A 65,983-nucleotide genomic window follows, 5' to 3' on the forward strand; every position below is an offset into this window, starting at 1 on the left:
CCTTCCGTCCCCCACAGCCCTGCAGTATTTGGAGAACCTGATTGAACACAGCACTTCTCATTTTGGCAAGACTAACATGCAGCTATGGTCTCATCATTGTTCTAGAACTTTCTCTCAAAAAGAGCTGCTCCTGGCTGGCTCAGTCAGAAGGGCATGCGACTCTTGATCTTGGGGTTGTGAGTTTGAGCCCCACGTTGGGTGTAGAGATTCCTTAAGTAAATAAGTAAAAATAAACTTAAAAAACAAAAAAGAGCCACTGTTGCTTACACAGAGCTCTCAACATATAACTGATTTCTGAGCTGAGCGTTTTACTGATGACAGGGTCCTGTTTATACACGGCTCCATCCTCCAGCGACTGACCTGGGCCATAGGCCCGTGTGCGCTCTCCCAGGGGCAGAGACCGCATGGGCCTCACACTTTCCTGGCACCTGCCCTACGGGCCGGAATCCTGGGACGTCGGACACGACTCATGACAGCAGTCAGACCCACTGACACACTTACCCAGTCCTGTGTGCCAGGCACACTCCACTCGGTTTATTCTCCAATGACCTACTCTGCTCTAGGCGCCATTCCCGTCCCCACTGTGTGGAGGAAAACACTGGCGTGTGGAGGCCGAGTGGGGGCCAACTTGGACCCTGCTCCTTGCCGGGCAGGCCAAGCTCGGAGCCACCTCACGGTGCCACCACGAAGCCTCTGTGTGTCCCCCTGGCCCGTGTAAAATGCTTTGCAAGCAGACTGGTGCGGGGACCCCAGGAAGCTCCTTGGGGCTTGGCCCTCATCTGGCCGTGTTGCCATCAGGGGAAGCTCTCAAAAAGTCGGCCTGGCACTGCCCTAAGAGGGGGCGCCAGCCCCAGGCCTGATGCTTCAGAGGCCCGCCTTTGACCTCTGCCGGGAATATCCCCTTCCCATAGAGCAGGGAGGTCTCAGGTCCGGAGAGAGGTGTCTGCCCAAGCCCCTGGTCCCCCTTCTGGATCCTGCTGCCAGTGGGTGCACCCCGAGACCCAGGCGGCCAAGGGGGCTGTGTGGGCCAGGCGCGGGCACGTGGCATGCAGGCCGCTCTGGGGGCAGGAAGAGGCTGCCCTCCCCGTGCCTCGCGCCCATCTGCAAGGAGCCCAGCAATTCTTTTTTTTTTTTTAATTTTTATTGTTATGTTAATCACCGTACATTACATCATTAGTTTTTGATGTAGTGTTCCATGATTCATTGTTTGTGCATAACACCCAGTGCTCCATGCAGAGCGTGCCCTCTTTAATACCCATCACCAGGCTAACCCCTCCCCTCTAGAACCCTCAGTTTGTTTTTCAGAGTCCATCGTCTCTCATGGTTCGTCTCCCCCTCCGATTTCCCCCCTTCATTCTTCCTCTCCTGCTATCTTCTTTTTTTTTTAAACATATAATGTATTATTTGTTTCAGAGGTACAGATCTGTGATTCAACAGTCTTGCACAATTCACAGCGCTCACCATAGCACATACCCTCCCTGATGTCCGTCACCCAGCCACCCCATCCCTCCCACCCCCACCACTCCAGCAACCCTCAGTTTGTTTCCTGAGATTTAAGAATTCCTCATATCAGTGAGGTCATATGATACATGTCTTTCTCTGACTTATTTCGCTCAGCATTAACACCCTCCAGTTCTATCCACGTCATTGCAAATGGCAAGATCTCATTCCTTTTGATGGGAGCCCAGCAGTTCTGAATTAGAACCCGGCCTCTGAGGGGCTGGGGGGTGCGTCGGACCAGGCAGGAGGCGGGGACATCCCTGTGCTCTGCGACATTAGGGTGGGCCTGGCAGGGCAGGGGCAGAGCGGGGCCGGGTGGGGGGAGTTGAGCACTCCTGCCCCGCTTTGTGCGGGGCTGATGTGTGGTCCAGGGTTCGGCAGCACTGTTCTGTCCGCCGAGCGTCCCTGGCTTTGCCCCTTCTCGCTTCGCTGGGAGCAGGGCCTGACCTTGGCTGCCTCGTTTGCCCGTTGTTCCTCAGCTGGGGGGTCCCGCTGGCCATCACGGTGGCAGCTGTCGCCCTGAAGAAGATCGGCTATGATGCCTCGGACGTGTCAGTCGGCTGGTGCTGGATCGACCTGCAGGCGGAGGACCGCGTCCTGTGGATGCTGCTGACCGGGAAGCTCTGGGAGATGCTGGCCTACGTCACGCTGCCCGTGCTCTACTGCCTTATCAGGAAGCACATAAACAGGGCGGTAGGTACCTGCGGCCGCCCCCTCCCCAGGCCCCCCGACCACAGCTCTGTGTGGCCACTGCGCCCTGGCAGCCTGGGCCTCCGGGTTTGCTAATTATGCGGCCCTGGACGGAGTGGGTCCCGTCAGTCCTCCATTGTGGACAAGGAAATAGAAGCTGGCAGAGGCTAAGGGGCTCCCCGGACTCGCCCAGCCCCTGAGGCCCAAGCCACGGCGTGTGCAGTCCAGGAGGCGAGCACCCAGCCTGGGCTCTGGGCACAGGCCTCTACTGCCCCCTCCTGGCAGGCCTCCAGGGTTGCTCCACGTCGCGGGGAATGCAGGCGCCGGGAAGCCGGATCCGGGTAATGGAACTGCGAGGCCCCTGGGAGACGCGTGGGCTTTCGTCCTCGGTGACACGGATGCCTCACCGCGTTACCGGTGGTCGTTGAGAGTGTGTCACACAGGGAGACTCTTCAGGGTCTCGGGAGCCCAGAGAGCGAGAGCTGGGCTGGCTGGAGAGTCCAGGCAAGAAGGGTTTTCCTCTGACGACATCCTTCCTTGTCCTGCACTGCGGGCTCCGCGGGCCGAGGCGCCGCGCTGCTGGGGGGCCGCGGTGGGGGGCTGCGGGGGCGTCCGAGCCCACGCCCAGGGGCGCTGCGGCTGTGCTCTTCGGGGCTTTCTCTCTGCCCCATTTCTCAGGGGCTGAAACTGCAGGGGCGTGTGTCCCTTGTCTTTGGTCTTTGGGGACGTACGGTGACATGGCAGCCGTTTCCGAGTTTGTAGGGTGCTCCCCGCAGCTGTGGGTGCTCCCCGCTGTGGCTTGTGAGTCTAGACTTCGGGTTCGCTTTTCGCTCAGAAACTCCACTGCCTCCCCATCTGCCTGCCACCCTCTTCTGATCCCGTGGGGTTTACTGACTGGCCTGAAATCCCATCTTCTTGCTGGTCTCCTGTCTGGGCCGGGGGCACCCCTTCTTGGCTCCTTTTTTTCCCTGGGAAGTTTCTGGACTCTTTGACGAAGCCCCCCAGGCAGCCCCTCTGTGTGCCTCTCTTCTTCCTTGCCCTTCGCGGGGAACCTGGGGCCGTGCCTGGGAGGCCAACCCCCATGGGAGAACTGGTCCTCTCTAACGACTCTGCTAGTCTTTTCCAGAAAACAGGAAGAATAGTGGGCAGGGATGTATAGGGGTTGTTGCCTGCCTCTAGCTAGAAAGGAGAGCTAAAATTAAGTCAGCCGGGGGGCGCCTGGGAGGCTCAGTTGGTTAAGTGTTGGACTCTTGGTTTTGGCTCAGGTCATGATCTCCGGGGGGAAAAGGGGGGATTGTGGGACCAAGCCCCTAGTCAGGCTCAGTGCTGAGCACAGAGTCTACTTCAGCTTCTCTCTCCCTTCCCCTCTGCTCCTCCCTCCCACCCCTGCTCATGCACTCTCTCTAAAATAAATAAAAATAAAATATTTTTTTAAAGATTTTATTTATTTATTTTGACAGAGAGAGACACAGCGAGAGAGAGAACACAAGCAGGGGGAGTGGGAGAGGGAGAAGCAGGCTTCCCGCCGAGCAGGGAGCCCAATGCAGGGCTCGATCTCGGGACCCTGGGACCGTGACCTGAGCCGAAGGCAGATGCTTAGCTGACTGAAGCACCCAGGTGCCCCAAAAATAAAATCTTAAAAAAAGAAAAATAAGTGAACTGGAGCGAACTTTGCAAAGAAGACAGCTGCCCTGCTCCTCCCCTGCCCCCACCCCACCCCTGCCAGGCTGCTCTAGGCCCCAGGGGAGGAAGGGAGGAAGCAGGTGCTCTGAGCAGGTGAGCTACAGCAGCCTGGGTGCTCAGAGATGCCAGGGTGTGTGCTTTTCCTCTCACCTGGGCTTTCAGTGTCCCGGACACAGGACCACGCTCAGAAATACATATTTGTTATGAGTAGTTACATCTGTTTTTTAAGATTTTATTTATTTGAGAGAGACAGAGATAGCAAGAGCGGGGAGGAGAAAGAGAAGCAGCCTCCCCAGTGAGCAGGGAGCACGATGCAGGGCTCGATCCCAGGACCCCGGGATCATGACCTGAGCCGAAGGCAGGCGCCTAACCAACTGAGCCACCCAGGCGCCCCTGCATCTATTTTTACCAGTTCAGTTGTGATCTGGAAATGGAGCTACCCCCTTCCTCTTACTGAAGGGTGTTCCCAGGAGTAGGGAAGCCCAAAGCCTGTGCCTGCTCATCTTTTCTTTCTGCCCCAGCTTTGGATGGAGCCCCTCCTTCATAGGTCTTTGCCCTGGGGGAGCTTGCATTCTGGAGGGGGAGAGCAGGATGATAATAAGTAACAGGCCTGATAAATAAGGATGAATGACATCTAGGAAGGAGGAAGGTAAGAGCTACAAAAAACCAGGCAAAAATAAAGAGCTGAATCTGGGAACAGGACTACCTGGGAAATGCCTATGCACTGGAAAAGGGGTTGTCAGGATAGGCCTCCTCCAGGGGGCGACATTGAGCAAAGGTGTGAAGAGGGTGAGGGAGTGAGCCTCTGGGCAGATGGGAAACAACACTCCAGAGGGAACGGCTTGTGCAAAGGCCCTGTGGTAGGGCGTGCTTGGGGAATATGTTTGGGCACTTACGGAGGCCTGTGTGGCTGGAGTAAATCAGGCGAAAGCAGTAAGCATGAGGTCAGAGCTAGACTGGAATCCGAGACCTTCAAGTAGAACTGAATCTGACAGGTTTTCAAGGAACCGTGCTGCTTCTGGGCCAAGAATAGAACTGCAGTTGGGAGGAGTTTGGATGGTGAGGGTGCCGGAGGGAGATGGGTGAGAGAGAGTTGCAGCTGCCCAGAGGAGCGGTGCTGGCGCTTGGACTGGGCTGGTGGCCGTGGCAGTGGGCGGAGCATCCAGATTTCTGGATCTCTTTTGAAGGGGGACCCCGCAGGACTTGCTCACGGAGGGGACATGGGCAGCAGCAACAGGAGAGGGTTTCTGGCCCGGGCACCTGGTAGGATGCCGGCACGTTAGCCGAGGTGGGGACATGCGCGCGCTAGGCTCGGGGGTCGGGATGCGGCGCGGTGCTCCTGACACGAGAGCGGTCAGCCGTGTCTTAGACCCCCGCGGGGAGATGCGCGGCACACAGCGGGCTGAGGGTGGCACGGCAGCCCGCCTCGCTCACACCTGTTCCCCGTGCCCTGCACAGCGCGAGGCCCTGTCGGAGTACCGGCCCATCCTCTCCGAGGCTCACCGGCCACAGCACCATGCCTCCGTGGCCGACAAGAAGCTGATCCTCATCCCGCTCATCTTCATCTGCCTCCGGGTCTGGAGCACCGTGCGATTCGTCCTGACCCTCTGTGGCTCCCCGGCCGTGCAGTCGCCAGTGCTGGTCGTTCTGCACGTATGTGGGCCTGCCCTCCCCGGCCCTTGCCGCTCTGGCGCAGGGTCAGATGCCCTCCCCCGCCCCCCCGGAAGAGTGGCTGCAGCCCAGGGACATTAGGGGACTCTCCAGTGGCCTTGGGAGTGATCCTGTCCTTCCCAATCCAGAAGGCCTCCACATGGGGGGGTTGCAGACCAGCCTCAGCGGGGGGAGGACAGGGTTCTGGGGTCCGCAGCGCTTCCCAGTCTCCGTGTGTGTGTGTGTGTGTGTGTGTGTGTGTGTGTGTGTGTGAGAGAGAGAGAGAGAGAGAGAGAGAGAGCCTGACCCCCTCCAGCCCTGGCACTCATGCCTCTCCTTTTCTCCCGGACAGGGTATTGGGAACACGTTTCAGGGCGGTGCCAATTGCATCATGTTCGTCCTCTGCACCCAGGCCGTCCGAACTCGGCTCTTCTCTGTCTGCTGCCCTTCCCAGCCTTGTGCTGAGAGCCCGGCTGGCCCTCCCAAGGCTGCTGCTGCACTGTCCCAAGATGGGAGAACCGCAGGGGTCCAGACGCACCCCAGATGAACTTCCAAGCGCCTGAGCTTTTCCCTTCCTAGTTCTGTGCACAGGTGCTGCCCACCTGGGGACAGGTGCTTCTGGGAGTCCCCGCTGCAGGAAGTGGGGGTGGGCGTCTGCTGGTACTTGAGGCCTTCTGCTTTTGAAGCTCTTGACCCCCCTGTGGGGGAGCCACCACAAACCCAGCTGCTTCTACCTCCTAGACCCTCAGGTGGCACATCCCCCTCCCACCCGTGTCCTGCTGCACGCGGGGGCACTTGCCTGCGTGGGGTCGGCAGGGAGATGGGTACGTGATTGCTGTCAGGTTGCCCTGTGGTCCGCTGCTCGTGGGCCTTGTGACCACACAGCACTGTTTACAGTTCAAGGGACCCACACCTGGGGGAAAAGCACAAAGAGGTATATATATATACCAAGCACCTGTCCTAAATAAAATGCCAGGGGTTACCAGGGATGCGTCCCCCGCTTAGATATCATAAAGCCGATTTTTGGTTTGTCAGGGCATTGAGATTTCCGGGAGAACCCAGCTTTTCTTGGATAGCTTTGCTGGTCAGCAAAAGAGCCGGTTCCCTTTAACCAGCTGGAAGGTTCCCGTGAGGTTTCTGGGCAGCTGGTCTCCTCGGGACCTCCCAGATTCTCCCTATGGGTTGCCAACCCTCGATGCAGATTGTGCTTGAATTTCAAGCCCAGGCCAGAACCCAGACTCCTGCCTGCCTCCACCAGTCACTTTAAAATACAGGTTCCCTCTTCCCGTGCGAGAGCTGGAACAGGGACAAGAGGCATTGCAGGGGATCCCAGCGGATGTCCGCTGCCTCTCGGGTCTGTTCTCTGGAAGACTGGACTGGGGAGAGCTGGTAGGGATCCGGCTGAATCACCTCCCGGCTTAGTTTTTTATAGAAAAGGTGACCAGAGAGTTGGTGAATGATCCAAATAACAGATTCCTCCCTGAAGGTGAAGCTTTGGGAAGTTGGTTCGGGGAAGTGACTCATGCATCATGGGGTGATTATTGACATTTAAAAGAAAAGGATCGAAATTGAGCATCTGTATCTTCTATAGCCGTGGCTCTTCCACCAACATTTTTCTGTTATTTCAGAAAACCGTTTCTCTGTTAAGTCACAGAAGCCACTGGCTAAGGTGGCAAGTGTCAGCGTCACCGCAGGAGGCTTGGGGAGGAAGAGTTCAACTTCAGCCTATCAGCGTCCCTCCCCTGGGTTCGGTCAGAACGCTGCAAAACCGAAATGATCCTCTGAACCTGTCAGATGGTTCTGGATTAAAACCAAAGCCATGTCCCATTTTATTCGCAAAAGCAGAATCTGTCACAGGAAGAGAATCTGAAAGAAAGAGCCATTGACAGAACTAGATCCAAAATGCTCATTTTCAGTTTCCTTTTTTTTTTTTAAGTTTTCTTTATGAAAATCAGCAAGAGGCGATCATCCCCTAAGGACTCACCGTAAACCCTGGGCTGCCGCTACAGAAAGCTACTTGTCAGTAGGGCAATCTCCTTACAGAAATGGCCAATATAAGGGGCATCCAGGGATCCCCTGGAGACAGTACGGCAGATGATGGGCACGTAGCTGGTAAAGACCCTCACCTTAGCTTCTAGAATGGAGCAGACATTCAGGAAGTTGCTTGCTGCAAGAAAGAAAATGGCTCAGAGCTGAGTTAGCCTGTGGGCCACAGAGGATGAGGTGAGAATAAAGCCTGCTCGGAAGGGGGCCCCAGAGTCCTTGGCTTAGACCACAGTGCTGGCTGCCTGCCCGGGGTGGCTCCTGCAGGACTGGCCAGACCTGGGCGTCCCCCAGCAGGCCGCGGTCAGGAAGGGCCGGCAGAGGGAGTAGGGGCTCAGGACAGGTGTGACTCAGCTCAGGACAGGTGTACAGCCTCATCCGGGTGTCCTCAGCCCAGAGCCCTCTCTTCTCAGGCACTTTCTGAACCTTGGTCTTTGAGTCAGGCTTACCAGGTGCTTTCTGCCTCTCTGTGCTTCTGAGTTCTTTATGTTTGTTTGTTTTGTCTTTTAATAAAGAGTATTATTTGGCCCGGGGTTAAGGGTGCACACAGAGCTGCTCTTACGTACACGACAAGAAGAAACATCGTACAAGAAACGTTTTTACAAACTTCGTGCTGTGGCATAGTAACAGCGTGAGGTCTTTTTGGCGCGTGCAAAACTGTATCGAAACCCTGACCATCTTGGGTCGAAGCCAAAGTCTTGCTATTTTAAATTAAATAAAATAATTATTTTTCTTTTGCGTGTTCGATAAACTGATTGCTCATGACGGGGTGGGGGGTGGGGGTGGGCACAGACTGGCCTGTGCTGTGGGGCGACTCCAGAGCCTTCTACACGGTTGGGACCTGGAAATGACATCTGGGCCCTTCTCTGTGGGCAAATACAGTCAAGGAGGGGGCACCCTGTTGACAGCCAGCTTCTCCTGAGTTCACCTGATAGGGTCTCAGGTGTATGAGGGGCGGTGGAATGGGGACTTGAGAATGCAGATTCCTGGGGCCTGTCCCATAGGAAGATCATCAGGTCCAGGATCCAAGGACCCACAGCTTGGAGCTAAACTCCCATTAGCCAGAAACTCCAGCACCGAGTCCCTGACCCTGTCCCCTTTCCTGCACCATTTCATCAGGCCACGCCGTGACCCACAGCAACAGCTGGTACAGACTGCCCTGTGGCTGGGACTGCTGGGACACTGGGGCTCTTCTCTGAAAGGAGCAACCATCCAAAAAGGGCCACTGAAGCTGGCTGCCCCACACAGCCCAGGTGGCCCCCCATTCGGGGACTTGAGCTTTCTTTAACTGCTGCACCTTCGGGAACTTTCCGCCCCAAAGCGCCGCTTGTTTCTTTGTTCTCCTTTCTGGGTTGTGTGAAGTTAAAGATACATTAACTATGAAGAGAGTGAGAAGACAAGCCACAGTCTGGCAGAAAATATTTGCAAAAGACATGGCGGGGTATCTACATGAGATGACGGGTGTTCACTACACCTGTTGTGATCATTTCATGGTGCAGTAAACCAAACCAGCATACTGTGCACCTTCAACATACCAGGATATATTTACTTCTCAATAAAACTGGAAAAAGAAGACACATCTGATAAAAGAACCGTTATCCAAAATATGCAAGGAACTCTTGACACTCAACAATAAGCAAACAAGAAATGGGCCAAAGACTTTGACAGACACCTCACCAAAGGAGATGGACACGTGGCAGATGCACATGTGAAAAGACCCTCCGCGCCACGTATCATCAGGGTGATAGAAGTTAAAACAGGGAGATACCACCGCACACCTACCCAAATCCTGACAACACAAGATGTCGGGAGGATGTGTAGCTGCAGGAACTCTCACTTGTTGCTGGTGGAATGCATCGTGGTAAGGCCGGTTTGGAAGACAGTTGGGCAGTGTCTTACAAAACTGAACACACTCCTGCCATACGATATTTACCTAAAGCTGAACACACGTCCTCACAAAAACCTTCCCATGGATATTGATAGCGGCTTTATTCATAATTGCCAGAACTTGGAAGCGACCAAAATATCCTTCAGTAGGTGAACTGATAAAGTGTGGTCCATCCAGACAATGGAATATTATTCAGAACTAGAAATGAGCTGTCAAGCCATGAAGACATGGATGATACGCATTTCAGTGAAAAGCCAATCTGAAAAGGCTCTATATACTGTATGATTCCGACTATTGGACATTCTGGAAAAGGCAAAACCATGGAGACAGTAAAAAGATCAGGGGCTAGGGGAGAGGGAGGGATGAATAGGCAGAACACAGGAGATTTTTAGGGCGGTGAAACGACTCCGTGTGATACTATAATGATGGATACTTGTTAATACACTTTTGTCCAGGGGCACCTGGGTGGCTCAGTTGGTTAAGCATCTGCCTTGGGCTCAGGTCATGATCCCAGGGTCCTGGGGTTGAGCCCCACATCGGGCTCCCTGCTCAACGAGGAGCCTGCTTCTCCCTCTCCCTCTGCCCCTCCCCTGCCCCACTTGTGCTCTCTCTCTCTCTCGCTCTCCCTAAAATAAACAAAATCTTTATTTTAAAAATACACATTTGTCCAAACTCACACAATGTCCAACACCAAGAAGGGACCCTAATGTGCTCCTACAGAGTCTTGGTGATGATGTGCCAAAGTAGGTTCATCCAAGGTCACAAACAGAGCACTCTGGTGGGGAGTGTTGGTAACGGGGAAGGCCATGTGTGTGGAAGTCGGGGTATACGGGAGACCTCGGTACTTTCTCCTCACTTGTGCTGTGAACCTAAATCGTTCTAAAAATCAGTCCTCATAAAATTAACTAATGGAAAATACATTGACTGGGCCCTAGAAATGGCTTGCATCTTTTTTATATTAATTCTGCTATTAAGATGCAACACGCATACACTTAAATAGTCCTGAAAGAGCAGTGCCTTGTCCTGCCTCTTTGAGGTGATGACTGTGATGGGGTGCTTTTGTTTTTTTGTTTGTTTGTTTGTTTTTTAGCTACTCTCTCCTTTGCATTTGCCTCCAAGTCTCTAAACTAGGTGCTCCATGCTTATCTGTGATAGAATGGAAGAAGCCTCTCTCTTGCCCACACTGAGGAACCTTCCCAAGACCCTACACTCCTCATGAGGTGCCATGAGGCACCTGTCCATCCTGTCTCCCCTCGGTCATCCCTCATCACCTCTTCCCTGACCTTCCCGCCCGCCCCCTCGTCCTGCTCAGGGAGGTCCTGCACACCCCCCAAAGCACAGTCTAGCCAGGAGACTCCAGACTGAACCGCAGGGGCTGCAGGGAACAGGCCAAACCTCCAGCATGTCTCCGTCTCCCACCCCCCTCCTCACCCAGCAAACAGCTGGTCCATGATTGCGATGTGCGTGTGTCTTCTCAACGCCAACAAGCAAGTCTCTGACGCCAGCTGGGAGTCTGACAATTCAATTCAATGTTGACACTATCTCCCTGGAGACAGTATCGGGTCCCACCGGTGAAGGGCTCCGTCCCACAAGACTGCCCCCCCCATCCCTCTCAGATCTCAAGTCACCTGTGCTTCTGACCAACCGGCCATGATCAGAGGTTCCAAAGACCCCATCCTTGGGTTTGATGAATTTGCTAGAGTGGTTCACAGAGCTCAGAGAAACATTTTATTTCCTTGATTACTGGTTGAGATAAAAGGCTATATATAACTCAGGAACAGCCAGATGGAAGAGATGCATGGGGCAAGGTGTGGGGGAAGGGTACCACTCTCCCCAAACCTCTGCGGGGTCACCAACTCAGAAGCCCTTCAGACCCCGTCCTCTGGGTTTTTATGGAGACTTCATTACAGGCACATGACTGCCCATCTCTAGGTTACCTAGGGGCTTTTCCAAAAGTCACCACATGGACACAAGAATGCCTTTACCACTCTCAACACTTAGGAAATTCCAAGGACTTTAGGATCTTTATGCCGGGACTCGAACTAAGACCAGATATATATTCCTTATTAAACCACAATATCACAGTGCTGTCCCATGCTGTTGGCTCTCTCTGGAAAGCCCTTTTCTTTCCCTTCTTGCCTAGCCTTTCACTTCTGCCCTTAACCAGCTGACACCCCGAAGGGCACCTCCCTCTGCTCCACGGCCTTCTAAGCAGACCCTTGGGATGCCACAGTGTCTGCAGAGACGACACTTCCAGCATGTTCCCCCAGAGCCTGCCTGGTTCCTGGCACAGAGCGGGCCTCTATCCGGGCCAGCCCAGCACACACCTGGCAGGTGAGAAACTTCAGGGAAGAGGTGAACTGCTTTCTGAATGAAGCATGTGGGTCCAAACAAACAAACAAAAAACCTTCCGAATCACTTATTGAAGCAGAGTCCAGAACCCAGGCTCCATGAAGTAAGAGTGCCTACCGTGAGGAGGTCAGGACATTCTTAGTAGCTACAGCTAGAGTCTCCTGAGGTCTTACTGATCTGGTTTCAAGTGCGGTCTGTGACTCAATGGCCAAGAAAGAATTCTTGAGATGTTTTTGGTGCAAAAAGGTGGGTTTTTAGTTTAGTTTTTTTTTTTTTTTAAGATTTTATTTATTTATTTGACAGAGAGAGAGACAGCGAGAGCAGGAACACAAGCAGGGGGAGTGGGGAGAGGGAGAAGCAGGCTTCCCGCCGAACAGGGAGCCCGATGTGGGACTCGATCCCAGGACCCTGGGATCATGACCTGAGCCGAAGGCAGACGCTTAACGACTGAGCCACCCAGGCGCCCTAGTTTTGTTTTTTTTTTAATTTATTTGACAGAGAGAGACGGCGAGAGAGGGAACACAAGCAGGGGGAGTGGGAGAGGGAGAAACAGGCTTCCTGCTGAGCAGGGAGCCCGATGCGGGGCTCGATGCGGGGCTCGATCCCAGGACCCTGGGATCATGACCTGAGCCGAAGGCAGATGCTTAACGACTGAGCCACCTAGGGCGCCCCAGAAAGGGTGGTTTTATTAAAGCACAAGAACAGGACCCCGGGGGTGCAGAAAGAGTTGCCCCGGAGTTGTGAGGCGTGGCTGATTATAGACTTTGGAGGGGGGTGGGTAGTAAAGACAAAGGAAGTTTCCAAAAGGATTTTCATATGTGAAAGGAGCCTTATAGGATCCTGGAGGTCGGGTTAATATTAAGACCCTAAAAAAGGTTGCCTTTTGCCCGTAGCAAAGTATTACCATCGACTTGGCCGAGCTCCTTCAGGAAGGTCACTGCCTGTCCCACGTGCTTGTCAGTGGGCTGTAAGTCTTAAGGAGATTTAATTTGATCTACATTTCTTTTACCTTTGTTCTCCACATCCTGAATAATTTTGACACTTAAGTCTTTAAGGTTGCTGAGGGAGGAAGGTCTTATCTTCTGTAACTTCTTCCTGCTGAATAGGGGCATAGAGACGTCCCTACCTATGGGTCAACATTGGTCAGTTGGGGGCTGATATACATAGGAGTTAAAATAGGCAGAGGCAGCTGAATCCAAGGGAGACCGCATGTATGGCTCTTCCCCAGTGGAAAGGATCATCTGTCAGCTTGAAATTATGGCAGTGAAGGAGTCTGGGTACCAGGTGGAGAGAGACCTGGCAGAAAACAGCAAAACCTGATTAGAATAACAAAAAGAAAAAGGAGCCCAAGTAAGAGTCCTTTGATAGTTGACAAAAATCCTCTTCCAGCCCAGTAGTTTAACCAACCATTAAAGGAAAGAGAGGGATCATTTAAAGCACCAATGTGAGCATTCATGTCAGTTAGAAGCCCAGAAAAATGTCTGTGGTAATCTGGAACATATACACAGCATGTTGTTTTTATGATAGGACATGTTCCACCTTGTGCAGCAGTGAAAACATTTAATGCCATTCTAGTTTGTAAAACTGCTTTACACATTGGTGTTATTTCAGTATTTAATAGGGAAATGCTATTTTAAGTGTCATTTAGGGCTTTGACTGTGTACTTATTAAGAGTTTCCATGTGCCAAACGACATCCTCCAGTCTTAAAGAGGGAATAAATATGGATGCTGGGTGGTCATACCAGTGAAACACAGAAGGTGTCCACCATTGTTTTAAATTTGGAAAGTTGGGGGCCCCTGGGTGGCTCAGTCGGTTAAGCGTCTGCCTTTGGCTCAGCTCATGATCCCAAGGTTCTGGGATCGAGCCCCACATTGGGCTCCTAGCTCAGCAGGAAGCCTGCTTCTCCCCTGCCTGCCACTTCCCCTACTTGTGCTTGCTCTCTCCCTCTCTCTCTCTCTGTGTCAAATAAATAAAATCTTAAATTAAATAAATAAATAAATAAATAAGTAAATAAATTTGGAAGGTTGGCTGGATTGGTAATGGGTTTAATTATGCATCCATGCATCCAGGCAAAACCAGAGTACAGTGGCCTATCCAGGATGGGGGAAGCCATGGCCACAAGTTAGAGGTGGGTCTGGTTAAAGGTCGCTATTGGATGCATGGCTAAAGTCTCTATTTGTAATTTTACATCAATAGAGGTGGCTCCTAGGACAAATATGGCTAAGGGATAAAACCATCGAGAAGCCCTCTTTGTTTGAGGTCTAGCCTTGACAATATCCTAATTACAAGGAATCAACAGGCAAGTGGGAGATTTGTCTGGGAATATGGGCATCCCCGAGGGCATCATCCAATCCATCATTAGGAAAGTGGGGCTACCCTTTATATCCACAAGTCCATAGTTAATCTCATGGAGTGGGGTATGCTCCAGGTTTTATTTTCTTTTAAGATTTATTTATTTATTTATTTATTTATTTATTTATTTGAGAGAGAGAGCGAGAGAGAGCGAGTGAGCATGAGAGAGCGCGAGGGGTGGGGGTGGGGGCAGAGGGAGAGGGAGAGAGATTCTCTCGGGGCTCCATCCCAGAACTCTGAGATCATGACCTGAGCCAAAATCAAGAGTTCGCCGCCTAACCGATTGAGCCACTCTGCTGCATATGCTCTCTGGCTTTTAAAGAACGATTTTTGTCCTCCCAGCCACACAGAATTGGTCAGGGTGATAGTTGAGTTATACAATTGTTGGGGAATTCATCCCATTTTCCAGCTGTTCAAATAATGACACGCCCATAGCGGTCCTGTTATTTTGCCCACAGAATAGCAAGCAGAAGATTATCTGTTATTATTTCTCTGAAGTTCACCTCAAGTTGTCTAGCTTCGGCAAACAAACATTCCAAAGACAATCAGGGCTAGAATTTAACATCCGCAAAGATGTGTTATTGCAACATAACTTTTTTCTCTCTAAAATCACCCTTGTTTCTAGAGATAGCCAAATCCAGACTCATTTGTTTGTAAAGCAAGTCCAGTTTTAAGAAACTTGGCCCAATTGTTTACATAAGCTCAGCAGGAATAGTGATTGATCACATAGATCTTTCCAAATCTGCTTTGCTGGAACTTTTCATAAGGAATCTCAATTGACTTTCAGTAGCGTCTCTAAGCCAGAAACCAAGCCAACACTTGCCATCAGACATGCCTGCAGTAGCTGTAGATTTGGACGCATTCCTCTTCTTGAGGTCCCCAAATATCCTGAGGCTCCTGCACCTGCCAGGAGGTGACATCCTTTACTCACCTGGTAAGGCTGCTGGGACCTCTGTAAGCAAGCTATCAGGCCAGCATTTCCAAGGGGCTCTATTGACTTCAGGTTTCATAAAGTCAAACTTAATTCCTTAAAGCTGTTTGGTCATATCCGAGTCTATGCATGTCCCTCAAATATGACATTCCAGTCAAAGCCTTGGTAAAATAACCAATGTTTCTAATGGTGTCCTGTTACAAGGAGAACAGATTCTTACTGAACTTATGCCAATGATTATAACTGCTGTGGAAGAAAGAATACTTACTGAGACCTTTTTTTTTTTTTAAGATTTTATTTATTTGAGAGAGAGAGAACAAAGGGAGAGTGAGGAGAAGCAGACTCCCCGCTGAGCAGGGAGCCCAATGTGGGACTCGACCCAAAGACCCTGAGATCATGACCTGAGCCGAAGGCAGATGCTTAACCAACTGAGCCACCAGGCACCCTACTGAGACCTTCTGAATTTTAGAGGGTTCAGGTAGAGAGAAATGCTACAATGTGTTCACAAATTAATACTTTATCACATTTCCATAAATCACGGATATCTTAAGAGAAAGTTTCCTTAATCTGGAAGAGCAAACATTAGAGAACCAGCAATGTTTCAAACAAGAGTCACAGAACTATACTCATCTTCTTCGGTTTTTAGCCCCACGTTACTAATTCTTGTTCAGTTTGAAGGCAGCTTTTTAGTTAGTTCTGGAAATTCTTACCCATTTCAGTTTTATGATCTTAAAGATATCAAATACCTGTATTTGTCAAAAGCCCTTTCTATGAATCTCCTTAAAGACAAAACTCATTTTACAAGGGCATCAGAACAATAACTATAAATGACAAAGAACTCTGAAATGGACACATTTCTTTTGCCTTTGTTCTCCACATCATAACCATGTTCAGGGCTAAATGAGGTAGCGCTTCTCAGTGCGGGGGAGGGGGGATGACTATGTTGCAGAATTTCTTTTCCTCAGGTGTCCGTGGTTCTTTATCACGCCGCTTCGAAGAATGAAGAGGTAGACCAGATGAAGGGCGGTGGGCAGCAAAACAAAGTTTATTGAGTGATAGTACAAAGCTCCCAAAGAGGGAAGGACCGAGAGGATTGCCAATTTGGTGTTTAAATCTAGGGTTTGTTATGGGCTCTTTGGTGTGGGCTGTTTTAATCTGATTAACCCTCCCTGCACCTGTCATCCAATCAGGTTTTTGTCCTCGTGCTCATCTACCTATCACGTGGTATTTCACACTTGGGAAAGGGTGTCAGACTCCCTCCGGGGTGGTTTTGTAGCCTCAGGGATCAAGAGGGTGGCCTAAGGCATGTGGCTGGCCACCAGATCAAGCTCGGTTTAGATATCCCACTGGCTGTTGAGCTGGCCCCTGGGCCTGGGTTAGGACGCCTGAGGCCATTCCCTTTCTTTCCCTCACGTACAAGTTATAAGTCCTCCCAGGAGGAAGACTGAAAGCTGGGGCACCGAGTAAAGCCTAGAATAACAGGATAGGGTCTTTTTCCTTTTAAGGGTAGTTTCCTCTTAGGACCAGGGGTGGTAGGGGGGTGGGGGTGGGGCCCTCGTCCCTACCTGCTTTTCTTCCTACTATCGTCTATTAACTACACAGCCTGGGTAAGGAAGAATATTCCTGGGACAGGGCCTTACTGCATCTCAGAGCGGAGCAGGCCACGCGGTATATTAGGTGATGGTGCTGAAGTGTATTTTAGGGGGGTCTTTAATGCACTTCGATTGGGCCAGGATCAAGCTATCACACACAAGCACACACACACCCCAATACACACACTCTATTTATCTATCTATGATGAGGGAGCAGAAGGCTGGCTGAAGACGAAGCTGACACCCCGCAACCTGCCCCCCCCCCACTCCTGGGTGGGACCTGTGTGACATTCCTCTGGGAATCTCCCAACGATCTTAATGTTAATACCTTGCTAGAGGGGCAAACAACCTAAACTTGACAATGGCAAGGCCTTGGGCATCTTGTAGGTCGGTCCTCTTTAGCATATGAATGTTCTTTTTGAAACCTCCCTTTTCCTTACTTCCCCCAACTCCCTAGTGTGTGTGTGTGTTTTTTATATATATATATTTATATAATTTATTTTTTTTTTTTTTTTAAAGTAATCTGTGTGCCCACAGTGGGGCTTGAACTCACAACCCTGAGATCAGGAGTCACATGCTCTACCCCCTGAGCCAGCCAGGCACCAGGATCACGGTATCACAATTTCGGATTAGTGGGCACCTGAGGTAAAAATTCAGAAGTGGAGTTTATAGAGTTTGGGGTGTAAATGTTGCTTGAGGCTTCCTATTACAGAGCTGATGAGTGTTTCTGGGAAGTTCTTACAGGGGACCATAAAGTTATTTGCAGCTTCTCTTTCTGGGCCAGAGTCTGGCGGGAAGAGGTGAGTGATGTTGATGCACGTGGCTGCGTGAGGGCAGACAGGCCTCGGGCCGCTGAAAGGGACCGGGAGAAACAGGTGAGCCCAACAACCGGGCTTGTGGATGATGAGGCTCTGGAAGGCAAGAGACTGGGTCAACCACGCTGCTGCTATTTATAGTTGCTTCACTCTGGGCCAATAACGGTGACCTCCCTCGGCCTCGGTTTCATCTAACCTGGGATTAGTGGCACCAACAGGGGACCCGATGCTCAGTATTCACTGTTAGCCCTTGTTGTATTCTCTAAGCGACACCGAAGATTCTCCTCCTGGCCCCACCCGACATTTTTTCAAGGCCCTGGGGCCCATAGTCCCGGTAGCCCTGAGAGGCTAGCCTCTTGGGCAGCCCCAATTTATCAAGCATTTGAGGAATTCCTCCGGACTATTTCGCCAGAGGTGGGAGGAGACCCTCCCTTCGGCTAATCCCTTCTGCAGCTTTTCTTCTTCCTGGCAGAACGCAGATTCCTGGGTTTGCCTGGGCCCAAGGCACTGGAGAGAAAAAGCAGAAGTCTGCTCTGGTGGGGCACAGATCCGGAAAGCCTCGGGGCTGGGTGTCCACACAGCAGGGCTTCTCGGATGTTCCCGAGAGCTGGAACCACCTGGCGTCCTGGTTCAAATGCAGGTTCTGAGCAGGTCTGGGGTGGAGCCTGAGAGTCTGCATTTCTGGCAAGCTCCCAGGCGCCGCGGCTATTGCCTGCCCATAAACCATCGAGGCCTGGAGGAACTGTGCTTCCGGGGTGGGGGCTTCGGGAGTGTGGGCTGGTGCTTGCATGATTTAACTTTGAGGGGAATTGGAGTGGCCGGGGAGGCCCTGTAGGGCTGCCGGCTTCCATAACCTGTTCCTCAATATCCCAGGTTGGAGATGTAAGATGCGTTATCTGGCCCTGGGGTGTCATATGTACTAATCCCATGGGGGTGCCGTAAGTGTTCAACAAAGGAGTGGACTGGACTGAGGGTGTGTGTTGATTTATAGCCTTTGCTGATAAGGGTGATGCTCCCACCAAGGCCAGTTGCAAACGGTGTAGGGGGAATGGGCCTCGGTGGGAAAACCACGCATTACCCCAACATACTTCCTGATTCCACAGGACTCGGCCTTATACTGCCTTGGAGTTTACAATTCTGCAAGTTGTAGATAACGATGCTAGCACAAAATAATTGTCTTTCGACACTAAACAAATGCTATCATCAGGGGAGCTTCCCTGACTGCCCTCCCTCCCTCCCTAGAAGCCACTTTAGATCCATTTGCAAATTCCTTTCAACATTCCTGATCTATAAATGTGTCTGCTCTTTGGATTCTCTTTCGAACCAGTTATAACAGCTGCCTGGGTCCCTGGATAATGAGTTAAAATCTTTAACACGTGCTTTTTTTTTTTTTGTACAAGAGTCATAATTTTTAACTTTTGGGGGGAAAGTATGCTTTAACATTATTAACATGTCAGTAGACACAGAAAGATGCGCAGTAGCTGTAGATTACATTAGAGACTGTTTCAGTATTCCCTTTTATTAAGGTGAAATTCACAGAACATAAAATTAACCTTTGCAAAATGTACAACTCAGGGGCATTTAGTACATTCACAGTGTTGTATAACCGTAACTCTTATCTAGTTCTAAAACATTTCCACCCCCCTCCCAAAGGAACTCTGACACCCATTAAGCAGTCCCTCCCCATTTCCCTCTCCCCCGGGCCCCGGGCAACCACCAATCTGCTTTCTGTCTCTATGGATTTACCTATTCGGGATTTCTCGTATAAATGGAATTATGCAATATGCACCTTTTTGTGCCTGGCTTCTTTCACTTAGCATGATGTCTTGGAGGCTCACGTACCATGTAGTAGTACTTCATTCCTTTTTACAGCTGCATAATTCATTGTGTGTATATGTCACTATTTGCTTATCCATTCATCCATTGATGGACATTTGGGCTGATTCCACCTTCTGGCTATGGTGAATAGTGTTGCTATGAACATGTGTATACATACATTATCTTGAGTACCTGCTTTTAATTCTTTGGGGTATATATCTAGGAGTCGAATTGCTGAGTCATAAAGTAATCCTGTGTTTAACTTTTTTTCTGTTTTTGTACCATTTTGCATTCCCACCAGCAATGTTCCAAGCCTTCCAGTTTCTCCACAGCCTGGCCTACAACACGAATGAAACTTGAGGACGCTATGCTGAGTGCAATAAGCCAGTCACAAAAAGACAGATGCTATATAATTCCACTTATATGAGGTAACTAAAGTAGGCAGGTTCATCGAAACAAAAAGGCGAGAGCTGGGCGGAGGGAGAAACGGGGAGTTGCCCTACAGCAGACATGAGCCTTAGTCTTACAAAGTGTGAAAGTCCAGATCATTTGCACAACAGCGTGGATGTCCTGAACACTAATGAACTGAATACTAAAAATAGGAAGCTTTGTTGTGTTTTTTATGACAGTTCAAAACAAAGAGCTGTCTACCTAAGGTAACGTGTAACCGACAGAGGGCACTTGGCTCCCCGAGGAGCCTCGTGACCCCCTGGCTTTCACACTTTCTGTCCATGGTTCTTGGGGGACACACCTGTTTGTGCATGTGCACCCTGATAAGCAAGGTCAAATTCCGTTCTTGGTAAGAACAGGGGAACCTTGTAAAGTCTCTGAAGTTGACTCACCAGGCGTGTCAGAGCGTGATGGGCAGCCTCCCTGCCTTGAGGATGCCTGACAGCATCTTGAGCCGGATTCAATGTCAGAACTCCTAGTTGGCCTAAGGAGCAAGAACGTTAACTCGGATCAGGTATGTTTTCTCTGCTGAGTTGAGTTCCGATGGCCAGATGGCAGGCCTAGATGGCGTGTGGTTGGCCCCACTGAGCACGAGGCTTTGAAAAGTCTTATGTCAACAGACCGGACCCCCTCCATCTCCCCTCACTGCACCAGGAGCACGGCCTCTGCAAAGCCACTGTGCAAGGCACACCTAGATAGCTGGATGCATGCTAGGACCTGTTCATTACTCCTTCTTTACCTAAGCCTGGAATGCAGATGGCCCATCCCCTTCCTGCCCCTCCGTCTAATCCAGCAATCCCGCGTGCACACGACACCTGGGTAGGCGGCCTCAGTCTGTGCCCCCTGAGGCACATGCAGACATTTCTGCTATGGCACCATTCACGTGTTCCTAGGGAACCCCATGTTCTACTGTGTGGCACACAAAAATAACAGGGCTTCCGGGGGGAAAAAGGGTTAGGGCAGCCCCACTCAAATCCCATGCAATTTTTTAAGCTGAACACAAAACCAAATCCAATCCTCATGAAAACAGCAGCCTGGGCGCGTGGGTGGCTCAGTTGGTTACGCGTCTGCCTTCAGGCTCAGGTCGTGATCTCAGGATCCCGGGATCAGAGTCCCTCATCGGGCTCCTTGCTCAGCGGGGAGATTGCTTCTCCCTCTGCCTGCCGCTCCCCCTGCTTGTGCTCTCTCTGTCTCTGTCAAATAAATAAAATATTAAAACAACAACAACAAAAACACAGCAGCCTGGGTAAATCTCCACCGACGTTTGAGCCCAGCCTTACAGGGGTTCAGTTTCTCCCTTACGACGAAGGTCCTGAGGCCGCTCACTTCCAGGAGAGAGCTGTTTCATCAATTTAAAATCTGATTTTGGCTGTTGTCAATTAAAACAAATATATATGAATGAAAATGTCTTCACAGCTTCTAAATGGGTTAGAGTCCCTCCCTGTTTTCTTGCATGTATTTTTCTTACATGTGAAGGCCAGGTGGGCGGTCCAGGGCTGGGATAGCACCCCACAGGGTAAGGAACCCAAGCTCCTACCAGCTGGTGCCTTTGTCCTTTGTGGCCTCAATCCTGGGGTCCAAGCGGGTGGCATCTGCATTCCAGGCAGCAGGAGAGAGAAAGGGACAGAGAAGAGAGCAAGGTTCCCGGGAGCCACCACGTCGTGACACCTATGCGTTACACAGAGCTTTGTCGTCTGTCCACTCCAACTGCAAGGGCCATAAGGAAACACAGTCTTTATTTGGGGCAGCCAGAGGTCCTTCCCCAAATTCTATTACTGTTGAAGAGGGACTGAGCTAATTGATTTGGGGATGGGTTGAGAGAGCTATAGCAGCAGTCTGTTCAAAAGAGGCCCATGGCAAAACTTTAAGATTCCAGAACATTCCTAGTAGAGGTGAGACCAGCAAGTGACCCAAAGTCCCGATATCTTTGTCTGGTCTCAAAACAGCCCAGGGATTTGCCAGCCTGCCTTCTGGTGCTAATTCAACATTTTACATTTTTGTTGAATTTTCCTATATAAACTTGTAATTCTGAAAAGCTTCATTTTCGGAAAGATCATTTTGATTCTTTATTACAACCATAATACAGAAGTCCTCTTATTTCCCCTCCCCTCGTCCTGTCAGTCACCAAGTTTTGTCAGTTTTACAGCCTAAATTATTTCTAGGATGAATTGACTAATCTCTTCCACCGCCCTCCACCAGGCCACCACCACCCTCCATGGGTCGTACAGCAAAGGAACTGCTCCTTCTCCTCTTCCCCAAATACATGGATCTCTTGTTCCCTCCACAGTTCTCCTCAAGGTAGCCACCGTGAACTTGGAAAAACACAAATCTGATCACTCTCAAAACTCTTAATGCCTTCTCTCTGCTCCTAGGACAAAAATCGAGCTTCTTCACGGGCATGGTCTACAAGTACTAAATCTAGCCTGGCCCTGCCTACCCCACCAGCTTCCTCCCTCCGCTCGTCCTCTCTGCTGTGTGCTCCTCAGACACACTGACCTTGCAATTTCTTGATGGCATCACGCTCCGACCACAGGCCTTGGCACATACCGTTCCTGTCTGGAAGCTCTCTCCACCACCCCCTCCCCACTCGCCCCCTTTGCCTGGGTAAGCTCTTTTCCTCCTTCCTTCCTGTCTCGGCTCAAGCTCATGTTTTTAGGATCGCTTTCCCTGACTAGCCTTCCACCCTCATCTTTAGAGCTCTTTTATAGTTACAAATTCATCAAAGCATTTATTTGACTAAACTTGTGTCCCCAGCTAGAGTCTAAGGCAGAAGGCAGTTTAATCTTTGAACCCTGTCGCATTCCGCCTCTTGCACAGCAGTAAGCTCAGTAAAGACAGATGTGGGGGCGCCTGGGGGGCTCAGTTGGTTAAGCATCTGCCTCTTGATTTCGGCTCAGGTCATGATCTCAGGCTCTTGAGATCGAGCCCCGCATCAGGCTCTGTACTCAGTGCGGAGTCTGCTTGAGATTCTCTCTCCCTCGGCCCCCCCTCCCACTTGCACTCTCTCTCTCTAAAATAAATCTTTTTATAAAAATTAAATAAATAAAATGTAAATATAAAATATATGCTAGGGTTGGGCGTCTGAGTGGCTCAGTCGTTAAGCATCTGCCTTCGGCTCAGGTCATGATCCCAGAGTCCTGGGATCGAGTCCCGCGTTGGGCCCCCTGCTCAGCGGGAAGCCCGCTTCTCTCTCTCCCACTCCCCCTGCTTGTGTTCCCTCTCTCGCTGTCTCTGTCTCTGTCAAATAAATAAATAAAATCTTTAAAAATAAATAAATAAAAAAAATAAAATATATGCTAAGGTCAAAATCACCTGTGATCTCACATCCCAGAATAATCACTGTTGTCAGATTCTGATAAGTCTTCTAAAATTGTGTACTAACATATTTATATTTTATGTTAGTAATAACACTTTGGCTGTTGAGATCTGGGACACAAATCCTCATGCCAGGGTCCCTGGCCAGCACTTCCTGCATGGTGAGAGGTTACAGAGGACCTAATATATGGTCCTCCTTGGGTCCTTCTCTCCCTCAATGATAAAATCCTAATAAAATTTCCCTGTGATGACCCAAACTGTATGGAAGGTGGGAAGAGCGTCACGAGTGCCCTGTCAGGACCAAGTATGGCTCTGTAACTGTCCATTTTTCCTTTAAAAGGGATTCCTTGGCTCTCGGTAGAGGTAGTTTCGAAACACACGCAGTTTCTTGGAAATACTTGTACGTGATCCTGGGACACACTTCAGCCTGTCCTTGGGTCGATCAGTGCCGTTCATTAGTGTCATTTTAAACTGCAAGGCGAAAATAGGCTTCAGATGGCAGGTTCTTCTCCTAGTCCAGACTGGGGCTGGGCAGGGAGGGCAAGGCCCAGAGGCCGGAGTCTGAGACCCCCACCCCACTCAGAGACCACTTACAGGGGTGGGGTGCAGGCCACACACCCCAAATCAGCCTGCCAGGGTGTGCCTCCAACCGGCGGGCCGTTCCCCCATCTGAACGCCCAGATCCCCTGAGCCCAACGGCCCCTCCATGGGCCCAATGGCCACCGGAGACCCCAGGCTGCTGGGCCGGGTCCCCAGGCTGGGAGGGACCGAGCAGGGACACACAGCACAGGCAGGGGGTGCAGCCCCGAGCCCTTGGGCCCGTTCCTGGGTGCTCCCAGGGGCAGGCGCCCAGCCGAGGGACTGGAGCCACTGGGCCCGCGGTGGGTCTGCACCCCCTTGGCTGGCCATGCTGGGGCACTGATGACACATGGCCGTGCCCGCAAAGCCTGGGTGCCACAGGAGGCAGGTAGGGCCTCGCTCGGGCTGGGGAGGTCAGACGCTGGGCAGGGAGTCCCCCTGCCCACCCCCCAACACCTCCCCAAGCACACAGGAGGCCAGGGGTGGGGGGGCCTGGGCATGACTCAGGACTGCCAGCTGAGGCCGGTTCTTTTTGTTTGCACAATATGTGTCCTGCCCTTTACCCCCTACCCCCCACCCCAACTAAAGTACATTTTCTTTGGAGAATTCTTCACAACTCTTTGAAATAATCGGGAACCTCTGGTCTTGCCAAACCTTCATTGGGCATCATGCTGTGACACAGAAGGAAAGGACAGGGAACGAGCCGGTGGGGAAAAATGGCCAATCCTCCCTTGTGAGGGGGGCATGGGGGCCCCCAACACACACACACAGAGGCTCTTTGTTACCCTCCTCACAGTCTCCTGGTCACAATTCCCAAGCTTGCTACTATTATAGGAACGGCGCCCAGCACATGGTGGGCTCCCAGTTAACTGTTTATTTGGAAAGGGGGGTGGGGCACCTGGGTGGTTCAGCGGGTTAAGCGTCTACCTTCGGCTCAGGTGATGATCCCAGAGTCCTGGGATCGAGCCCCGCATCGGGTTCCCTGTTCGGCAGAGAGCCTGCTTCTCCCTCTGCTGCTCCCCTTGCTTGTGCTCTCTCTCTGACACATAAATACAATCTTAAAAAAAAATATTTGGGAAGGAGGGAGAGGAATGGCTGAATTAATTGGATTTGTGCCGCAGCAAGTAAAACAGGAAATATATCCTATAAAGAGGAAAGCCTGTGGGCCTTGTGGGACTCCGCTCTGGATTTTGGCCCCTTGACCTGATGTGCCCCGCGGCGGCTGGACGCGTGCTGAGCGCAGGAGGCGGGCTGTGGCCTGTTCACGCACGGCGGACCCAGGCCAGCAGCAGCCGTGACTCACTTTCCCTGCCCTGTAGATAAAGGCACCTGAACTATTTATTGCCTTTGCAGTAGTGGTGGTTACACATAAAGTCGCATCTTTAGGCCCCTCAGTTCCTCACAAAGGAAAAAAAAAGCCAAACCTCTCCGAGCAAGTGTGACATGGTTATTTGAGGAAAAGCTGACTCTCCGAGAGATTGGCTGCAGGCTTCCTGGCAGGGACCATTTCTTCTTCTTCTTTTTTTTTTTTTTTTAAGATTTTATTTATTTGCGAGAGAGAGAATGAGAGACAGAGAGCATGAGAGGGAGGAGGGTCAGAGGGAGAAGCAGGCTCCCTGGGACTCGATCCCGGGACTCCAGGATCATGACCTGAGCCGAAGGCAGTCGCGTAACCGACTGAGCCACCCAGGCGCCCTGGCGGGGACCACTTCTGAGAAACCTCTGGTGACCCTGACTCTTGGCCTTGCGTTACCTGGTGTGATGTGGGGCCTGTGGCTTTTCGTGTGTCTGTGACGGAAATAACTCTTGCAGCCACTCATCACGAGCCTGCCTAGTGAAAGTTCTCGAAGTGAGCAGACGTCACAGACGGTCCCAGTCAGGAGGGTGCCGTGCCTGCAGGCCTGGGGGGGGCGGTGCCCGCTCACTGAGCTAACCCCCAGACTTTGAATTCAAGAGACGTGCAAGAAGACACACCTCTGGACTCCTGAAGGGTTAGGCCGTCCGGGGCTGGCTACAGAAACGCTATTGGCTGTTCCTCGGCGTGGCCAAAGTACAGCCCGAATGTCTCCCCTCTCCCTTCAGTGCATTTGTTATCTTGGCTGAAAGGCGTTCGGCAGCAGTCCACTCGCGCAGACCGAAGATGGAGCAACAGAATCCGACCAAGAAGGAAGGGGTAAGTGGGCCTCCCAGGGAAGGAAGGAGCATGGAGCGGCCTGCCGTCAAGGCCTGCTCAGCATTGCTGGGGGGGGTGGGGGGGCATTCCTGGGGGGCATTCTGGGGAGCTCTGTGCAGGGGAAGGGAGCACCTCCCTTCCTTTGGAGGGAACCTCAGAGTTCACTTTGACAGGGACTGAAGGACAGATTTAGGGGACATTTCGATTTTAGAGATTGGTCGGGGATCATTTGTTTTGATTTGGGCTTCCGAACATTTTCATTCGTTTTTTCCGCAAGTCACACGGCTAGGCCGGCGTGGAAAGAAGGTGGACGCAGAAAAGACTGTGCAAGACTCGAATCTAATTCACGTCTGTAGCGGAGATTCCCACCCTTTCAGATGAGAGAGGCTCCCCTGTTTTCGAGACAGATTTTTCTGGACCTCTTCTCTCCTACCCCACTCCCCTCACTCATAGAATTTCAGCTGTGCTTTGAGAGTCTCTTGATTGAGGAAAATGCATAATGACAGATCATACGAATTTATTATGAACACTGGTAAGGAATTGCATTTTATGCATCGCAACCACATTTGCTTATATTTGTGGAGGCAGAGGTACATATTTGTGCAGATTATTAAACAGCTATTTAACTGTTCTGTGCCTCAGCTTTCTCATCTGTAAAATGGGAATAATAACCATACCACCTCATAGGGCTGCTGGACCAGTTAAATGAGATGATGCATGTAAATGACCTGGCCCCTAGTGGGTCCCCCATAAATGTTATTACTTTTGCTCATCCTTCAGAGCAGGACGCGAATGACATTTGGGGCCAGATGATTCTTTGCAATGGGGGACTGGCCCGTGTGCTGTAGGATGTTTAGCAGCATCCCTAGTCCCTACTCATTAGAGGCATTCTCGTCCTGCGAGAATTAGAGTTTTTGAGGTTACTGAGCACCCTCACGTGGATCCTGTTTGACTCTCGCGACAACTAAGAAAGTGTGAGACCACTCAAGTGTTAACCCCTCTATTTTATAGAAAAGGGGCCGTGAGGTGACAAGAACTTAGGGACTTGGGGGTCAGGAAAGACCTTCATGGGGTCTGTGCCCTCTCTTCAAAGAGGAATACCCTGGCCAACTGTTCCCCGGGTGAGGCTGCAGGAAAACAGAAATGCCCCCGCGTGGTGATCCCCGAAAAGAAGCAATATATTTTGAGAGGACATGATTAAAATGGTCACATGCAGGAGGTCTGGGCTGATTCTAGCTACCTGCCCCCTAGATTCTCCAAGGAAAGAAGCCTGTCCTCCAGTGGCAGGTGGGTTGCAGGCTTTCCCTTCCTGGCTGCCTGAGGCCAGACCTGCCCCTTTGAACAAAAGCCAGGACACGTGCTGGGCCTCCTGGGATACATGAAGAAAAAATGGTTCCCTTGGTGGCTGCTTGTAAGAATCTGCAGATTCCTGAGTGAAGCCCAGGGGGGATTTCGGAGCCGAGGAAAAGTGGAGGGGCCCGGGAAGCCTGCAGAGAGCTGGGGCTGTGTGGGCTGATGGAAGGGGCCCTTGCTCTCTGTCCCCCCATTGGCTGTGTGATCGTGGTCTTACTGGCCTTTGTGTTCCTCATACATAAAGAGAAAAGACCAGAATCTGACCAATGTGCATCAAGGATTTTTCTGCCGAGAAAAAGGCCTCTTGGCCTGGAGGGGGGGAAAATGAGCCAAGTGTTTTAGAAAATGAAGACATAATTCTGGGGGGTGCCTTCACGAACAATACACCTAGCATCATGGGAAAAGTAACTTCCCTGCTGGTGCGATCGCTGTTGATGATGATGAGAGCGAGCCTGTGCTCACTCGAAGCCTGGTGTGGCTCCAAGTGTTTTTCATGTATGAACTCATTCATTCTTCACCTCAGTCCTATGAGGGAGGCAGGACCGTCCCTGTTTTACAGCGGAAGGAGCTGAGACACAGAAAAGCTCCGTAACCGGCCCAAGGCCACACAGCCAGCGACAGGAGGGAAGGATCCGATTCCAGGCTCTTGGGCTGCACCCCCCGCCCCCCCCGGCCATGCTGGAAACCCCCGCAGCCACAAGACAAGGCACCTTTCCCGTCCCTCAGCAGCACCTAGGCCTCCCTTTCTGTTTGTGAACTTCGGGATCGATAGTGTGAGAAAGTGACTCCAAGAGTTAATAATTCATAAGAACTAACTTTTCTGGAGATGTTTGCGTTCTCCTGGGAGATTCCGGACAGCGGGAATGGATCTAGGAAGCAGATTCCCAAAGGGAGCCGTCTGGGGGCAGGGCTCCCTTCCCAGCAGCCTTGAATCGCATCCAGTTGGAACACGGGCCCTGAACGTGGCTATTTTACTAAGTCTCAAAATGTGTTCGGCGTTAGGAAACAGGAAGCCAGTTTACTGTGGGCACGAGGAACGTGTGGTTTCTCCCAAAAGCATAGCTGAGTCACGGCTCCCCTTGGCCTCTGAGGAGACACACCACCCCCCTTCATGTCTAAAGGCCACTGGTCATTTTTACAAGCTGCGGGGAGACTAGGGCCCCTTCCCCCTCGTGCCCTAATCCAGCCCAGTACTAGATCTTTTTCTTTTTCCCTCCTGGAAAGCCTACAAAGAAGGAAGGAAGGAAGGAAGGAAGGAAGGAAGGAAGGAAGGAAGGCAGGCAGGCAGGCAGGCAGGCTCAGTTGGTTAAGTGTCTGCCTTCGGCTCAGGTCATGATCCCAGAGTCCTGGGATCGAGTCCCGCATCGGGCTCCCGGCTTGGCGGGGAGCCTGCTTCTCCCGCTGTTGCTCCCCCTGCTTGTGCTCTCTCTCTCTCTCTCCGACAAATAAATAAAATCTTAAAAAAAAAAAAAAGAAAAAGAAAAGAAATCCGTTGATTCTAAGAGAAAAGCTTTGTCCACTTTTATTTTTCTCCAGCTTTTCATGACTTTACTAACGGCTTCCCTCTTGTCATTAAATAAGCGTTCGGTTTCCTCCTGTGTCAGAAGGGGTTATGATCACAGAACACACGTGTTTGAGTCCCCAGAAACCTGTATTTAAATATTTTCTCGCCGTGCCTGTTACAGGAAAAGTCTGGAGGCTAAAGGAAGTTAATCAGTGGCCATAAATAAACAATTAAAATTGTTCACATTTTCTCCTCTTTGATTTTTAGGGGAGTTTGTGTTTGAGGCAGGATTTGAGCGTGTTTGCTACTGTCAGCAAATATAGCCCCGTGGTAGGAATGTTAGCGAAGCATTTTGCGCGTTGGGTAGAGTGTTGGAGAAGGTGAGCCTTCCGTGTCTTTCTGACCCAGCGGTTCTCAGGGGCAGCTGCCTCCCCCAACCAGGGGGACATTTAGCAATGGCTGGAGACCCCTGAGTTGTCACGGTATCTGTTGATGATAGGTAGGGGTAGGGGACGGGTGGCCCTACAGTGCATCCAGGACAGCCCCCCAGAGCAAAGAATTATTTAGCCCTAAGTGCTGTGGTTCACGGAACCTTTCTACCAGGTTAGGTGGGTAGAGGTAGGTTTCAAGACAGGGAGCAGTCGAAAGATGACGAATCTTCAGATTCTCTTGCATCCTTCGATAAGACTTCGGGGTAAATCCGGAGTTCCCTTGAACCCCAGCTGCTTCCTATGACCTAAGCCAGGATTTCTCCTCCCACAGAGGCTTACACTCGTACTTTTACTGGCAACGCTGATAGCCGCATTTGGGTCATCCTTCCAGTATGGGTACAATGTGGCCGCCGTTAACTCCCCTGACGAGGTAGGTCACTGGGGTGAGTGAGACGCAGCCCCCAACCAACGTGGGGGGGGGGCACTGGAGCAGCCTGTGCCCGGACATGGCCACTTGGGTGGTGGTACATGCACATTGGGGCGCACAGTGGGTCCTCGGGTCACGGGAGAGGGAAGTACGCACGAGACACACAGTACAGGCCCAAGGGAATGACTTGTGGGCACAAGGCCATGGGGGTGAACCCGCTCCCCCGGCCTCAGCTTCTCATGGAGAGCCACGCCTGGCTGTGCACACGGGGGCTGGTGCGGGTGGGGGCTCTGGTCTTTTGCAGCCCTGCACTCTCCAGAGGAGTCTGGAGGGTCAGGGGTCATTCAAAGGCCTGGAGGACTGGAGTTAGCAACGTCCTGGGCAGGGTGCCTATCAGAGGCCTGGCAGCTCCCCAGGTGGGTGCTCCTGCTAGCTGCTAGTCATACCACTCTGTCCCTTCTCCTTTCCACTTACTAGTGTCACTGTCTGTGTGCCCAGGTCATCCATCGGGGGGCCTAACAGCTCACGGTGTTCTTTCTGCAAAACCAGGTCAAGTTATTTTGGTGCTCTCTTCCGCTTTGTTCTCCAGCTCATGAAAGCATTTTATAATGAGACCTACTATGAACGCAACAATAACTACATAAATGAGTTTTCCTTGACATTGCTGTGGTCTGTTTCTGTGTCCATGTTCCCCTTTGGAGGCTTCATCGGCTCCCTCATGGTCGGCCCCTTGGTGAATAAACTTGGCAGGTAAGGCAAGGTAAATTTCCAGCTCCTGAAAATCCTAGACCCCGACCATTTCAAACCTAGGCTTAAAGCTGAAGTTGTTTTTTTGTTGTTGTTGGTGGTGGTGGTAAAACTAGGTAATAACTATTGTGATGATTTCTGTTTTCTAAGACGATCTTAAAGAGACCAGATGTTGACCAAGTGTCTGGGGATGAGGCAGGGTCTCAGAGCTAGAGGTGGGTATGGCGGGTCTCGGGCTCTGGGGGCAGGCCAGAAAGAGTAGAGCATACTTCACAAGTCAGGACTCGCTCCCTCTATGTTCTCTTGCCTTACACGTATATTCCTTACCAAAACCAAAACAAGTTCTCTCCTCTCTCTCTCTCTTTTTTTTTTCTTTGCTTTTTAAGAGTCAAACACCAGATAACAGGGCCACAATGTCAGTCCCAATGTAGATCATAGCACAGCGTCCTTGAACTCTGCCTCCCAAACAAACACAAACCCACTGCTCTGTTCTTTTACTTTGAGATCAAGTAATAGGCAGAATTTAACCCAAATTAAATTCCTAGAAAACTCTGAAATGGCTGAGATTAATGTCAGGCACTCCAGGGTGAAACCGCGTGGTCCCGGGGCAACTCTCACTGTGAGTGTTGTGAATGCCAAGGGCAGAGCTTATATCTTTGCCCCTAATTCTAGAAACATTAGAGATTATGTATTTGATTCCAAAAAAGGTCCTTAAGACATCACACTCCCTCCTGTAAATTCCATGGGCATGAGAGAGCGGCCTTGGTATGAGCGGTATTTAAGAGCTCCTCCCCACCAGCCCCTTCCCTTGGCGAACGAGCACACGGAGTCTAGGTAAGGTCAAATCGTCTTCTCGGCCACAGATGTCATTAGCTCGAGAGTCAAGGCCAGAACCCAGCGCCTTCTCCAGTTTTTTTCAAAAAAGAGTCTGAGATTAGAAACATACAACCTCTGCTTTGGGATCTAAGATCCTGAGGTCTTCCTGGGAGGTTGGTGTTGAACTCAGCAGTTTTCTCTGCCGGCCAGAACATCAATCAAGTCACAGATCTCCTTGAGTAAAGGACTTTGGTCCACGTTGGTCCATTTGGTCCACAGATGGAGTAGACAGTTGCTTGTCCAGCTGTCTGCTTGAGAATGTGATAAAAATGCTATTCAGCTGTTTGTGGTTTTCTTAAAGTTCTGTTCCTTATACAACAGTAGCAATTAACAATTTATTGATGGGTTCCTATGTGCCAGGCTCTATCCCGAACTTGGGCTTTTAGGGTTTTTAGGGGTTTTTTTTAGGGTTTTTAATTCCCCCAATCCATACAACAGCCCCATCCCCTTTTTCAAAATGGGAAAACAAAGCACAGAGAGATGCTGTCACTTAGCCAAGATTATACAGTTGGGAGGAAATTCCATCTCTGAGCCTGTCCAAGCAATACTGTTTTATGAGGCAAGTATCTTCTCTATCTGTTGCTTTATTGCTTAATCACACACATAGTATCTTTTTCATACAAGATATTTACATGTTCATGTGGTCAGAGTTAACTCTCATTTATGGTTTTTGCTTTTTGTGTCTGAAGGCAGCCTTCCCCGCCTACCTGGAGTCACAAGGGTAGTCTTCTATAATTTAAAAAATAATGTTACAATTTTGTTTTTCCCAGGCAGATCTGGCATTTTATTTTGTATGGCGTTTTAACATTGAAAGGATTTTCTATATGCTGTTGAATTCAATCTGCTAATATTTCATGTACGATTTTTCCATCTATGTGATATCAGTGAGGTTGGCCCTATACATTTCTTCTAATGTCCTTACCTGATCTGGTTTCAAGATTCCACTAACATCATGTGAGTTGGTGATTTCAAAAAACCCTTGAGTGTATCCTAGTATGCAGCTCTTTCCCTCTGCTCCCCACCACCGATGCACTCTGCACTGTGGTCATTTCCCACTGTGGCTCCCACCAGGCTGTGCACTTGACCCCTATCACCAGGCTGTGCACTTGACCCCTATCACCAGGCTGTGCACTTGACCCCTATCAGCCTACGATCACAGACAGTAGAAGCAGCAGCAAAGGCCGCTGCTGTAACTGGCCAGAACTTGGTGAACATCTGTTAAATGAACACGTGAATCCTTCGCCCAGACTAACTGACATTTCGTCCTCTGCAGGAAAGGGACTTTGCTCTTCAACAACATTTTCTCCATTGTCCCCGCGATCTTAATGGGGTGCAGCGACGTTGCCCGGTCGTTTGAGATGATCATTGTGTCCAGACTTCTGGTGGGAATATGTGCAGGTAAATGATGCTACGCTGTGCTACCGCTCTGTAATTTAGGATAATCGGGGAGGAGGGGCAGGCACCAGGGTCTGGCCCATCCTGGGGCCGCTGAAGCCCGCAGCCGCAGCGAGCCTGCACCTGCCTCTGTCCTGAACTAGACCCTGGAGCCCACGCTTTAGTCTCAGGTGCGTTCAGGGGCAGAGCGTCCCTGTGCCGCTTCCCACAAAGAGAGCCCTTGCGTGAAAGACAGAAATACAGAATCCTGTGCAGAGGCGCGCTTCCGTCTGGTCCTTTATCTTCGTGTTTTCTCAACTGCAGGCGGGCCGGTGGGTGGGCGGAGACCCCTGATGAGTGAGCAGCATTTTCTTTTTCTAGACAAAGTAGACCGTGTCGTGTGCAATAAAGATAAGGATTGTCTTCTGGAACTTTTGCTTCGGTTATTGATACGTGTATGAAAATCAGGTTGCAATGTAAAACGTGTTTCTGTATTTTTTACTGTGGGTCGTGGTTGAAAAAGCGTGACGAACAATCTAACGGACGAATCCCTCTTAATGAGAGCAGCCTCTCAACTTGTATAGGGAATGTGAAGTTTGCAAAGGGCTCTTCGGGGGGGGGGGGGGCCTCTTTCACTTCCTCCTCCAGCGCCCACCTGCTGCAGAGAGTAATGACTGGCTGGGGTCTCTCACCCCATAAGCCCTGGAGCTGCTTTGCAAACTCTCCAAAGCTATCCTCAGAGGCCGCGCTTTGGTGGTCGCAGGAAGCTCCCCCATAATTGTTTCAGACCGAAGAGATGGTGTTAAAGCCATGCTTGCGATCTTCCCACCCCCTCCCCCAGCCCCTGTGACTTGGCATTCTTTCGTAGACTATATTTCCCAGGGCTGGTGGGGGTGAGCGGGGCGCCCACTCTCGGGGCCGTGCGCCTTCCGGGTGGGCACCCAGGGTAAGCGCCCCCAAAATGCTGCATCCTGGGCACCCTGCCAGCAACCCCGCACCCGGCCCTGGAGGTACCAGCAGCTCTCATTTTCTCCTTCCAATCACGGGGCTAGGGATGAATGGAAGACCTGGCTGGATGTCAGCAAGCCCCTGAGCGGGCTCTGTGGACAGTGGTGGGCACGGCGAGGAGCCTGGTGTTAGGGGAAATGGCAAGGAATTGCGGGGCCAGGGAGAAGAGGAAAATAAGATCCTTGAAGAGAGAAGAGGTCCTATCAAGGAGAGAGTGATGGGCCCCATGACAAGCTTCCTTCGTACTGCTTTCCCTGAGAGCGCTGGACGGACCTCTGCCTCCTGAGCCCCAAGGGCGCCTGGCCCGTCTCCCCCTGCAGCAGGGCTGGGCTCATGAAACATGGATGATTCCTGGAAGGTGCAGGCAGGCACTTTTCTGTTGACCATCCAACACTTCAGGGTTGGTTCCAACAGGGAAATATTAGGCTCCGATAGATAACAAATCACAAAACCCCCAACCTTTACTCCTAAACAAACATGACTTTCAAGTCAGCGGTTCTCAAATGTTTTGGCCTCCCTCTTACACTCTTAAAATTATTGAGAGCTCCAAAGAGCTTTTTGCTCACGTGGGTTGTATTGATCAATATTTACCATTTAGAGACTGCAGCTAAGGGGCGCCTGGGTGGCTCAGCTGGTTAAGCATCTGCCTTCGGCTCAGGTCATGATCCCAGGGTCCTGGGATTGAGCCCCACATTGGGGGGGGCGGTGTCCCTGCTCAGCGGGGAGTCTGCTTCTCCCTCTCCCTCTGCTCTTCCCTGCCCTGTTCATGCTCTCTCTCTCAAATAAATAAAAAAAAAAAAAAAAAAAAGAAAGAAATTGCAACTAAGAAATGTTCATTTAATTCATTTAAATGGTGACAGGATTACATACATGTGATTCTCTTATGAAAAGAGCTGTATATTCTAAAACAAAAAAGCTTAGTGAGAAGAGTGGCATTGCAAATCTCTTTAATGTCTGGCTTCAGAGAAGACAGCTGGCTTCTCCAACCTGCTTCTGTGTTCCCCTGGCTGGGGTACCATGTGGCATGTCGCCTCTGGAATGCTCCACTGTGGGCTCAGGAGAGAAGGAGAATGAACAGGGCGCTATCTCAGGATTCTTGGAAAATGCTTTTGATCTCGCAGGCCCCCTGAGGTGTCAGGAGCTCCCTAGGTCCTCAGATCCCTTTTAGATCTCAGGTCATAATCCATTTGCAGTTAATTCTTTCACACGGCTCCTGAAAAAGTCAGGAAGGTGAGTGAGCCAGCAGCATGCTGCTCAGACATCCTAAAAAGGAAGGGAGCAGCTGGTCTGCCAAAAGGGGGTACAGGGACCAAGGGGGTGCAGGGACAGACAGTGGGACTTGAGATGCTCAGTTCACTGGCTCCCTGCTAGTCAACTCGAGTGGCAGAACACCAAGCGCTTTCCCCGAAGGGATTTCAAAGGTAAAAGCCACTTTCTCCGACTCTGTCCGACCAAGCCAGCTGGGATTGCCCAGTGGAGTCGCTTTTAAGTCCGAATAGAGATTGCTTCCCACCAGCAAGAAGGGGACCCCGTCTCTTCCCAAACCTCCGATGTTTGCCTCTTCAGTTTTTGTCCCTCATCAAGTGAAGTGCTTGCTGCTCAGATGTGGGGATCCCTCCCACCCCCCCGAGCCCTGAGTGGTGACCATGGAGTGCAACCCTCAAGGGCCCCTGCTTCCTCCCAGCCCTTTAGGCGCTAGGCCTGCGGGGTCCCCACACATACCCCACCAGACTTCCCAGGGCTTCTGCAAAGACTGCCCCTCTTTGCTCTGAGAACCGGGAAGAACCGGCGTGAATGAGCAGCGAGCCTCTTTTAAAACACTAAGCAGATATCCTTGGGCAGAATCGCCAGGCTTGAACCCTTGGTTCTCAAAAGGTTCCCTCCTATCTGGATGTCATCCAGTACCCACCCGCTGCCACACTGTTCGCCTCGGCCTCCCTGCGGCCGGAGCCCCCTCTCAGACCCGCGTCTCTCCGAGCCCCAGCCTGAGTCCTGACTGGGTGCTCGGTACTCAGACTAGTGATGACCCCCCTGACCTCCGTCCAACATTCTCAGCCTCTTGTTGGGCTTTTGGGGGAATTAAATGGGATGATCTATGTAGAAAATACTTCCGAGCCTATAAAATTAAGTTCCACCTAATCTTCCTTGTTCCAGTAAGACGAGAAAACTTAAAAGTTCAAATAGTGGGCATTCGGAAGTGGTAATTATTCCATAGTATATGTTTACATTTGTAATGCTTACTGATTAACGGAGCTTCAGCTGTGCATCAGTTGGTTAAGTAATACGCCTTCTCAGAAGGCGAAGCTGGTGGGCAGGGGTCCTTGGCCCCGTACGAACAGCTTCCCCCAAGGAGCCAGAGAGGAGAAGGTGCCAGGCCACACCTGGGCTTTTCTTCCCTGGCACCAAGCCAGTTAGGAGGGCAGCCCAGAGGTCAGGCCACCCGTGTCCCCCGCCCCCGGTGACACGGGTTGAAAAGCCAGGCTGCTTGTCGATGAACTTCCTTGGCTCAGACTATTATTTCTTTCCTTACAGTTTAAAGGATAAAGAATTAAAAGAGGTGTTTGCTTACTCTCGCCGTTTTGAGACCTGATGTGATTGCTGGATAAAAACGAGTGTGTTTGAAGACACAGCTTGTCCCTGTCAGGCTTAATGTTTCCTAATGGTGTTTTTACTTCAATCCCCTGCCAGGTCTGTCTTCCACTGTTGTCCCCATGTACCTGGGGGAGCTGGCCCCCAAAAACCTGAGGGGGGCCCTTGGGGTGGTACCTCAGGTCTTCATCACCGTCGGCATCCTCGTGGCTCAGATCTTTGGTCTTCGGAGCCTCCTCGCAAACAAAGAGGGTAAGCCCCGGCTGCCTCCAGACCCCAGGCCTCCCTCCGCTCCGACTGGACGTTTCTGTGAGCTGGTTTTTCATCTCTGGTCGGCTGGCTGGCCTCGCCATGCTGCCCGGGCCCCACGGTGCTGGCGTGGTGTTTGCACAGAACGGGCCCTAAATAAGTTGGCAGGGACCGTGTAGCTGACATTTTCCAGGCCCTCAGAGGACACGGATGAGGGGGCTTTAGAGTGAGTGAGCGGGAAGAGCTGTTTCCTGACTTTCTCTTGGCTTGCTTGCTGGCTGTCCGCACAGGGGCCCGGGGCGTGGCAATGACAGCCACCAGCACGCCAGGCTCTGTGCTTGAGGCTTCCCGCCATCTCCTCGCTCAAGCCTCCCAGCAACGCTGCTGGGGGGGGGGGGGGGGGGTGGCTGCTCCGAGAGCGTCCCATTCCAAAGACCAGGAAAGGGGGGCGCCCCCTGGGGGTCAGGTGGTGAGCCACAGGGCTGGTACCCATTCTAGACCCTGACTCTGGAGCCACACTGCCCTCCTGGAGAACCCAAGCCCAGCACATAGTAGGTGCACAGTAACTGGTAACCGCCACTCCTTCTGCATGAACCCTCCCGCCCCTTTCTGGTCTCAGGTCTCGAAAGGGAAATCACCATTAATCGTCACACCAGCCAGAACGTATAATGTGCTTATTGTGGGCCAGGCACCAAGTCTTTATACTAATTCCATTCAATCCTCCAAGCAACCCTCTAAAGCAGATACTGTTATTATGCCCATTTTACAGATGCAGAACCTGAGGCATAGAGAGGTTGGATAATACGTCCAAGGTCTCCTTAGGATACACATCCCGGTGGTTTGCTCCTAGGTCCATGTTAAGCGGCCACTGTCCCCCTTTCAATCACCCTCATAAGGAGCAGGGACCAGGGGTTCAGGGGCTGAGTTCCTGTCTCCCAGTGACGGCGCGTAAATGATCAGCAGGACGCAGGGCAATCTGCAGAGCCCTGGTGTCCGTGACGTGCTTGCTGGTGCGCAGTAGGGAGTGACTGGTTCTGCCCAGCGAGGGGGGCCTCAGAGAGGGCTGAGGGCCTGGACTGGGGGGAACAGGACCAGCGTTCCAGACCTGGGCATGGGGGGCAGAAACGCAGGAGTTTTTTTGTAAGTTCGGGGAACTACAAATGTTGTGCGGACTGCATTTGTCCATCCTTTTTTGAGACTCTTTCACTGTTGGTGCCCCTCCTCTGGGCAGAATGTGTGGAGGGCAGGGCTTTGGCCTTAGGCATCTCTGAATCTGCAGCATGAGTCCTGGCACGTAACAGGTGCTCGAGAACAAGGAAGGGAGGAAGCCCAGAAGAGAGTGCTGTGCAGGAGGCAGGCGGTCATGGTGCACAGGATTGAAGAAGTCCGACAATCTTCTTGAAAAGAAGATTGCAGCGGGGTGTCTGGATTTGGCAGTTCGGGGTCTCCAAGAAGAGTTTCCCGGTAGGGGGTGGGGTGGGGGCCCGAGCCAGACGGCAGTGGCCCAAATCGGAGATAGGTCCACACCTGCTGTTGGCTGTGCAGGGCGATGGATTCCGGACCAAGGGAAGCCTGTGTTTGCAGGTGTGCGGTGGGGTTGGTCCTGGCACCTGCCTCACGACGTGGCCGGTGGGGAAGCGAGTTAACACACGAAGAGCCGTGAGAGCAGATGCCTGGCATGCGGACGTCCGCCGTTGTCACTGAGTGCCAGCCCTAGGAGAAAAGGGGGAGAGGCAGGGTGTTAGCAGCTCCTAGAAGGAGCCTGAGCTACTCATTCACTCATTGGACCGTATTTATGGTGCAAAATAACACACAGAAGGAAGAGCGCATAAAACATAAACGTACATTCCCTCCACCCGAAATCAAACACCGGTGTTCGGTCTGGACGCCAAACTAGAGCCATGCCAGGCCCCCCGTAGCTTTCTGCGTGCCCCTCAACCATGGCCTGCCCACCCCCGCCGTGCTGACATTTGTCACCCCATCCTTGCGTCTCCCTATAGCTGTTTACCACCTTTTGCAAAGATGGAGTTAATTTTCTGTTTCTGGACTTCATCCGGTTGGACCGCATGGTGTGGGCTACTGCCCCCAGCATCGGGTTTCTGGGACAGGCTCCTGTCGTGGCTTGCTTCCTTTCCAGTGCAGTATAGGATTCTGTTTTGTGAATACCCCATGCTTCCTGTGTCCATTCTACCATCGTGGGCATTTGCCTTGTTGGTCGATTTCATTTCTATGGTCAGTGCAGCGCAGACCAGTCCAGTTCAGGTGTCCCGGTGGCCCCGGCAGAGTCCAGAGCATGGACGGGGGTCTAGTGTCACCAGCTCTGTGTCTGGCCCTTAAGGAAACCAGTCTGGGACAGAGTGGCCGGCTGGGCTCCAAGGGGGCGGGGGGGACTGGAGGGGCTCCAGGGGGGTGGGGGGACTGGAGGGGCAGAAGGCAGGTGACTTGGCTGGGGCCAGCTCTCACGTGGGCACGGGCTTGCCTGCAGGCTGGCCGATCCTCCTCGGGCTGACTGGGATCCCGGCGGCCCTGCAGCTCCTGTTCTTGCCCTTCTTCCCCGAGAGCCCCCGGTACCTGCTGATTCAGAAGAAGGATGAAGTAGCTGCCAGAAATGGTAAAGCTTTACTGTGCTGGGTCAGGGGACGGAGGCCGCAGCGTCCTGGCTCTGGGGAGTTGGGGCGCCCTGAGCCGACCCCCTGCTCGCCTCCCTTAGCACTGAAGAGGCTGCGCGGCTGGGACGACGTGGGCTCGGAGATGGAGGAGATCTGGCAGGAGGACGAGGCCGAGAAGGCCGCGGGCTTCATCTCTGTGCTGAAGCTGTTCAGCATGAAGTCCCTGCGGTGGCAGGTCATCTCCATCATCATCCTCATGGGCGGCCAGCAGCTGTCAGGAGTGAACGCAGTACGGGGACAGTGGGGCCCGGGGGCGCGGCGGGTGGCCGGTGGCCGGTGTCACCGCGGGGGCGGGGGGCCGTGTCGCAGGTGTTGTCCCGAGGGCCCCACCAGCCTCTGGGGGTACCTTCCAGATCTACTACTACGCAGACCAGATCTACCTGAGCGCGGGGGTGAACGACCATGACGTCCAGTATGTGACGGTGGGCACGGGGGCTGTCAACGTGCTGACGACCGTCTGTGCCGTGAGTCCGACAGCACCACGCATGGAGGGCATCTTAGGAGTGGGGAGGGGGGTCCTAGCTGAGGACAGGCCTGGAGCTGAGGTGCCTCTTGGTGTCCTCATCTCCAGCCTCTGGGCTCCTGTCAGATGACAATCTATGCACCCCCCCCAAGATGGAGACCCCTGCCCCCGACTCTGGAAGCTTCCACCGTGTGAAGTGGCTCCTCCCCAGTGCCTGACATTTCGGGTTGCGACCTGTGAGGGCAGCTCTAGGCGGGGGTACGCCCCCCTTTTCTGGCGGGGCTCCTGAGCCTCCCTGCTTGTCCTTTGCCCCCTGCCTTCCAGGTGTTCGTGGTGGAGCTCTTGGGGCGGCGGGTCCTGCTCCTCCTGGGCTTCTCCGTCTGCTTCACGGCCTGCTGTGTGCTCACGGCCGCTCTGGCCCTGCAGGTGAGGAAGGGGGGGCTGTGTCCTGTCCACCCCCTGCGCCCTCGCCTGCAGTACAAGGAAGAAGACCAGAATGATCTTTTAGCAGCTGCGCTGAATCAGATGCCTGGGGACCATCTGCAGCCCCCGTCACCCCCACCCCGTAGCAGCCCGCTGCCCACTAACGGCTGGTTTTCCGGGGGCATCCGGTTGGTGCTGCCTGTTGGAGGAGCCAGGAGCCCTCCTTCCCCAGCCCTGGCAGAGCGCCTGGCCCTCTGGGGACCTAGGTTCCCGACGTTCCCCATCCCCGGTTGTCCCTGCTTTGCCGGCTGTGATCCCACCCTGTTTTCTCCCCACAGGGCACAATATCCTGGATGCCTTATGTCAGCATCGCCTGCATCATCTCCTACGTCGTAGGGCACGCCCTTGGGCCCAGTACGTACCCCAGAGCTGGCTCTGTGCTTCCCTGCTCTCCTCTCCGGCACCATCAGCCCTAGAAACCTCTGTTCCCCGGAGAGGCTCCTTGGAGGGCCGGATGCAGCCCCAAAATGGCTTCTGCCCTTACCTTCCTATCGCAAAGGGGTGTGGACAGAGCATGATTAGACTGAAAGCAATAAAGCAGCCTCGACTATGTGGGTTGAAACGGGCTGTGTAGTTGGCGTAGAGATCCTTACGGGTGGGCACAGGCCCCTTTTTGGGACATCACAGGGTGTCACCTGTGGTGCTCAGTTCTTGCTGTTGGCCTCCTCACTCTGCTTTGCCACCAGCCCAGGAGTCCCGGAGACACACTGCCCCTCGGGCCCCCGGCACGGCAGGGGCTCCGGGACCCTTTATGGGCCTGCTCTGCTTCCAGAGAAGGCAGCCCTTCCTCTTCTCCCACTCTGCCCACCCCCCCCAGGTCCCATCCCCGCGCTACTGATCACGGAGATCTTCCTGCAGTCCTCCCGGCCGTCCGCCTTCATGGTGGGGGGCAGCGTCCACTGGCTCTCCAACTTCACCGTGGGCTTGATCTTCCCCTTCATCCAAGTGAGTGCGCCCTGGGGGCCCGGATGTGCAAATCCTCAAGCGGTAAAGGGAGAACCTTTTCGAGAATGTGAACTCCGATCCCTCTCCCACAGGTGGGCCTCGGACCTTACAGCTTCATCATCTTTGCTGTGATTTGTCTCCTCACCACCGTCTACATCTTCCAGGTTGTCCCCGAGACCAAGGCCAAGACATTCATGGAGATCAATCAGATTTTCACCAAGATGAATAAGGTGTCAGAGGTGCAGCCAGAGAAGGAGGAACTAAAGGACTTTCCAGTCTCTGCTTCGGGCACTAACTCGAGCAGAGGAGCCTGTTAAGTGGGTCTGGGTGGAGCTTCCCTCCGGGGCTTGCTTTCTGACCGACAGGCGTCTGTGAACACCCGGAACTAGGACCAGCCCGGTGTGGAACGCAGGCCCCACTGGGACTGTCCAAAGGGCTTCTGTGCTCTCTCCAGACTGACCCACCACCAACCCCGACTCGCTGTGAGCAGGCGCCCCTCACCATGTGGGTTTGCCGTTGGGTGGCTCCTAATAACACCGGCTCTTACGACAAAAGTCTTTACTACAGGGCGGGACAGAAGGAACCCCATCTGGCCGGAGAAATGAACTCCTCTGCAATCCCACGGGTCTGCTCGGGACCGGAGGCATTCTTCCTCCTGCCAGATCCATCTCCAGAAATACCAGCCCTGGAATATGTGATGTCCCAAGTAATGATGTCTAAGAACCTGGGGCAGGTCCCTGCGGAGACATCAACGAGTCAGAGATTATTAATCGTGAATTACATCGCTGGAGGACATTGGCATTGCCTCTGTATGCTCAGGAAAACACGTATGATCACTTCTCACCAACACATGCTTCTTTCCTGTGAGCAGGTAGAAGACACGGGGGGGCGGTGCCTCTCTGCTCCTTCAAGCAGTCTGTGTTGGAGCATCAGCCGCTCAAGGGTGCGGGTTTGTCCCGGAATCCCTGCCTAGAACAGGGCCTGGCGTGGAGGAGGCGCTGAGACAGTATTTGCTGGAAGAAGGGGAGCAGCGAGAGATGAGGTGTTCACAGAGTGGTGATTTTTTAAAATTTAAGATTGGGGCTCCTCTGCATGTCTTCAGGTGCATAGTGAACACCGAGGGGCCCTGAAAGTGAGACGGGGAAGGGGGGCCGGGAGGAGGAGGGATGTCCCCCCGCACATATGGCACATACAGCAGAGCTGGGGGCTTTTCTTAAAGACATACGTTCGCACATGTGTGTGCACGTGTGCGTGTGTGTGTGGGGGGGGACAGGATGCGAGATCTGCTCCCAGGCATGAAGGAGGCAGAGCCAGGGACAGGGTGGGACAGAGGTAGGATTAGGAGCAGCCTTTGTAGGGGTGGAATGGGGATCCTACAGGTGATTAATCAAATAACTCACAGGAGTAACGAGGGCCCAGAAGTGAAGAGTCCCCTGCTGGGGTTGGGGCACCCTTGACCTCCAGGTGCAAGGACCTGCCGTGCCAAGGGGGCACGGGAACCACCCGCACACAGCAGGAGCTCTCAACACGGAGGAGCGGTCCAGCTGGGATCTCAGAATCCAGGAGGCTGGAGCTCCAGTCCTTGGTCCTGCCACTTCGTGATGGTGTGACATGGGCTCTCTGCTCGGCTTTCCTGTATGTTAGTTTCCTCTTCTGTTAAACAGAACTAATAACAAGCGTCTCACATGGTAACGAGGATGAAAGAATATGTTTATGGTGTTTAGATCAGCGGCTGGCATGTATTCTGTACTTAGTTATTTTTAAGAGCTTGAGAATGAGCATTGATCTTGAGGACAAATAAACCCACAGGTAAAACCCACAGATAGCGAGAGACCACTATCCATGTATAACTGGAATTAAGCAATTAAGTAAATAGATGGCAGATGGTGAGAGCCATCTCACTGGTGGAGATAAGCCAAGACAGGGAGCCTAGGATGATCCACGTGGTCCTAGATGAACGTTGGAGATACTGGTATGAGCTCACATTCAGTTTAATATAAACACAGATAGCTACCTATAGAAATACTGGGGTGCCTGGGGGCTCAGTTGGTTAAGCGTCTGACTCTTGATTTGGGCTCAGGTCATGATCTCAGGGTCGTGAGATCGAGCCCTGAGTCGTGGAGGCTGCTTAGGATTCTCTCCCTCTCCCCCTCCCCTACCTCCTCTCTAAAAAAAGAAACACTTGAGGGCATGTGTATTTCCATGGGTTAGGAAACACAAGAGGGAGGCATGGGCCTGGTGCTGGTTGCATGGGAAGGAAGGTGTGGGATCAGGGAAGACCACAGCATCTCCCCCGTGCAGAAGAAGCAGTAGGAAAGGGAAGGATGGACATTCCAGGTGAGAGAAGCACACTGAGGTGTTCAGGGAAACTGTGGGTCGGTCTGAAGTGAAACCGGAAAGGTGTGGGTCCTTGTGAGCCAAACTGAGTCTGAACTGGGTCCTCAACACAACCTGGGTGATCACTGAGTCTAAGGGAGGACTGTGGCAGTAATAAGGACTGGGGGGACTTGAGTAGGGGGACTGGTTGGCAAGAAATAAGGGGGGCCCTGCAGAGCCAGCAGAGGTCAGGCCGAGACGTGAGAGAATTCAGAGAGAGACCAGTAGGATTTAAAGACCCGTTGGCCCTCACAGGTGAGGCACCTTGCCGCCTTGCTCGGTTTCCGACAGGCCAGGGGTGGAGGGTGGAGGGGGCGGAGCGGCAGGCTTTGGGAGAAGACAGTAACATTTTTGGACATGTGGAGATGGAGGAGCTCATGAAATATGTAAGAAGTGTCTAGAAGGACATGAGTCACGTGGCTCTGGAGCTCAGGAGAGAGAGACCACATTCACATAATTATTATAGTATATTGGTATAATTGTTGTCTTTTATTGTTAATTTCTTACTGTGCCTAATTTCTAAATCAAACTTGATCACAGGTATGTGTGTATAGGAGAAAAAATAATGTACCCAAGGTTCAGTGCTATCCACAGTTTCGTGGGGCTCTGGGAGGGGATCCCCCATGGATCGGGGGGACTACTATATTTCTTGCTTCCTCCTTCACGATGCCTGTTTGTCTATTTTATCACGTGACATGTACATGTACGGAACTTCTAAAAAATAAATATGCATACACTGGAGGTTTGTGTTCAAAACTTTGTTACTGATGGAATAGTGCTATGGGAAAGGTTTGGAGACCACTGGGGGCCAAGCTGGCCACAAAGAGAAGCAAAGATGAAGAAGAAAGGACACTTTGGGAGAATTAGAAGGTTGGAGGTTCTTTGGATGCTAACCAAGGTCAGTCAAGGTGAGGGCAGTTAGCAAGTGAGAGAGATGGAGGTGAGGAGGACTGTGGACCCTGTTTGCTCTCAAAGTTGCGTGCACAGTGCCGAGTACGGGCTGGCGGGGGGCAGGGGGCATTCAGCGGGGGCTTACTGAGTGTTTTCCGAGTGGCCGAGTCTTGCTGGGAGGAATTCAAGTGGTGAACGCAGAGCAGAGCGAGGCTGAGCTGACTCAGGAAAGAGCATACCTGAGGAGAGGTCGCCAACCCCAAGATGACGAACGCCATCATGGTGGCAGGTGGCTTTCACCAGCAGGTTCCACGCTTCTGGATTTCACAGACGAAAATTTAGCAGACTAGGGGTGCCTGGCCAGCTCAGTCAGAGCATGTGACTCTTGATCTCGGGGTCGTGAGTTCGAGTCCCAGGTTGGGTGTAGAGATTACTTAAAAATAAAATCTTTAGGGGCACCTGGATGGCTCAGTCAGTTAAGCGTCTGCCTTCGGCTCAGGTCATGATCCCAGGGTCCTGGGATCGAGCCCCACATAGGGCTCCTTGCTCAGTGGTGAGTCTGCTTCTCCCTCTCCCTCTGCCTGCTGCTCCCCCTGCTTGTGCGTGCTCTCTCTCTCTGTTGAATAAAGTCTTTAAAAAAAATAAACACTTCTGAAAAAAATAAAATAAAATCTTTAAAAACAAAATTCAGTGGACTACGTTGGGCTGCTACTCTCCCCCACTTTTTCTGCAAGCAAAAAACATGAAGAAGGAGAAGGAGGAGGAGAAGGAGAAGAAGAGAAGAAACAACTCTGGAAGAAGACAAAGAAGAAGAAGAAAGAGGAAGAAGAAGAGAGGAAGAAGAAGAAGAAGAAAGAGGAAGAAGAAGAAAAGAGGAAGAAGAGGAAGAAGAAGAGGAGGAGGAGGAGGAAGAAGAAGAAGAAGAGGAAGAAGAAGAAGAAAGAAGAAAAGAGGAAGAAGAGAAAGAAGAAGAAGAAAGAGGAAGAAGAAAGAGGAAGAAGAAGAAGAAAAGAGGAAGAAGAGGAGGAGGAGGAAGAAAGAAGAAGAAGAAGAAGAAGAAGAAAGAAGAAGAAGAAAGAAGAAGAAGAAGAAAGAAGAAGAGAAGAAAGAAGAAGAAGAGAAGAAAGAAGAAGAAGAGAAGAAAGAAGAAGAAGAAGAAGAAGAAGAGGAAGAAGAAAGAGGAGGAGTACAAGAGGAGAAGGAGGAGGAACAACTCCGGACAACTATCATAATGAGAAAGAGACCATTTGAAAGAAGGGGCATTATTTTACTATATAGGAAAGATGTGACCACAGAATAAACTTCAGTCCTTTCAACCGAATGGGGGTTTCTTTGTGGAAGGCTCACTACACTGCCTTCTCCCCACTGGAAGACAGGCTTCAGGACCGGGAGGGCGGCGACATTGGCCGTTTTTGTTACCCAAGGGCTTGTGGAGAGAGTCTGAAGTCCCGCTCTGGAAGGGGAGTGGAACAGGGTCTTGCCATCCGAAATGTGCCCCCTCCAGGGCTGGTTCCCCAGTCCCTGAAGGAAGGATAAGGAGACAGGTAGCTGCCGTCCTGAGGCCCTCATCTGCCCGGTCTGCGTCGTGAGCACCCGTGAGATTCGGCTCTCTCACCCAGGAACCCTTCCTCTTGGTGCCCCTCTTGCCGTTCCTCAGCCCACTGACAGCGCACATGCGCACGGCTGCTCCTGACACCCACATTCGGCTCAGCGCTGCCACACGGCGGTGACACGTGGCTGGCAAATCCTGTGTGCAAGGATTTACAGTCTAGCCAGGAAGATGAAAACCACGTTGCCCTGCAGTGGCAATAAGAGGACAGAATGGGAGACGACTTCATCATCTGAGCCACTCCAGTGCCTGGAAGGGTGCTGGGCCCTTGCTGGCGCTTTGCAAATGTTGAATGAATGAATGAGAACTGGAACAGTCTTTGAGGAGAAGATAAACGGTGGGCCGAGCCTTGAAGAATGGGTGAGATCTGTCCAGGAGTGGAGGATGAGGTGTTTGGAAGGGTGGTGAAGGAGGGAGCGGCGTGAACATCGTCAATCAAGGACATCCATTCAACAAATATTTGTTGAGCACTTACTATGTATTGGGCATCGGATATAACAGATCTAATGGTTAAAAATACAAGTAAAGAAACACTTAAGGTTATTGCAGATAGTACTCAAGGTAAAGTGTTGAGAGAGTGCCAGGTGAGGGATGGGGGTTACTTTAGAAAGGGTGGTCCCAGAGCAAATGTCCCCAGGAGGTGATGTTTGTCCCATGATCCGGAGGAGGAATGTTTCAAGCAGAAGGAGCAGCAGGAAGGAGCTCGGTTTTGCCATCAGCTTGATGTTGTTGTGGTGGTCGACTCAGAGAAAGTCAGGGAAGGCTCACGAAGATGAACCAATGCGATTAGACCACGGGCATTGTGACTAGCCGGACAGAAGCATGCCAGGAGAATTCAGCTGATAAAGCTGCAAGACCTGGAAGACTCCAGGTAACTGTGGTCAGCAGAATAATGCCCCCGCAACTGTGCCCCGTCCGAATCCCCAGAAACTGTGACTATGGTATTTTACATGGCAAAGGGGGATTAAAACAGCAGATGGAATTAAGGCTGCTAACCAGCCGACCCTGAGATGGGAGATCTTCTCCGCCCTCCCAGCAGGCCCAGTGTGATCGCTGGGAAGAGGCAGAACCAGAGACGGCAGCCTGAGACTCAGTCTGATCTCGTTGGTTTTGAAGACGGTGAAAGGGGCCATGAGCGGGGAATGCGGGTGGCTTCTAGAAGCTGGAAAGGCAAGGAAATGGATTTCCCCCTGGAGCCTCCAGAAAGGAATGCAGCCCTGTTGACACCTTGATGTAAGCCCCACGGAGACCCAGCTCGGACTTCTGACCCCCCACAACGGTAAGGTAAGGTAATACATCGTCTTATTTTAAGCCACGAAGTTTGTGATGATTTGTTCGAGTAACCACAGGAAGCTGACACGGAATATAGAAATGGGAAGAGGCTGGGAGACTTCCAAGAAGCATGACGGAAACAGCCCAGACTGCCTTGATCAGACTGTTAGCAGAAGCACGACTGTGAATATTTCATTGTTCCCGGGGGGGGGGGGGGCGGTGCAGCCAACGGGAAAAGGCAGGTAAGTGGGTAAGTGCCACCCAAGGGAGAGACCAGCACGATGCAAGGTCATGACAACAGAGCCCCGGCACAGCAGCTCCCTTCCGCAAGGGAGGAGGTGGAGAGTGCCCGAGCCCTTCCCCTCCGTGGCCAGCGGATCCCCTCTGCAGCCGTGGAGGACAGTTTGGCTGCCACGGAAGGACCCCCGCCTCCTCCCCCATGCTCGGAAATGCAGGAAGCTGGGGCATGCCTCAGGGCCTTGGCCGCGGCGGCTGTAGGCAGAACACAGGACCACACGCGGAGCCTGAAACACGGAAAGCTGTTCCCCCACAGGGTGATAAGCGAGCACAGGCTGCTAGGGCTCTGGAGGTCGTGGGAAGGAGGTGTCGGGGCTCACGGCCCATCCTTAGGCAGCCGAGCTAGCAGGGGCCTTTCCTAACAGGTCATGACTCCAGGCCTCAGAAGCAATGAGGGGTGCAGCAGAGAACACACAGCCCTTTAGAGGATACCTAAACTATCGTGAGCAGACCATAAGGGCACGTAAGGACTCAGGCCCCCTCTTCCCTGGGGTGCGTCCTCAGCGCACCATGACCTGCGCGCACCGCTGGGCTCTGCTTGGGTCACTTCATGTAACGTTCACAACGTGTTCATAATTCTCCCTGGAAATGGCAGCCTGGCCTTCCAGTCAGGTGATTTGTCATAATTTATTCAATCACGCTTCCTCTTTTCTTTTTTTTAAAGACTTTATTTTTAAGTCATCTCTATACCTAACGTGGGGCTCAAACTCACGATCCGAAGATGAAGAGTTGCACGCTCTAGCGACTGAGCCAGCCAGGCGCCCCACTGAACCAGCCAGGCACCCCCCCTTTTTTTTAGCTAATAGAGTAATTCTGAAATGAACCTTTGTTCACTATTTTGATGGCTTATTTAATATTACTAAGTTTAATTAGATATAAATAGGTTGTATTTTTAAAAAAATATTTACTTTGCTCTTTCCTCCAAATGGACCATTAGTCCAGATCCGTATGAGGAAGCACAGATGGGGAAATAACACAGGAGAAGCATAACACATCCAGGCAGTCAGGCCCAACTTGGTTTCCAGGACTCCTCATTTCCGGAGACAACGGTGCAGAGCGTTTTTTCCCCTCCTTGGTGCACCTGGGGAGCGTCTGGTTTGGGGCTTGGCAGAGGCCAAGACAAAACTCATGCTGTGTGTGAGTCTTATCAGCCAACATGCCCAAGGAAAATGTGCTCCCTTAGCAGCGTCCAGAGACCAGAAGAGTAATAAAGCCACGCAGGCCCCCGGGGAGAAATGGCTGGTCCTACAAGCTCTCAGTGCCAGGCGGGACCCAGGTGTCACAGAGTGCACCTGTTTCTCACCTGAACGGGGATGGAGAGAAAAGAGACAGGGACTTCTCCGTCCACTCTACCAAGGAGGGGGTAAGTGCTGAGACTACTGTCACTGTCCCGTGGGAAGAGGACACCTGTGGGGGAAGGGGAAGGCTCCAGAAATGCTTCTAGCAAGGAGAGGCCAGCACTGCTCCTGCCTTGCCTGGAGGGGTGGCCAGCCCCGGGAGAGCAGTGGGGGGAAGCAGCTTCCCCTAATGTCCCAGCTCAGACACAGGACAGGGACTTGAGTCCAGAGCTAGTGAAGTATGGGAGGCTGGGGCACATCAGAGGTGCCACCTTCCCTCCAGCCCCTGCCCCTACCCGGTTTTGTTCTCCCCCACATCCCCATTTCCAGGGGCCAAGAGCAAGCCCCCAGAGTCCCTGACCACAGCCCTGTCTCCCACAGAGGCTCCAGCCCACGCTGGTGCTAGTGACTCTGAGCACAGCCTTTGGCTTGGCCTTCCAGTATAGTTACAACATCGCCAAGGTCAACAAGCCCAACACGGTGGGCACAGGGCGGGTGGGGGGCTGCCGCCATCTTTCTTCCTGTTGTACTCCCCTGGATGCCCACCTCTGGAGACCAGGGGATGATTAGAGTTGTTTCTCCCCAAAGTATCATCCTTTCCAGTCATATTGGGACAGAGGGGTGGGGAAGAAGTAGACCTGAGTTCCCTGCCGGGGGCTTTGAGCTTTCGTCCCACTGTCCTTCCCCTGAGAAGGCCACTTGCAGATGGCAAAGAGAATGGGGTCAAGGACTGAACTGTGGAGGTTCAGGTTCCTCCTTGAACCATGGAGCATCTAGGGATCGGGACTGGGGTGAGAGGAAGCAAAGGAAAAGGAGAAGGGGTCCTTGTTGAGTGGGGAAGATCCCAAGGGCAGAGTGTCCCCAAGGCCTCGTAAGACATACAAATCAAGAGGGATGGACAGCCCCTGCTGATGAGTCAAGATGAGGACCGGGGTGCCTGGGTGGCTCAGTCGTTAGGCGTCTGCCTTCGGCTCAGGTCATGATCCCAGGGTCCTGGGATCAAGCCCCACGTCGGGCTCCCTGCTCAGCGGGAAGCCTGCTTCTCCCTCTCCCACTCCCCCTGCTTGTGTTCCCTCACTCGCTGTTGTCTCTCTCTGTCAAATAAATAAAATCTTAAAAAAAAAAAAAGGTGAGGACCAAGAACTGACCATGGCTTTGACCTCATGGAGGGCATGGATGACCTTGACAAGAGCAGGTGCAGTGGGCAAAGGCTTGACTGGAGTGGGTTCAAGGGACAGTGGGTGGGATGGAGGACAGGCAGCTATTTGCAGGAGTTTTATTGCACAAGGGAACAAAACATGAAGCTCAGTGAAGGGAGGTGAGGGAGTCATGTTAGGTTTTATAAGGCAGGAGTCTTGTTTGTGTACTGAGAGGTAGTAGGCAATAAAAAAAGGAAGGAGCAGTGATGCAGGACACACAGGGGACAACTGCAGGGAGAAAGTCCCAGAAAGAGCTAGGACAGGACCCACAGTCTATTACCGTTCATTTGGGTATATGAGTTCTGCCATACTTTTATGAAGTCATTCGTTTATAGCTGTATTTTTTCACAACTGTTTTAAAGGAGGCAGGAGGCACTGTACTAGTTGCTCATGGTGTGTGTTAATATACCTACAATGATCTTTTCTCTGTCATGAATGTACCATCATCATATCACACTGCATGCTCATGAATTCTCTATTAGACATATATTGTCTCTATAACCGACGAGGAAACTAAGACTTATAGAGGTAGGATCACTTGCCCAAAGTCACACAGTTAGTAACAATATTTCTTTTTCTTTCTTTCTTTCTTTTCTTTTCTTTTTTTTTTTTTTGAAGCATGATTTCTTTTTTTTTAAAGATTTTATTGAGAGAGAGGCACCTGGGTGGCTCAGTTGGTTAGGCAACTGCCTTTGGCTCAGGTTATGATCCTGGAGTCCTGGGATCAAGTCCCACATTGGGCTCCTGGCTCAGCAGGGAGCCTGCTTTTTGCTTCTCCCTCTGCCCCTCTCCCCTCTCATGCTCTCTCTCTCTCTCAAATAAATAAATAAAATCTTAAAAAAAAAAAAAAAGATTTTAGGGACGCCTGGGTGGCTCAGTCGGTTAAGCGTCTGCCTTCGGCTCAGGTCATGATCCCAGGGTCCTGGGATGGAGCTCCATGTTGGGCTCCCTGCTCAGTGGGGAGCCTGCTTCTCCCTCTCCCTCTGTCTCCTGCTCCCCCTGCTTGTGCTCTCTCTCTGACAAATAAATAAAACCTTAAAAAAATGTTTAAAAAAATATTTTATTTAAAAAAAAGATTTTATTGAGAAAGAGACAAGAGTGCGTGAGTTGGGGCAGGTAGAAGGAGAGGGAGAGGGAGAATCCCAAGCCGACTCCCCCAATGAGCGTAGAGCCCAATGTGGGGCTCGATCTCACAACCCTGAGATCATGGCCTGAGCCAAAACCAAGAGTCGGACGCTCAACAGACTGAGCCACCCAGATGTCCCTAACAGTAACTTTTTAGCAACTTTTTGTGCAGTCTGTTTCCTCATCTCACCCCACACTACAGTAGGCTTTTTTATTCTCAGGTAACAGCAGAGACTCAATTGTGTCCTAGGGCTACTGGCAGAAACACCCTTCAGTACAATGACAAGGGGCAGCTGTGAACATTACATCATCATCTCTCATGAGATGCCCAGTGTTCTTGGCTGCAGATGGAACAATGTTTTCCAGGTTTTAAAGTCATTATGAGGTTTCATTATAAAACCTACTTGGAGAGACACAGAACTTTCATGGACAAGAATGGTCTTGTACTCTGTCCACGTTTCCTCTCAGTGGCTTGCTGGGGTTGCTGAGAGTCGGCCTGCTGGTTGACAGGTGCAGCAGGTAAAGAGGAGACATGCTGACCTCACTGAAACCACGCTGTTCTCTAGGAAACTGTGCATGCCGTGGGGAGTTGGTGTGATCTTGGAAATCAAGAGGCCTAGAGTCTGGTCCCCACTCGGCCACAGACTCCATGTCCTAGAAGCAAGCCCCTGAATTTCTCGGGATTTCCTCCCCATGTCCATTGTACCGAACAGCGTTCCCTCCATCAGCTTCCCCATGGAGGTGGCACAGCCTTGGAGAGCAGAGTGCTTGACGGCACTTAGCGTATGCCTGCCCAGCGCTTCCAGCAGGTGCTCAATAAGTGCTTATTGACCGGGTTTAATTCCCAACCAGGTGACCCGGGACTCTAAGCTGTAACAGCCACAGCCCCTCCCTGGGCGGCCTTGGCAGCATTGTTGTTCTGAGGTTTGGGGTTCAGACTGAGTCACTGCACGTGCCCCCGTCTCGTGCTTCGTGTGAGAATGAAGAATAGTTCTTTGTACTTTGCTCGGTTAACACAGCAATCTTCATGCCTGAGCCGGGTGCTGCAAGGACGTGACTCTGCAGATAAAGAAGGATGCCTAGGTCAAGGTTCCCAGAAGGAAGGGCGTGAGCCGAGATCTCAAGGCAGGTACTATGGTATTCCCTTTGGCCAGATTCCACCCTTTGTTTTTGTTTTTTTAATATTTTATTTTTGTAATGTATTGTATGTATTTTTGTAATGTATTTTGTAATGTATTTTGTAATGTCTACACCCAGTGTGGGGCTCAAACCCACAACTGCAAGATCAAGATCACAGGCTCTACCGACTGAGCCAGCCAGGCACACTTCGATCCCACTCTTTGAAGTTCACAGTTACACTTGGACTTGATGTGCCAAGGGTGGCAATTAGTAGGAGGGAGTGGAAAGCCCTCTAAAGAAAACTAACATTTAAAAATCCATAGCCATTCAATTTTCACACGTAAAAGAAAACATTGCCAATTGAAAATTAATTCTTTATTAAAGCAGGACCATAGGACCTCTTCCTCTAAGTACTTTAACAATCTGCCGTATGTTGTGTACTTGAAGAAAACATGCAGCATATTGTAAGGATTCCACAACTCAGGCTTCCTTGTAACTCGGACTGTGCTGTTCTCGGCTTGACCAAGAGTGACTGAGCTGTTCTAGAAGCCCAGGCTTGGCCGCCACTCCCTTGCCTGAACCCCGCAGTCCCCGAACTTGGGACCTCGGTGATGGTCTCATCACTGTCCTCATTTTACAGATGAGGACCCTGAGCCCAGGAGGTGAGGTGGAGTCAGCCTTGTCCACGTGGGGTCTGGACAGCCCTGAGCTAAGCTAAGGCTTTCTGGTCCTCGGGAAGGGCTGGAGGTGGGGCAGGCATGTGTGGGCTGTTTGTTCTCTTTGGGCCCCAGGGCTGGCTGATCACCTGCTCTCAGGGTTCGGGCTCTGGTGGCAGTTCTCTCCGGGGCTGTGGCCACCCCAGCTGGTTGAGAAAACCAGTGTGCATACCCAGTGAGCCCTCAGCGTTGCCGAGCAGGTGGTTTTTGTAGCACTCCTACGGCTACCTGTCAGGAGGGGTTTCTGGGTTTCTGTTTGGAGACACCCCCCCACACACACACACCCCTACACACACACATAGCCGCTCCTGGCACCTGCTGCTCACTGACTCAGTGCACCTGTGTCCATCAGGGTCCTGCGGTTCTCAAAGGTGGGCAGGGAGCACGGAGACCACAAAGGGTGGTGCAGAGCCCACAGCCACCCCACAGCTCCCTCTCCCTTCCTGACCCCCTTTGTCAAGACCTGCGCCGAAGTTGGGGGGGTGAGGTAGGCAAGGATGCTATTGTTGCAAGTCAGCGTGGGGCATGGAGTGGTCTGGAAGGGAGCAGTGGGCCCTGGGGGCAGGCAGGGTACATCCAGCACAGTTCCCTGTTTTCAGACACTCTCCTTCACAGACTCATGGCTTTCCAGCCTTGAAAGGGGTCTTACAGATCATCTTGTCCACTCTGTATCACATCTGCTGTGGGAGTCCCCTCTTTGGCATTCCTGACGACCTTCGTCTAGCCTAGTCTCTCTTGAATCCCACCAAGGATGGGACAGATCTTCAGGCTGCAGGCCGTGTTGGGCAAGCCCACGGGTACCGCGGCCCGCCGAGGCCGAAGGGGAAGTGGGTGGCCGAAGCGCCCGGCTCTGCCAGGTTACTGGAGGACACAGATGAGGCCGAGAGGTGACCTCTGGTTGGGTGATGAGCAGCTTGGGGGACGTGGGTGAGGAGGGCAGCTCTGGTGAGTGAGGGGGACAGACGGTGCCCGGGAATGGAAGGGGGAGACTTGGAGACGAGGGGCACACAGCTCAGGGGCTCTGCTGTAGAGAAGATGGGGGTGCTGGAGGGAAGAGGGTTTTCCAGCAGGAAAGATGCAGGGTGCTTGGCTGCTAGCAGAACACCCCGGGCCGGGCAGTGGGTGCAGGAGCGAGCAGCAGTGGAGGGGCCCCTTGGACATTTTCTTCTGGTTGCTTCTATTTCCTCAGGAAATAGGAGACAAGGCCATTGTGGTGGGGTGGGGTGGGGGGACAAAAAGCCTACAAGAACACAGTGTGGGGAGGCGCCTGGGGGGCTCAGTCAGTTAAGCATCTGCCTTTGGCTCAGGTCACGATCTCGGGGTCCTGGGATGGAGCCCCACGTAGGGCTCCCTGCTCAGTGAGGAGCCTGCTTCTCCCTCTGCCCCTCCCCCGCTCATGTTTTTTTTCTCTCTCTCTCTCTCTCACTGTCAAATAAAGTCTAAAAAAAAAAAAAGTGGGATTTATTTTGTTTTGTTCATAAACATTTTGAAATTACCCAAATTCCACACAGATTCCTATATGGGTGGATTCACCACCACGGGCCTTTGAAGAGACTCAGAACCAGTAGGTGCTCAGTGAAAGGCCATTAACAGTAAGGATCCTGGAGCGGCCGAGTGTGGTTTGAACTTCAGCGGGAATCTGGGAGGGGGCTGCCCCCGGCAAGAGCCCCTGGCCGGCTGGCCGCCCTCCCTGCCCTCACAGCGGCGGCCGCTCATCTTTGTTCCTGGAGACACACGCCCGCTCAGTGAGGTTAACTGGCTCAGCCTGGTCCCCTGTCCTGGCTTCCAGGGGTTCGCCGGTTCCCTGCCAGCGCCCTGTACCCCAGACCTTCCAGAAGGGGCTCCCACAGCCACAGCACTGGGCCCTTGCCACTCCCGACCCCAGCCTCTCGTGAGGTAGAGCGTGTGCCATTTCCAGTCATAACATTAGGAACAAGATGCAGCTTCCTTTCCTTTAGGGCTCACACTTTTAAATCCTACCCTTAGGAAGAAAAACGATGCTCTTCCTGCAAAGTGAATTAATAACATATCTTTTAAATATTATAATGATTTTCTCCACTTTTAAATGTGGAGCCCCTTTGTGGCTGGGTCCCGGGCAGCCCCATCCTGGCAAAGACTTGGTCCCTGCTGCCCTTGGCTCTCATGGGGGGGGGGTACAGAATGTGGGGGGCCAATGACTTTGAGAGAGGGAGTCAGGGCACGGGGAGGTCCGCGGGAGGGTGCCCAGTGCCTCCAGGGTCGTTCAGAAGGGTGATGAAACAGCTCGGCACGGCAGGGAAGATTCCGGCGGCCCTGCTGGCCCCCCCGCCGCCTCCCCATGCCTGCAGGCGGCCCTCGGCGGCGCCCAAGCAGAGGACTGACCGCTTCCAGGATGGAGAGGCGCTCCGAGACGCAGGCTCCAGTGGGACGGGATGGAGGGGCTCTGGGGCCCGCGCATCCGCGGCAGCTCAGGGGCGCGCGTGGTCGGTGGAGAACACGGTCAAGGTCAGAGCCAGCCTCATGGCTGGTTGGTGGTGAGGGCTGGGAGCTGGGAGCTGGACCCGGGTGGGCACCATCACAGTGTTGGGGACCCAGCTGGGGTCAAGGGAGCATACCACACCAGGAAAACAGTGGGCTGTGGCCAGAGGTGGGCCGAGCTCCTGGGGAGCGCCCCCTGCCTCCCTAATGCCGGTGAGCAGTCACCGACGTGGAGGACCGGCCCGAGGAGGCCCAGGGCGGCCTGACTGCGCTGAACCTCTTTCTGTTTCGGCCTGGGCAGCTCTCTGGGATCAAGGCGGTACTTGGGCCGTGAGGGGCAGCCGGTGTACCCAGCAGCAGGAGGGGTGGGCGAGCGGCAGGGGTGAGGCCTGCGGGGGCTGCGGGCCTGTCGCCTGTGCAAGGCTCTCCCTCAGAACTTCCGGTCCCGCTGAAAGCCGTTTGATTTCCTCACGGCCACCAAAGTCTCCCTGCGCCCCCCGGAGCAATAGGGTTCTGCGCTCTGGTGCCGAGGGGCTGGAAATTCTGTCCCGTGGATACTGTTCCAACACCGATGGGAGGAAGCCCGGAGGTTCTGTCTCCCAGATCTACCGCTCCCCACGGGCCTGCCTTGCTTTTCTCTTGCTGCAGAAACTTTTTCTTTCCTGCTTAGTCCCCAAGAGTCCCCCAGTCTCCTGCCCATAGTCCTCCCCCCTCTCCTCTGCAGGAGGCCCGCTAGGCTGGAATGAGCTGGGGGTCAAACAGATTTCAGGCTCCTGGGGGATGGTGGTTAGTTGACACAGCTTGGGTCAGGAGCCCGCCTTGGACTCACTAAATGTGGCCGATGGTGGCCTCACTGCAAACATGGTTCTTTTGCTGTAACTCTACCCGTGGTGTGGCAGGAAGGAGATCTGAAAAAAGGGAGAAGAGTGTCGCGTCCAGAAACATCGCAGGCTGTTTGGGTAGCCCAGCTGGGGTTCCAGGAACGTGTCAGGAATAGGTGGGGTCAGGCCTTCAGGGACTTGAGGACGTTTCGAAACTGTGTGATGTTAGGAGTGGTGGATAGCCCCGGCAGGAGCCACGGAAGCCACACCACCAGGCGTGGCCTTCAGAAGTGCGGTGTGTGCCACGTGCTGCGGGCTGGGCCGGGAGAGGCTGAGCCTGGGGTCAGCGGGGCCCAGACTGAGCAGCAAAGAGTCTGACGAGAGGGCCCAAGATGGTAGAAGAGGAAAATGACAGAGGAGTCGTGGAGAAGTCTCATTCAGCTCCCATTTCTTTCTCTTTTTTAAATTTTATTTTTATTTTTTAGTTAACATATAATATATTATTTGTTTCAGAGGTACAGGCCTGTGATTCATCAGTCTTGTATAACACCCAGTGCTCATTCCATCACGTGCCCTCCTTCATGCCCATCACCCAATTACCCCAACCCCCCCACCCCCTTCCCCTCCTGCAACCCTCAGTTTGTTTCCTATGATTAAGTGTCTTATGGTTTGTCTCCCTCTCTGGTTTCGTCTTGTTTCATTTTTCCCTCCCTTCCCCTATGATCCTCTGCCTTGTTTCTTAAATTCCACGTATCAGTGAAATCATGTGATAATTGTCTTTCTCTGATGGACTTATTTCGCTTAGCATAATACCCTCTAGTTCCATCCATGTGCTTGCAAATGGCAAGATTTCATTTTTTGGTGGCTGAGTAATATTCCATTGTATATATAGACCACATCTTCTTTATCCATTCGTCTGTTGATGGACATCTGGGCTCTTTCCATAGTCTGGCTATCGTGGACATTGCTGTTATGAACATTGGGGTGCAGGTGCCCCTTCGGATCACTACATTTGTGTCTTCAGGGTAAATACCCAGGAGTGCAGTTGCTGGGTCATAGGGGAGCTCTATTTTCAACTTTTGAGTCAGCTCCCATTTCACAGAGGCAGATCCTGGGGCTCAGAGGGGCCACCGCTGGCCCCCGGGGGGCCGGGCAGAGCCAGGCTCCACCCCAGGCCTCCAGACTCCAGGTCACAGCCCTTCTTACCCCCCTGCCCCCCACCACCTCCTTCCTGTCCAAGGGGTCCCCTAGGCTTTCAGGACTGTTGTCAAGTCGGGAAGCCAGGGGCCTGGGACTTTGGGCCTCTCCTCACGACCCCTGCGCCCTTATTTTAGATCAACCACTATGCAGACATGATCTACATGTCCGCGGGCGTGGAGGCCACTCACCCCCAGTATGTAACAGTGGGCGTTGCCATGGTCAACATGGTGATGACTGTCATCTCGGTGAGTGACCCGGAAGCGCCCCTCCCCTCGCGGGTCTCCGAGCAGGGGCCCAGCAGGCACACAGGAACCCCGGGGGTTCGTGGAGAGGTGTGGTGGCACTGGTCCTGGGGTCACTTGAAGGACGTGGACTCTGGGACCCCTCCTGTGACCTTGACCAGGCCACTTCTCCTTCAAATTCAAGTTTCTTCCTTCGTAGAGTGGTTGCGGTGGCTGTGCAGTAAAACTTATCTCAGAGTTTTATATGTAACCTGTGAACCACTCACGCCTTGCTATAGATGCTGTGTTCAGAAAGTAAATCAACAGAGGAACGCTCATTCACAAGGTCAGGTGGCCGCGACCCCAGCGTTCCTTTCTCTAGAACCTCTGCAGGTGTTTTACTCTTGTTTCGGTTGCTGTTTCTTGAGTTGGCTGTGAGGTTAAAGGTCTTTTAGGAAGTTATTAATTACTTTCTCGAATTTCCTCCAGAGCCGGTTTAAGCCCCAGTCAACTTCCAGGGGATTTAAGGAGGCAGGAGCGGAAGGGTGATGGGAGAGGGACAGGAGGGACCAGGCCCGGCCCCCCCCACCCTTCCTGGAGTCCTTCTGTCCACCCCCCTCCTGCTGACTACCTTGTGTCCCCCTCCTCTGGGCGGGGGGAGGATCCCACCCTCTCCTGGGAGCCCTCCCCTCTAGGAGATAACCAGAACCCTCCATCCGCCCACCATCCTGCCCCGGACCCTCACCTCCCTGGAGGAACAGCCCCGGGTGCTGGGCCTTGACCACGAAACTGGTCTTCTTTCTCTAACTTTTTATACAAACATTATACAAAATGCCATTTTGCTGCTGTCAGGCCCTCGTTGAAGGGCAGCAATAATCCCAGTCTGTAGGGCTGTTGGGAGGATTGGAAGTGACCCCACGGGGCCTGGCACCGGGTCGGCCCTCAGTGGGGCACTGTTGTTGGTGCTGCTGGCAGGCTTGGAGTAGAGCCGGAAGTGTTACGGGAAATGGAAGGATGTAGGGGAAGTTAGCTGGAAAGAGCAGGGCTCAAGCTTGGAATATTCAAGAAGGAACGTGCCTGTCCAGGAAGTGGAAAGGGGGTATGTGTGGGTTGAGTGGGGCCTGCACGATGGGAGGCCAGACTCTGACGGCCACACCATGAATCGAAGCAGCAGGAAATGTGGGGGAGCTATTTTTTAATACAGGTTTTATGGCCATTTGGGTAAGGGGAGTCCAGCCAATCACCGTCACAGCTCCTGAGGGAGGGGACATGTTCTAGTTTCCATATTTGTTGCTTTGACCTCTTGGGGCCTTACTGACCCTGGAGGGGTAGCCCCCGCCTCCTGCAATTAGCCAATTTCTAGAAAGAGCAAACAACTTGGCCAGCGAGTGCACCTTCCATAGGAAATCAGCCGATCCAGAGCCCACAGCCCCAACCACGTCTTCTGCAGGCTCTCACACTCTGGGCCACGACCCACCAGCTGTAAGCGCCCCTGGGCAGGTGTGGGACAGCCAGGGACAGCCCCTGTGCCCCCAGAACCTGCTGAGATTGTTCAGACCAGCCAACGCTCACGTGCCTTCCCCTAGAAACCGCAGTAAGGGCTCCTGCCCACGTTTCTGCCCCTCCCTCTGCCTCCTGACCAACTTGGTGCCTCCCTATGTGTTCCTACGTGAGGGTTTGGGGGTCGGGGAGCGGAGATCTGGGGTCTGTGGATCACGGGAACAAGGGAGGGGAGTGGTGATGAGTCTGATCACACGGACATCACCCTGCTGTCAAAATAAGCCGCCACGATCCCCTAGGGCCGTAGGGGGGTACTGGTGGAGGGAGTGGAGCGGAAGCCACTCAGAGGCCCAAGAATTCCAGGTCCCGGTGCCATGGAGGCTCCTGACCATCCACCCTTCCCCTGCAGGCTGGCATCCTGCAGCCGGGGAGGCGGCCCCTCCTGCTGGTCGGCTCGGTGGGGAGCACGCAGCAGGGTGGGGGGGGGCCCTGTAGCACCGCTAGACCAGGTGGCCCCCACACCCCTCCTATGCGAGTCGTCTGTGATGCCCCGTCCTGAAGTGAGGTTGGGGGGGAGCTTCGCTCACCTACACACATACAGGCAAACAAGTGGGTAAATGGGACGCTTCATAACGTGAAGGCAAAACAGGAAACGTTTTCAGTAAAATAGGTATTTCTTTTTTTTTTTTTTAAGATTTTATTTATTTATTTGCGAGAGAGAGCACACGAGCAGGGGCAGAGGCAAAAGGAGAAGCAGGCTCCCCGCAGAGCAAGGAGCCCGATGCGGGGCTCGATCCCAGGACCCCGGGATCATGAACCAAGCTGAAGGCAGATGCTTAACCGACTGAGCCACCCAGGCGCTCCTAAAACAGGTGTTTCAGTAAGTAAATGTTCAGGCACCCACTGTGCTAGAAAGTGGCGGCAGGATGAACGGAGTGGGCTCAGGAGAAGACAGGTCCGAAGTCGCTCCGTGGAAGAAATACAAGAGGACAGAGCGGCGGCCAGCATGAATGACAGAACGCGCTCATGTCGGGATCTGAGATGAGAGAGGAACATGATGCTCAGGCACATGAGAAGGTTAGGACAGAGCACGAGAGGAAGGCCATGATGTTCTAGCAAATGCGCTTGGTCTGATTTAGAGACCTGCAAGTAAAACACCTGCCCAGGTTGTAAAGTCAGGCCAAGTTCTCCTCTCAAAATCCTACCACATGTCAAGCTATGTACCCGTCTGTGATATTAAAACCATCTTGGGGACCAGATGGGAACAAAGTGGGAAATGAAACTAGTATGAGAAGCTGGAAAGTCATTGGGATTATAGTTGGCCCTCGAACAACGTGGGGTTAGAAGGGCCTCGACCCCCCATGCAGTCAAAAATTCAAGTATAGGGGCACCTGGGTGGCTCAGTTGGTTAAGCATCTTCCTTCGGCTCAGGTCATGATCCCAGGGTCTTGGGATGGAGCCCTGCATCAGGCTCCCTGCCTGGCGGGAAGCCTGCTTCTCCCTCTCGCACTCCCCCTGCTTGTGTTCCCTCTCTCGCTGTGTCTCTCTCTGTCAAATAAATAAATAAAATCTTAAATAAATAAATAAATAAAATCTTTAAAAAAATTCAAGTATAGCTTTTGACTCTGTCAAAACTCAACAGCCTGCCGTTGACCAGGAGACTTATCAATAACAAGAACAGTCGATTAATACCTATTTTGTATGTAGTATGTATTATATGCTGTATTCTTATGCTAAAGTCAGCAAAAGGAAAGAAAATGTCATTTAGAAAATCCTAAGGAAGAGAATATATTTACACCACTGGACCGTATTTGTCGAAAAAAGTTCGTGTGTTTGTGGACCCGCTCAGTTCAAACCCGTGCTGCTCAAGGTCCAGCTGCAGTGTCCGAGTAAGATTAAAACATAGTGGGCCCCCCAAACAAGAAATACAGGTGCCCCTGCTTTTCGAAAGTTTCCGTTATGCCACTTCCCTTTAACCAAAGACCTGCAGTAGTACCTGTTTTCGCTAACAGGTAGAGAAAGATATCCAAAGAGGATTCTCACTTTTATGAAAAAGCGTTTGTTTTGCAGTGGGCCCTTCTAGAGGCAGCCCCCCCCCCCCCTCCCCGGCAGCTAGCGGCCCCGCCGAGCTCCTCCCCCGGGAAATAGTCTAGCAGCTCAGGGTCTCGCTGCTGGAGCTTCGAACCGTGTCCGTGAACATCTGTGCTTTAGCTCTATTGATTTTGTGCATCCATAAGCAAGACGTGTCCTAAGGTATCAGAAAAGCTGAAGAGAGGTTATTTTGGGAGGTCTGGGAACCCTCGACATTCTTCCCATTGAAATGAATAGTAATAGCTCCCCTGCTTCACACCATTTCAGCTTATGAAAGTTTTCATAGGAACGCTGTATTTTCGGGTAGCGGGGGGAGCCGGTGGAGGGACCGGCAGGGTGCACAGTGACTGATGGAGCTGGCGAGGAACATGCTGGCTACATTCCTAGTTTGATTCAAGTTTCCTTTTTAAAGACCTGACTTCCTTATTTTATTTTATTTTTTTTTAAGATTTTATTTATTTATTTGACAGAGAGAGACACAGCGAGAGCAGGAACACAAGCAGGGGGAGTGGGAGAGGGAGAAGCAGGCTCCCCGCGGAGCAGGGAGCCCGATGCGGGGCTCGATCCCAGGACCCTGGGATCATGACCTGAGCCGAAGGCAGACGCTTAACGACTGAGCCACCCAGGCGCCCCTGACTTCCTTATTTTAAAACGAATCTAATCTAGAACATTTGGGGACTTGGGGCGAGTGAAAAGCAGCAGATAAAACTGGACGTGACCTACAGAGAGAATTGCTGGGTCTGTTTTGGAAAACTTGGTGGCGTCCCCAGCAGCCCTTTCTCCCTCACCGCCTCCATCCTGCCGGCTCTGTGGCTCTGTGTCCGGGGCGGCCCCTCCAGCCTCAGCCACCTCCTCATCTGCTTCTCCTGCTCTCGCTCACAGTTGTCTGTGGAAACGTGGCTCGAAAGCCTCCGCTGGCTCTTTGTCCCCGTGTCACCCTACATGCCTCCCGCATTCCGGGAAGCTGTCTTTGCAGCCAGCCTAGCCCTGGCCGTGGGGAGCGGAGATGGTGGTCTGCCAGCTCGCTTCGGTCTGGTGGCTTCTAGAAGGATTCTGTCTGGTAGCATAGAGCCCGGGACCCACCTCCAGCCACTGCTGATCGTCTGACTTGGGGCACTGCTTGATCCCCGAGAGGCCCAGCATCCTTGTGACCTGTGCTCTGATCCTACATCTGTGGCATGGAAAGAATAATACCCTCACTCAGAGGCGTGTTGTGAACTGAGCGGGCTGATACCTGTGGAGGGCAGAGAGTAAACACACGGCGGGCGCTCCTATTCCGTTGTTCTCAATTAGGTAAGGTGTGTGGAAGCCCTCTCTCTGTAAACGAGAATGCTGGGCGTCCGTCCTGGTTCTCATCTTCCTCTCTCTCTTGCCACAGAGCCCCTGAGGCCCAAGCAGGTGCTCAGAAATTCGGTGTGGCTCCTTTCGGTGCCGGGGAGGTGGGACCAGCAGGTGGACTCATCTGGACATGGGGCTCTTGGCCGCAAGCTCTCAGTGGTCCCAGGCCAGCCCCCTCAGCCTCCCCCCAGAGTACGGTCCCTGCGCCACCTTACCTTGGCATCACCCGTGTGTTCACCTACATCACAGGACATTCCCTTGGGCGCAATGAGCACCTCCACAGCCCACCAGTCTTCCAGGGCCTGGCATATAGCAGGAGCTCAGGAAATACTTGTTGAATGAACAGATGTCCTCGATTTGTGATGCTTGTGACATTCTCTCCACTTTTTCCTTTGTTCCCATACAAACCCCACCCTTACTTGAAGGCTCAGCTCAGTTTATCTTTCTCTTGACGGCCGTTCCAGTTCATACTCATTCATTCAACACACATTTACCAAGTGCCAACCTGGGCCACAGCCAGGCCGGGGTTCCCAGAGATGCTCAACCAGGAGACAAGCCTCTGCAAAGAAGGAGCTCATGACAACCAGAACCCCCTGGGGACACCTCAGTTCACAGCCAAAACTTCGACTCATCTGCTTTAGCCTCCAGGCCCACCGGCCACCCGAGGCTCAGTTGTCTTTGGTCCCCTGACCCCCGGCTACAGTCCTTTGTGGCCTTACCCTCCATGTCCGCATGCTCGCAGCCTCAGACCTTCCCCTCAGCCTACCTCTCAGGAGCTTCAGGAGCTTCCAGACTCTGGGCTCCCTCTCCCCTGTGGTCCTCCTGAGAATCAAACCCCATTCTCACTGCCTGGGGAAAGGCATCTGACTCCTAACACAAGAACATTCCCTGCAGAATCTTGGTTTTGGAGAGCCGTCCAAACGCCAAAACAAAGGTATCGATCTGTTCAATACACATTGATGGAGTGCCTTGGGATACAGCTGTGAATGACACACAGAGCGACACAGTCGTGTTTAAGGATAGTTAAGTGGGGTTTTCGGCCGGAAGCCTTCCTGGTGAGCCTCGAATGTGGAGGCAGGAGGGCCCAGTGGGAAGAGTGCTGGTGTTTGTGTCAAGAACCTGAGTTCTGCCCCTTCCTGCCTGGGCTTTCTCTGGGCCTCGGGCTCCTGCCTGAAGAATGTAGGTAATCAGACGTGCCCACAGACTCAGGATCAGATGGTGCATGGATTTGACAGGTGAGCCAGGTTCTAAAGGACTGTTCAGCTGTCAGTCTTCTGGAAGTGGAGAGGGAAACAAGACAGGGTGGACAGCACAGATAATTGCCCCCACCGTTTTGGGGTACAGAGCCTTGAAGAAGGGGCCCCCTCCTCACTGGATTGGAGGGGTCTCACATTTGACTTCCTCAGGGCAGCTTATTCTGGGGCTTTGAATTCCTGTCCATCTCCATCCAGTGAGGTGGTACGTTTTCATTGTGGCCATATCATCTTCAAGGGTTGGAAGGTGGTTAGGGGGGAGGGACAGAACGTTGCTCTTTTTATACATAAAGCTATAGATATGAGGGATGGTGATTGGGGGGAAAAATGGCTGAGGACATTTTAGACAAATCTTAATGAAGAAAGTTTGAGAAACACCCCAAGGCAAGGTGCAAGCAGCAGGTGCCCGCGATTCCCCACACCCACCACAGGGGGGCAGCACTTCCCAGGCACAAGCTCTCCGCGAGTCTGCTCCCCCTTCACTGAGAATTTCAAACTGGCACCAACACCAGGGGAGAGTGGACTTGGTGTGACGTTGGGGCCCACGCACGGAGGTTGTCCCCATGCCGCACAGCTGTGAGTGCACCCTGGGGGAGCACGAAGGGATAGGAAGTAGGGTGAGAGATGTCAGCTTCTTCCCTTGGCCATCTGGAACGGACTGGGCTCTGGGAAGTCTAGGTTTGGGGCCAGAGCCAGCCAGGTACCACTAGTCCTCGAGGACCCCTGAGCCCCTCTCTGCTCCACTCATCCTGTGCTCTCTGCCTCAGCGTCATCCCCTCTGTGGTGAGGACCGAGATCTTCCTGCAGTCTTCCCGACGGTCACCTTCAAGGTAGATGGGACTGCCCTGGCTCTCCAACTTCACGGTGGGCTTCTTGTCCCTTCCATCCAGGTGAGTGGGGTTGTCCAGCAGGAAACAGTGTGGGCAGCCCCTTACCCCACTCCCAGTCCACCCTGCCACCCCCGAGGCAGAAGGGGCTCCAGGAAAGATGCAGGGCTTCCCCTTCTACTAATTCGACAAGGGGGCAGCTCTCAGACACTTCCAAGGTCCATAAAACACACGTAGCACGGCTTCAAACTCTGTAAATAAGGCAGTTTCCTACTTACTGAAAGGAGCTCCCTCGCTCAGATAATGAAGGACTAATTACATGGGACCTCTCATCTGCCACGTTCAAAGGCAATAGAAATCAAGCTGGAGCCAAGGGAACAGATGTCCCACCCCAGTCTCCTTCCCCTGTCCTGAGGACGTGTACGGCGTCCCAGAGAACATCACGTCCCTGTCGTTAGAGGGCTAACAAGTCCTTTGACATGAGGGTGGGACCCAATTTTCTAGCTGTTTCCCTCCTTCAGAAGTAAAGTAAAATTGGCCACCAAGAAATTCCTCTGTGACTCACAAAGGCCTCGCCCAGAACTGTCCTTGCCACTACTTTCCTCCTCCATTCTCCCGTTTTCCTGTCCCTTGGCTTAGGAGGTCATTGGTGCCTACAGTTGCATTCTTCGCTAGAATCTGCTTCCTCACTGCTATTTACATCTGCGTGGCTATTTCTGAGACCAAGGGCCAAACATTTGTGGAGTAAACCGAATTTTTGCCAAGAGGAACAGAGGGGAGATTCCCGAGAAGCAAGAGGAAATCACAGATGTCAGGCCTCACATACTGTCTGTTTGCCAAGGAAACGCATGTCCCCAGGTGGTGCATTCAAGGCTTCCTTCTCTGAGGACTCCACCCCAGGTCTTCAGGGAGGGTGAGAACTCTGAAGCTTTGGAGCCTCCACCTTGGCAACTGGAAGACTTTGGAAACTTGAGTCCCTGATTTAGTCGAGGAGTGGTTGGCCAATCAGAACTCCATTCTCTGATTCTACATTAGCACCAAAACCCACATGATGTATGGATGCACTTCTTTAAAGTAAAACTTTTCAAGTTCAGTGATTGATGTGGAGCCTGACTCCTGATTAATGCACTGGTTAGAGAACTGAAAGAGCTAGAGGCCAAGGCTCTGGACTCCACTGCCTTTCTGGGGACGCGGCTTCCACTCGCCCTGTGGCGGGGGCAGCTGGGCAAGGGAGGTAATTCTATGGAGGCTGCGTTACTCTTACACCAAAACCAGACTAAGGACATTACAATAAAACCACAGACCACTATCCTTCGTGAACATAGATACAAAAATATTAACCAAATTTTAGCAAACAGAATCCAGTAATATGTTATAAGGATCA

At 52.5% G+C, this 65,983-nt stretch overlaps 2 protein-coding genes across 2 annotated transcripts in view; both read left to right on the plus strand.

Annotated features, from left to right (window-relative positions):
• Positions 1 to 8,252, plus strand: part of GPR157 (G protein-coupled receptor 157) — a 20,358-nt gene extending 12,106 nt beyond the window's left edge. Inside the window, exons 2-4 of the mRNA XM_032394172.1 lie at positions 1,980 to 2,193; positions 5,332 to 5,526; positions 5,876 to 8,252. Of these exons, the coding sequence (XP_032250063.1) occupies positions 1,980 to 2,193; positions 5,332 to 5,526; positions 5,876 to 6,070 (604 nt within the window). The 3' untranslated portion in view covers positions 6,071 to 8,252. The remainder of the gene's footprint in view (positions 1 to 1,979; positions 2,194 to 5,331; positions 5,527 to 5,875) is intronic.
• Positions 8,253 to 25,306: 17,054 nt separating this feature from the next.
• Positions 25,307 to 43,046, plus strand: LOC116625548 (solute carrier family 2, facilitated glucose transporter member 5). The gene is made up of 12 exons (XM_032394185.1): positions 25,307 to 25,832; positions 29,452 to 29,550; positions 30,137 to 30,297; positions 32,444 to 32,568; positions 36,241 to 36,393; positions 38,876 to 39,001; positions 39,101 to 39,288; positions 39,413 to 39,523; positions 39,847 to 39,948; positions 40,284 to 40,359; positions 40,823 to 40,950; positions 41,043 to 43,046. The coding sequence occupies exons 1-12, from the start codon at positions 25,800 to 25,802 to the stop codon at positions 41,265 to 41,267; spliced, it is 1,527 nt and encodes a 508-aa protein (XP_032250076.1). The 5' UTR covers positions 25,307 to 25,799; the 3' UTR covers positions 41,268 to 43,046.
• The last annotated feature ends 22,937 nt before the right edge of the window (positions 43,047 to 65,983 follow it).

This window comes from Phoca vitulina, unplaced genomic scaffold, assembly GCF_004348235.1.
Source record: "Phoca vitulina isolate PV1807 unplaced genomic scaffold, GSC_HSeal_1.0 scaffold2, whole genome shotgun sequence".
Lineage (NCBI taxonomy): Eukaryota > Metazoa > Chordata > Mammalia > Carnivora > Phocidae > Phoca > Phoca vitulina.

Bases quoted from the DNA above. Each gene is read 5' to 3' on its own strand.
- LOC116625548 (XM_032394185.1), top strand. From the start codon at position 25,800: ATGGAGCAACAGAATCCGACCAAGAAGGAAGGG. The intron at 32,569-36,240 runs GTAAATGATGCT...ATCCCCTGCCAG, and splicing joins TCTGGTGGGAATATGTGCAG to GTCTGTCTTCCACTGTTGTC. The intron at 40,951-41,042 runs GTGAGTGCGCCC...CCTCTCCCACAG, and splicing joins TGATCTTCCCCTTCATCCAA to GTGGGCCTCGGACCTTACAG.